The sequence below is a fragment of the Macaca mulatta genome, chromosome 1 (genome assembly GCF_049350105.2).
Source record: "Macaca mulatta isolate MMU2019108-1 chromosome 1, T2T-MMU8v2.0, whole genome shotgun sequence".
Classification (NCBI taxonomy): Eukaryota; Metazoa; Chordata; class Mammalia; order Primates; family Cercopithecidae; genus Macaca; species Macaca mulatta.
The window spans coordinates 28,843,418-28,915,506 of record NC_133406.1 but is presented as its reverse complement, the minus strand read 5'-3'; the positions used below and the strand labels follow the sequence as shown (position 1 = coordinate 28,915,506).

At 40.8% G+C, this 72,089-nt stretch overlaps 1 protein-coding gene and 1 pseudogene across 2 annotated transcripts; both read right to left on the bottom strand.

Moving 5' to 3' along the window:
• Positions 1-4,468: 4,468 nt before the first annotated feature.
• On the bottom strand, positions 4,469-5,206 carry LOC100425470 (ganglioside GM2 activator pseudogene; annotated as a pseudogene).
• Positions 5,207-43,927: 38,721 nt separating this feature from the next.
• Positions 43,928-70,260, bottom strand: FMO4 (flavin containing dimethylaniline monoxygenase 4). 2 transcript variants are annotated; one of them, XM_001098570.5, is made up of 10 exons: positions 69,967-70,260; positions 68,058-68,199; positions 64,284-64,423; positions 61,028-61,216; positions 59,907-60,069; positions 52,356-52,498; positions 51,233-51,432; positions 49,374-49,726; positions 46,688-46,757; positions 43,928-44,592 (listed from the first exon to the last, which is right to left on the bottom strand). In XM_001098570.5, the coding sequence occupies exons 3-10, from the start codon at positions 64,413-64,415 to the stop codon at positions 44,166-44,168; spliced, it is 1,677 nt and encodes a 558-aa protein (XP_001098570.2). In that variant the 5' UTR covers positions 64,416-64,423; positions 68,058-68,199; positions 69,967-70,260; the 3' UTR covers positions 43,928-44,165. The 2 variants fall into 2 exon arrangements, with proteins under 2 accessions (XP_001098570.2, XP_014979790.2); XM_015124304.3 differs by lacking the exon at positions 68,058-68,199 and having other exon boundaries at positions 69,967-70,210.
• Positions 70,261-72,089: the final 1,829 nt, after the last annotated feature.

Genomic DNA, 72,089 nt, shown 5'->3' with positions numbered 1-72,089 from the left:
TGTACAAAGTCTGGAATGTGACAAAAGCCCACCAAGAGTTTTGCCTAGGCTTTTCTTAGGCCTTAAAGCATGACAGGATAATGAAGGAATTCTTAACAGAACCTGTTCAGGATTAAACAAGTTTTATTGTGGGCCTGAAGAAACTCTCCAGGCCTCCACAAACAAGCTTTATTGGGGACTAAAGTAACTCCCCAAACCTCCATGACTTAGCAGGAGACAAGATAACAGTAATCCCCCCAGCACCTGGACCCATTTAGATGAAGTAAATTTACTGAGGCTCCAGAGGAAGATCTTCAGGACTCAGATCTTAGTCATAGGTTAAAAGAAGTTAATCGCTTATGTCTTTAGGTGAATGCACACTTACACGTACACATATAGCTTAGAAGGTATATAAGCTTTGGAAAACTTTGTAATTTTGAGTTGGTCTGGTGATCATTTCCAGCCCTTCTCCCTGTAATCAGTTACAGAAATAAAAACTCTCTTCTCTCCCAGTTCATCTGCATCTCGTTATTGGGCCATGAGAATAAGCAACCCGACCCTCGGTTTGGTCTGGGAACACCACCACTGGACCTCAGCCTGGGTGACAGAACGAGACTCCGTTTCAAACAAACAAACAAAACTAAATAAAGGGATTGTGCCTCACTTATTATAGGATCTTCAGGAACTACAGAAACAGCCTCATTGTCTGGGGTAAATACCAAGGTTCTTGATCTCATGGCCAAGGAAATCAAGGATGCAGACGCATACAGAATGAGATTGGAGCAGGAGTTTAAAAGGTGAGGAAAAAGAAGAGCTCTCTGTCACAGAGAGGGGTCCAAACCAATTGCAAATTGTAGTAAGAATGTCAGGGTTTTTGGCCCGGCGCGGTGGCTCAAGCCTGTAATCCCAGCACTTTGGGAGGCCGAGACGGGTGGATCACGAGGTCAGGAAATCGAGACCATCCTGGCTAACATGGTGAAACCCCGTCTCTACTAAAAAAAAAATACAAAAAACTAGCCGGGCGAGATGGCGGGCGCCTGTAGTCCCAGCTACTGGGGAGGCTGAGGCAGGAGAATGGCGTAAACCCGCGAGGCGGAGCTTGCAGTGAGCTGAGATCCGGCCACTGCACTCCAGTCTGGGCGACAGAGCGAGACTCCGTCTCAAAAAAAAAAAAAAAAAAAAAAAAAAAAAAAAGAATGTCAGGGTTTTTAAAAAATGGGCTAGTGATGGGGGGGAGGGAGTTGTCTTATCTCCATAGGGCCTGAAGAACCAGTTAGGACCAGGCATGCCACCTGCATAGAGCAGAGTTTCTAATAGCCCCACCCCATTCTTTGATTGTGCAGGCAGGCTCTTAGTTTGTGCTGCTCTGCTGCTGCTTATCTGCGTGTGCTAAAAGGGGAGGGAGAGTTTCTATGCCCATTCCCAGGCACCTTCTTGCAGCTGCAGACATCCCCCACCCAGTGCATGCTTCCAGCTTCTCTATCTTAGGCTAAAGAAAGGGAAAGGAATGTGCTTATTAAGGTGCACTGTTTTTACTGGGGCCCATTGTACGTTTGTGAAGTTTGGTGACCACCAGGAAGCTTCCCACTCTGTGTCCAGATTGCTTATCTGTGTTTTACAGCCTGATCTTCCAGGCTGCTCTTTGTTACAAGAGAAGTGATTTCTTTGAACTGCATGAGGTTAGAAAGGGAGCAATTTCTGAGCTGCTTTTTGTTAGAAAGTTTTCTGCTGGGAAGTCTCTTCATCCTATCGTCTGTCTGTCTATCTATCTATCTATCTATCTATCTATCTATCTATCTATCTGTCTATCTGATTTCTTTCTATCTCCTGTATCACTATTATAGTGATGACATACAACAAACGATGAATTGCTGGTTTTTTTTTTTTTTTTTTTTTTTTTGAGATGGAGTCTCCCTCTGTCGCCCAGGCTGGAGTGCAGTGGCGCGATCTCGGCTCACTGCAAGCTCCGCCTCCTGGGTTCACGCCATTCTCCTGCCTCAGCCTCCCGAGTAGCTGGGACTACAGGCGCCCACAACCGCGCCCGGCTAATTTTTTGTATTTTTAGTAGAGACGGGGTTTCACCGTGGTCTCGATCTCCTGACCTTGTGATCCGCCCGCCTCGGCCTCCCAAAGTGCTGGGATTACAGGCGTGAGCCACCGCGCCCTGCCGAATTGCTGTTTGTTAAATTAATCAATGTTATATAGGCTGGTTGTATTATCAATCCCCAGGCATTAGAAAAAAGCCTGAGTTCCCCAAAACTTCATTTACTACATATACCAGCAATTATCCTGCCAAACTTAAGAAAAAAACACTGTTTTTTACTCTAAGGGATACCATTATGTAAGATGACCAGCCCTGGGAAAATCACTATGATTGGTCATCCTACACTCATGGTAATAGCACACAAGCCTTTACAATTTTATCGTCACCCCATGGAGCTTTTATGTCTGCACTTGTATATTTTTAAAGGAGTTCAAAATCAGACTTTGTGCCTCTGCATATACTTAAAATTTTTTTCTTCTTAAAACTATATTTTTAAGTTCACATGATATATATGACAGATTAAATTACAGTCATCCTTGACTCCCCCAATTTTTTCTTCTACATAATTAATTACTATTTTTAGTTTGCATATATCCTTGGGGTCTTTATCCATTTATATACATGTTTATACAAATAAACTGATGAAAATACACAGTATTATTTTAGGAGTGCTTATTTTAAAAATATATTATGCAAATTGTTTTTTACTTAAAAATTCGCTATAGTTCATTTTAATGAGAACTCTATAGCATTTATCACATATAATTAAACATAACTAAATATAAAAGACAATCCAGCCTGGGCAACATGGCAAAACTCTGTCTCTACAAAAATTACAAAAGTTAGCTGGACTTGGTGGTGTGTGCCTGTTGTGCCAGCTACACAGGAGGCTGAGGTGGGAGGATAGCTTGAGGCTGGAAGGTTGAGGCTGCATTGAGCTGTAATCACACCATTGCACTCCAGCCTGGGTGACAGAGTGAGGCCCTGTCTGAAAAAAAAAAAAAAAAAAAAAAAAAAAACGAAGAGTAGTTTTTGTATCAATCTAGTTATTCCTAAGGAGTTAATAATAACTCTCTCTCTCTCTCTTTTTTTTCTCCCTGAGACAGAGTCCCACTCTGTTGTCCAGGATGGAGTACAGTGGCACGATCTTGGCTCACTGCAACCTCCTCCCCTGGGGTTCAAGTGATTCTGGTGCCTCCCCGAGTAGCTGGGACTTCAGGCACATGCCTGGCTAATTTTTGTATTTTTAGTAGAGAGGGGGTTTCACCATGTTGGTCAGGCTGGTCTCAAACTCCTGGGCTCAAGTGACCTGCTCACCTCAGCCTCCGAAAGTGCTGGGATTACAGGTGTGAGCCACCACACCTGCCTTTTTCTTTTCTTTTTTTTTCTTTTTGCAAGTTAAAAATATTTATTGCTATTCTAGGCTTCAAATGAGCCCCATAACTCTGGTCCGACATGTGGTTCAGAAGTTGTCATGGCATAACAGGGTGGTGGACGAATCCAGGCAGCCTGACCTTGAGTCCACCTTATCTTCCTTGGACTCCTGCTCCACAAAGCAGCTGTTGGTGGGGCCAACTCTTTCTCATCTGCCTCATTCACCCTGCAGAACTCCAAGACTGGGGCAGGCAGCCTCCTAATCCCCACAGCTCACATATGAGAGGCTGCCCATACCTCTCCTAGAACTGGAAGAGCCTTCTCCTTAAGATCAGACACGATGGATTTGGCCCTGTGGAGAGAGAAGTGGTGCCACAGGAGTTGTTTTAAGAGGAGAAGGCATGCACCGTCTTAGATCAGAGGTTGCAATATGGCCACCCACAAGCTGACTTTCCCCACTCACATGTCTGCTCGGCCCCTTTGGACTGCACAGTATTTAAGAAAAATAATTGCTGGGCACGATGGCTCATGCCAGTAATCTCAGCACTTTGGGAGGCTGAGGCGGGCGGATCATGATGTCAAGAGATTGCGACCATCCTCACCAACATGGTGAAACCCTGTCTCTACTAAAAATACAAAAATTAGCTGGGCGTGGTGGTGTGTACCTGTAGTCCCAGCTACTCAGGAGGCTGAGGTAGGAGAAGCGCTTAAATCTGGGAGGTGGAGGTTGCCGTGGGCTGGGATCGTGCCATTGCATTCCAGCCTGGGTGACAGGGCGAGACTCTGTCTCCAAAAAAAAAAAAAAAGAAAAACCAAACTGTCCAACTCATCCTCCCTTAGGTCAGGGCTGCTTGTCCCAGCCTAAAATGTAAGTGGCACAAAATGGTTTTCAGTGAGGGTAGCTGACTCATTGCAGAAAGGGGCTTGAAGAGGGGCAGAGAGTCAAAATTTGGCCTTGGCACACATGAGACAAAGGAAAAGGAACCTTCCTCACATCCCTTCATTCTGCTGTGGCTAATGCCATGTTATATTCCCTTTAGAGAGACAGCAATTCTTTTTTTTTTTTTTTTTTTTTTGAGAGGGAGTCTCGCTCTGTTGCCCAGGCTGGAGTGCAGTGGCGCAGTCTTGGCTCACTGCAAGCTCCGCCTCCTGGGTTCAGGCCATTCTCCTGCCTCAGCCTTCCAAGTAGCTGGGACTACAGGCGCCCGCCACCGGTTTCACCTTGTTAGCCAGGATGGGAGAGACAGCAATCTTGATGCAGCTCAGATGCTTTCCTCCACTGCTCAGGATGCTCTCAATGCGGTAGTTTCTGGTGCTGAGCCAGCTGGGCAGCTCCAGGTCAGGCACAGTGAACTCACTCATGGTGAGTAGGTGCCTTCTTTGAAGGGACAGTAGCAAAGAAGCCCATAGGTATGCAGGGGCTCTGGGCAGGGCTCCCCAGGAGGAATTAAAGTATCAAGCACATCACAGAAGTTTTCATAGGCACAGCTGCCAATCTGTTCCATGCATGAGATCTTGACCCAGAAGCCAGCCACTTCCTTCCCTACAGTTAATTCCACCTTCAGAGGATATTTGAGGGGGACACTGGTCTTGCCCTCAGCACTGACGATCACGTTCCCAGGAATGAAAAAAAAACTGGTCGGCTTCCAGAGACAGGCTTCTGATCATCACAGGATCCTTCCCTTTGTCTCAGCTATCCCAGGGAAAGCTACTGATCTGGTTCAGGTGGACGTGGGCAGGGGCTTCTAGGCCTGCCAGAAGCAAGCCCAGGACAATCAGGAGCGGAGCCTCCATCAGGGATTGCACTGTGAAGGGTGAGTCCGCATGGAGTTAACCACCCACATTTTCAATCCTTTAAGTTACAAATCTCAATAAACAAAGTACTGGGAAAAAATTATTCTGGCTTGTGTTGTGATTCTATCTCTTAGCCTGGTGAAAGAGAGACAAAGAGAGCGAGAAGAAGGGAGAAGGGAAACAGAGAAAGGGAATAGTGTGATGGGGTGGGATGACAAGAGAACCTCGATTTATGGTTTCGTCAAGACTGCACACAATGGAGAAGGTCTTTTCTGTAAAAGAAATTAGGAGTGTTGTCACAAACAGGGGAAATACACTAGGCAGTCAAAAATTCCAACTGTCACAGCAGATATTCTATGCTTTTAAGCAAAACTTTTTCAGATGTCAAAATAGTCAGCATATGCATAATTCATGTAATTATGATTGTTTTCCTAAAAGGGAGAAGTCACTTTTCTTGGTAGAAAGATGCTTATATATTCATTGCCCCAAGTGGGCCATTTATCTATTCAACATTTATTGAATATTGATCAATATTTATTGAACATTGATCATGTTTCAGTTACTGTTTTAGGTGTGGTGATAGTGGTGAACAGGATATAAACATTGCCGTCATAGAGATCACATTCTAGCAGGTCAAATAGGTGATTTAAAAAAAAGTAGACAGACTCACATGAAGATTTCAAGTAATAAATCAAGGTAAAAGGAATGGGGGTATTTTGCTTATGGTGAATGTTCTTTAAAGAGTAAAACTTTTGTATATGAGAATGAGGGGCAAGGATATTTATACCATCTCGGGGCATTGTGATATGTTGAATGTGGAAAAAAAAATTACACATGAAGAGGACCCAGGTGTAGCAGTGTACTCAGAGGGATTATTGAGGAGCACACAGAGTAGGAAACACTCAGAGAAGTGTTTGAGGATAGAGGGGTTTTTTTTTTTTTTTTTTTTTTTTTTGAGACGGAGTCTCACTCTGTCGCCCAGGCTGGAGTGCAGTGGCCGGATCTCAGCTCACTGCAAGCTCCGCCTCGCGGGTTTACGCCATTCTCCTGCCTCAGTCTCCCCAGTAGCTGGGACTACAGGCGCCCGCCACCTCTCCCGGCTAGTTTTTTGTATTTTTTAGTGGAGACTGGGTTTCACCATGTTAGCCAGGATGGTCTTGATCTCCTGACCTCGTGATCCGCCCGTCTCGGCCTCCCAAAGTGCTGGGATTACAGGCTTGAGCCACCGCGCCCGGCCCATATAGAGGGGGTTTTGTTGATGACATCTGTGAGTTCCATAGGGCATAGTAGAGATATTTGTGTGGCTCAGGAAGGACAGAAGATTGGACCAGTCAGGTATGTACAGTGTTCTGTGGGGAGAAAAATCTAGTGATGACCCTAAATTTTGGGACTTGGACTTTTGTGGATGACTGAGGTAAATAGGAAGACAAGGCATGATGGCATTAGCTCCTTAGAAGGTGGGAAGTCAGTTCATTTATAGCCTCTTTCTCTGGCTTGGACTCTTGGGTGGTTTCTAGTGGTAAAGACGTGGGAGGAACAATCTCTCCAGGGGCTCCAAGCAAACAATCCCTGTTCTTCAGACTCCTCCTGATGTTCTTTATAGCACACGGTATCTTGATGCCTTACCATGCTGGTCACCCTCTACTGATTGCATTCAGTCAATCAGTGTCATTGTTAGAAAGTGTCTTTTAGAACAGATTATGATATTCTGAATGTGGGCTGGAAAGTATAGAGTGCCCTGAACTTAGTACCTCTTTTGACTTAAATACTATTCTTACATTCATCCACCTGTTTGTGTTTCTCAGTTCATGGTGAGATAATTATTCTGGGACTTTTTTTCCCCCTCAGGAACTGCCATTGTGCTAATTCTTCCTATTATCCTGTAGCTGTAGAATTATACAGTTCTTGAACACAATCAGTCTGACATATTCAATCTAGCACATTTTATAGATGGGAAACAGAGTTCCAGTTAGAGTAAGTGATGAGTGTGATTTGATGTTTTGAATCAAATACTTGGCTGGTTTAGAAAAACACAAGATTAATGAAATCACTTGCAACTAGTTTCAGTTTAGGAAAGTGAATCCAAACCTCTTCCTCTTTGGTAACTGTGGGCTAGTCTAAAGAACAAAGGGACATTCTCCTGGTGGTGGTTGGATTTACCCTTGCATAGTGGGATTTGCCTACAGTCTTGATAGGTCAGATATCTGACCTGGAATTGGGGCAACTTGTCTAGTCACTTTATAGGAGCTGATTTACCTTTGGATTTTTGCTTTCTTTCTTTCTTTTTCTTTTTCTTTTTTTCTTTCTTTCTTTTTCTTTTTCTTTCTTTTTTTTTTTTTTTTTTGAGACAGAGTCTCACTCTTTCTCCCAGGCTGGAGTGCAATGGTGTGATCTTGGCTCACTGCAACTTTTGCCTCCCTGGTTCAAGCAATTCTCCTGCCTCAGCCTCCCAAGTAGCTGGGACTATAGGTGTGCACCACCACGCCTGGCTAACTTTTTTGTATTTTTAGTAGAGATGGAGTTTCACCATGCTGGCGAGGCTGGTCTTGAACTCCTGACCTCAAATGATCCACCTGCCTTGGACTCCCAAAGTACTGGGATTACAGGTGTGAGCAACTGTGCCCAGCTGGAGTCATTTAACTTCTTTAAGCCTCCGTTTTCTCACCTATAAAAGGGGAACAGTGGGCTGGGCAGGGTGGCTCATGCCTGTAATCCCAGTACTTTGGGAGGCCGAGGTGGGTTGATCACCTGAGTTCAGGAGTTCAAGACCAGCCTGGCCAACATGGTGAAACCTTGTCTCTACTAAAAATACAAAAAAAATTAGCTGGGTGTGGTGATGGACACCTGTAATCTCAGTTACTTGGGAGGCTGAGGCAGGAGAATTGCTGCAACCCAGGACACAGAGGTTGCAGTGAGCCGAGATCTCACCATTGCACTCCAGCCGGGGTGACAACAGCAACATTCTGTCTCCAAAAAAAAAAAAAAAAAAAAAAAAAAGGATGGGGGAGGTCGGTGGGCAGGTAGAGTGATACTTGTGTAATAGGGCTATTGTAAATATTAGTGAATGAATGTATAACATTTAGGATGCTGACTGGTAGACACAAAGTAATTGCTCAAGAAATGGTAACTATTTTTATTTTATAGATTTTAAAAAGACAAATTGCTTTGTTTTGAATTAGAACACTAGGAGATGGACTCAAAATCCTAGCTTTTATTTTCTTAGGAATATAACAATAGGAGGAAACAAATGAGGATCTCAACCCTAAGCATTTTTCTGGCTGAGTTTGAGAACACACTCTCACATAGCATGGTCCCAATAAACAAAGTGTCTGGTGGAAACTTCCTATTTCTAGGATATTCAAGGCATGTGAAATAATGGTTTCTAATTTGTAGCACTTGCTTGTATTTTAACTCCATTAGGATGGTCCCATCTGGTGGGACTTAAAGTGTGGTCTACTTTATTTTTTAAAGGTCAATTCTCCATTCCCTACAGATTATACACCTTTAATTCATTAGTTATTACATCTAAAATGCTAGCCAGTATGTTTCCTCCTGGGCAAATTCCAGCTGGGGTATCTCAGGTAAATAGTTTACAGGACAAGCATGAGAGATTTAGGCACTGCTCTCCCATTATTGACCATGGTCTTACTCGTTTATCACCTTGTGACAAAATCTCTTAGAAGCAACATAAAATTCTTTGCAGCTTTTATCGATCTTTCCTTGACATTTATTTTTGTGGTCAGGAATCTATTCTGAAAGTAGCTGTTTAGCTACATATAGCCCTCAGAGCTACTGAAGCTCATGTAAAGCCTGTATCTTAATAGCATCATGAAAATCTAGGTCAGCAGATATTTAACTTAGCTGAAAATAAAATGTTATGTAATGTAGTCTACACTCTCATATTAAAGCAGCTGCTCCATAATAACTTGGCATCATATCTCTCTGAACAAAGTGCATGGCCCCCTGCTAAAAAAGACCAGCACACATATGCTGATACCATGTTTTATTATCAGGAACTATTGTCTAATTACTGTACTCTCTTATTGTAAAAAAAGAATGTTGAGTTCAGGTGCAGTGGCTCACACCTGTAATCCCAACACTTTGGGAGGCTGAGGTGGGAGGACTGCTTGAGCCCAGGAGTTCGAGGCTAGCCTGGGCAACATGGCAAGACCCTTGTCTCTACAAAAAATACAAAAATTAGCCAAGTGAGCTGGTGCACACCTATAGTCCCAGCTACTCAGAAGGCTGAGGTGGAAGGATTGCTTGAGCCTAGGTTGAGGCTGCAGTGAGCCATGATCGTTACATTGCACTCCAGTCAGGGCAACATAATGAGACCCTGTCTCAACAACAACAACAACAACAACAAAAACAACAAAAACAACAAAAAAACAATGTCTTAGATGAGCTTTGAAGAATTAAGAGTGGTGGCTCAGGCCTGTAACCCTGGCACCCTGGGAGTACAGGAGGATTGCCTGAGCCCGGGAGTTCAAGATCAGCCTGGGCAACATAGTGACACCTTGTCTCTGCAAAAAACAAATTTAAAAATTAGCCTGGACATGTTGGCTTGCATCTGTAGTTCCAGCTACTCAGGAGGCCGAGGTGGGAGCATTGCTTGAGGCCGGGAGTTTGAGACCAGCCTGGGCAAGACAGCAAGACCCTGTCACAACAAAAAATTTAAAAATGAAAGAATTCAGTAATGTGTGTGTATTTATGGAAAGTTAATATATTAAAGTTGGCATTTCCAATCAATGGGGGAATAATGAATTGTTCAACAAATGCTATTGAGAAAGTAAATTACTATTTAAAGAAAAGAAATTTCATTCCTATCTTATAGCATACATAATATAAATTCCAAATTACTTAGAGGTTAATGCATAAGAGGTTAATGCATTTTGTTTCATACTAGATGAAACAAAACAAAGCTTATCTTGGTAATTTTCTTTTTTTTTTTTTTGAGACGGAGTCTTCCTCTGTCGCCCAGGCTGGAGTGCAGTGGCGCGATCTCGGCTCACTGCAAGCTCCGCCTCCCGGGTTCACGCCATTCTCCTGCCTCAGCCTCCTGAGTAGCTGGGACTACAGGCGCCCGCCACCGCTCCCGGCTAATTTTTTGTATTTTTAGTAGAGATGGGGTTTCACCATGGTCTCGATCTCCTGACCTTGTGATCCTCCCGCCTCAGCCTCCCAAAGTGCTGGGATTACAGGCATGAGCCACCGCGCCCAACCTTATCTTGGTAATTTTCAAAAGGTGAAGACACCTGCAAGGCACCAAACCCAGAAGCTGCAAAGAAATAGATGAACAGATGTGCTGTAATAAAACTCAAAGTGTTTTCATGATGAAAGTTACCATAAACAAAATAAGAGACAATCTGGGAGAAAATTCATGCAACATAGATAACAGACAAAAATTAATATTTACAAAGCATAAAGAGCTCCTGTAATCATCAATAATAACAATAAAAAAGCCAAAAAATAAGAATTGTGGAACTACAAAGGATGACATCAAAACGGTTCATCTACTTAAAAAGTTGCTCAACCCCCAAATCAGGGAAATGTGAATCAAAATAGGATTCTGTTTTTCACATTTATTTTTAAGTTATAGAATAAGAGATGAAAATTATATAAAAGAGCTAATAAAAAAGACGTGGATTTAGTGGGGATGTGAAAAAAGGGGCACTGAAAAGAGAAGGAGTATAAATTGTTGTAGCCATTTTGGAGTATAATTTTGTAGTATCTTTCAAAATTTTATCTATTGCCTCAGCAATCCTGCTTCTAGGAATCTAGCCTATAGAATTATTTGGAGACTGGGCACGGTGGCTCATGACTATAATCCCAGCACTTTGGGAAACCAAGGTGGGTGGATTACCTAAGTCAGGAGTTTGAGATCAGCCTGGCCAACATGACGAAACCCCATCTCTACTAAAAATACAAAATTAGCTGGATGTGGTGGCGATCTCCTGTATTTCCAGCTACTCAGGAGGCTGAGGCATAAGAATTGCTTGAACACGAGCGGCGGAGGCTACAGTGAGCTGCGATTGTGCCACTGCACTTTAGCCTGGGTGACATAGTGAGACTGTGTCTCAAAAAAAAAAAAAAAAAAAAAAAAGAATTATGTGTGCACGTTGGTTTTTGTTTGTTTGTCTCTGAGCGTTAGATCCTTATTTCCATTTCCAGCTCGTCACTGGATAGCTCCATTTGGATGTTGCACAAAGATCTTAAAACTACATGCCCTCATTTTTCTTGTTTTTAAACTGAACTCTGAACCTTCTGAGTCTCAAATCTGAGTTTCATGCCATCTCCCTTATATCAGAAAATGATGTCTCTTTAATCTATTTTCATGCCAGTAAACCAGGAGTATCTTTGAGACCTCTTTTGCATCACATGCCCAATTCATCATTAAGTCCTGTGGATTCCACCTTCAAAATATGTCTGTAATCTGTCAGTTGTTCTCCGCCTTCACTTGCCCACCTTTTAAATTTTAATTTTTAATTTTTTTTTGAGATGTGGTCTCACTCTCACCCAGGCTGGAATGCAGTGGTGCAATCACAGCTCACTATAATCTCCACCTCCTGGGCTCGAGCAATCCTCCCACCTCAGCCTCCTAGTAGCTGGGACCATAGGCACATGCCACCCGCCTGGCTAATTTTTGTATTATTTGTAGAGACGGGGTTTTGCCTTGTTGCCCATGCTGGTCTCAAACTCCTGGACTCAAGAGATCCACCTGCCTTGGCCTCCAAAAGTGTTGGGATTACAGGTGTGAGCCACTGCACCTGGCCTTTACTTCCCCCATTTTTAAACCAACATATTTTGCCTGTACTAAAGCAGTAGCTTTATAACTTGCATAACCTGCAAACTCATTTCTCCATCTATTCAAATTCCTAAACAGCAAGAAAATAAACAGGCGAGCCATAGACTAGGAGAATATATTTGTAATCAGGTATCTGATAAAAGAGTAATATCCAGAATAGATAAAGAACTCTTATAACTCAAAATAAGACAAAAATCCCAATCTATAAAATGGCCAAAATATTTGAATAGACACTTCACCAAAGACTATATACATCTGGCAAATGGACACATGAAATGAAAAGATGTTCAATGTTTTTGCTGATTAGGGAAATGTAAACTAAAACCACAGAGGGATACCACCACACACAAACTAGAATGAGTAAAATAAAAAAGACACAATAAAAAGTGCTGGTAAAGATGTAGAAAAATGGAAAGCCCTATACATTTCTAATGGAAATGCAAAATGGTGCAACCACTTGGGAAAACAGTTCAGCAAGTTCTTAAAAAGTTAAGCAGGAACTTATCATAGGACCTAGAAATTCCACTATTAGGAACCTAGCCAAGAGAAAGAAAGCATATATCCACACAAATACTTGTAGATGAAGTTCACAGTGGTCTTTTGTAATAGCCAGCAATCCAAATGTCCATCCACTGGTGAATGGATAAACAACATGTGTTATATGCATACCACCAGATGCTACTCAGCAATAAAAAGAAACAAACTGTTGATACACACAGTGTAATTGTAATAGGTTCACTGCCCCATGCACACAGCAAGTCAATGCACTGAGACACCAGGTTGCAGCAGAGAAAGAGTTTTAATCATAAGGCTGCTGAACAAGGAGATGGGAGGAAACCTCAAATCCATCTTTTTGAGGAGCTTGGGGGTAGGGTTTTTAAGGGTTTCACGGTGGGCTGAAGTGTGGAGACTGTTGATTGGTCAGAGTGCAGGGTGAAGTCATGGGGGCAGGAGATGAAGAAAGTATTCTCATGCTGACTTGGTTCCTCCTTGGGGTCTTTAATCTGGTTGCTGTCAGCTGTTCCACTGGAATTCAGGATCTGCTTAAGCATTTATTAAACAAAAGCCTAATGATCCTAATATCAGAAATCCTATCTATAGGAACAACTGGGATGCAAATGGTCAGTTTCTAGTGTCATGTGACTTTTGGTTACAAGAAAGTGGGTCAAAGTGCAACCTGAATAATGCTTAATTATAACTACATTTTTCTCCAGAATTCTTGTTAACCTTGTGAAGACAGCTTCAATAATACTGATGATCCTCAAAAACATTGTGCTAAAAGAACAAGTCAGATGCAAAACTCCACATAGTGTATTTAATTTATATGAAAATTCTGGCTGGGTGCAGTGGCTCCTACCTGTAATCCCAGCACTTTGGGAGGCCAAGGCAGATGGATCACTTGAGGCCAGGAGTTCAAGACCAGGCTGGCCAACATGGTGAAACCCCATCTCTACTGAAAATACAAAAATTAGCTGGGCATGGTGGCCCATGCCTGTAGTCCCAGCTACTGGGAAAGCTGAAGCACAAGAATTGCTTGAACTCAGGAGGCAGAGGTTGCAGCAAGCCGAGATTGTGCCATTGCACTCCAGCCTGAGTGACAGAGTTAGATTTTGTCTCAAAAAGGAAAAAGAAAAAAGAAAAAGAAATTTCTAGAAAAGGCAAACTTACTGAGACTGAAATCAGATTAGTGGTTTCCTTGGGCAGTGGGTGGGTACAAACAGGCACAAATGGGCACAAATGAACTTTGGGTGACTGCAGCGATGGTTGCACAAGTGTGTAAATTTACTGAAACTCCTTAAACTGGCTTAAAGTGGGTGATTATTATAAAATCCATCTGTAGTACTTTTTAAATTTTAGAAACATAAATCATGTCATCTTTTTGTTTACAATACTTATCTTAGGTACAATCAGAACTCTGTACCATGACCTAATAAGATCTTCATTTATTTGGTTTATTTGGCTTTGACTTCAGAATCCTTCCCTGACCATCTTCTTGCCAACTGATTTCCAGCCCTAAGGGCCTATTTTCAGCAATGTGAAGTACTCTCTTTTTTTTGTCTCAGGGAATGCTTACGTGCTGTACTTCTGCCTGGAATACGCCTAATCTTACACTCTTTATTGGAAGAGCTATTACTCATTCTTTATGTTTCAGTTTAAACCTCACTTTCTCAAAGAGCTCTTCCTTGATACACCCCATTCACAGTTTAAATTAGGTTACTTTCACACAAGTCCATGTGAAGGGAGTTCACCAACAGGCTTTGTGTGAGCAACAAGGCTGTATATTTCACTTGGGTGCAAGTGGGCTGAGTCCAAAAAGAGAGTCAGCAAAGGGAGATGAGGTGGGGCAGTTTTATAGGATTGGGGTAAGTAGTGGAAAATTATAGTTAAAGTGGGTTTTCTCTTGCAGGCAGGGGCAGGGGTCACAAAGTGCAGGGTGCAGAGCTCCTGAGACTCATTGTCCAGGAGAAGGAATGTCACACAGTCAATTGATCAGTTAGGGTGGGGCAGGAGCAAATCACAATGGTGGAATGTCATCAGTTAAGGCAGGAATCGGCTATTTTCATTTCTTTTGTGGTTCTTCAGTTGCTTCAGGCCATCTGAATGTATATGTGCAGGTCACAGGGGTTATGATGGCTTGGCTTGGGCTCAAGAGGCCTGTAGCTACTCTGTCATTCTCTCTACTGGACTGTTCCTTCAAAGCATTTTTCACAACCTGTAATAATAATAATAATTATTATTTTTTGAGACAGAGTGTCACTCTATTACCCAGTCTGGAGTGCAGTGGCACAATCTCAGCTCACTGAAACCTCTGCCTCTTGGGGTCAAGTGATCCGCCTGTTTCAGCCTCCTGGAGTAGATGGCACCACAAGTGTGTACCACCATGCCTGGCTAATTTTGTTGTTGTTGTTGTAGAGATGGGGTTCTGCCATGTCGCCTAGGCTGGTCTCGAACTTCTGAGCTCAAGCAATTCACCCGCCTTGGCCTCTCAAAGTGTGGGATTAGGTGTGAGTCACTGCATCCAGCCATACAATCTGTAATTAAATATTTTGTGATGGATTATTTAGTTTCCATCCATGAGACCAGAAAATATAACTATTTTATATATTCATTTTCAGTAGATATTTCCAACAGTTAGTTGGTCCATACAAAATAAGCAGGCAAATTCATTTAATTACCCAGGATTACATGCTGCAATTAGAATATCTGGAAGAGTCCACCACAAAGTAAGATGCTAAGATGAAAATAAAAACACTTCATTGACGTTTTTCTTTTTTCCTTTAACTAGTTGTACAATTGGTAACATGAGCTTAGAGAATCGTCTAGGCTAAAAATATTACAGGTAAGCTCTATGGTATAGCAATTTGGTCTCTCATTGTTGTACAATTGGTAACATGAGCTTAGAGAATCGTCTAGGCTAAAAGTATTACAGGCAAGCTCTATGGTATAGAAATTTGGGCTCTCATTGTTGTCTAAATGTTTCTGTATACATTGGCAGAATTGATCATCAGTGTGTGGAGAGATAATTCCTCAAGCGACTACGTATATGTAGGGAATCAAATTCTTGCCCAAAGCTCATTCGAGAGGGATAATATTAAGGGAAGATTTCTAAGTGATATGCAGTCCTTCTAGAACATCAAGTACCTGCTTACTTGTACTAGATTATTTTGGTCCCTCCTAGAATTGCTTCTGGTGATTTGAGTTAATCTGTTAATACATAGAACAATATTTTAAGACATACTGTTGTGTAACTTATTTACAGACTGCCGTGTTCTATATCACCCACTGTTCTCAAGAGCTCTAGACATGAATATCCAGCTACCTGCTAGGCATCTCCACTTGGATACAGATCCAGGGACAAGAGTAAGCAAGATGACTGAGTTTAAGATTTACACATAGTATCCTTTTCTATTAGAGTTGGTAGGAATGTGTGGCTTACAATTTTCATATATATTTTTCAAGATAGAGTCTCACTCTGTAGCCCAGCCTGGAGTGTGGTGGCTAGATCTTGGCTCACTGCAACCGCCACCTCCCGGGTTCAAGCAATTCTCCTGCCTCTGCTTCTTGAGTAGCTGGGATTACAGGTGTCTGCCACCACACCCAGCTAATTGTATTTTTAGTAGAGACAGGGTTTCACCATGTTGGCCAGGCTGGTCTTGAACTCCTGACCTCAGGTAATCCACCTGCCTGGCCTCCTAAAGTGCTGGGATTACAGGCATGAGCTCATAATTTCTGTCTCCAACCCTGACTTTTCCCTGAGCTCTGGACTCCTGTGTCTATTTATTATATGTGATATTCTCATTAATATTTGTAACAGGCCACTTAAACTTCTGTTTTAAACTATGTTTAAAATGGGCCATGCTTTGAGGCTTGTTTCACTCATGGTGTTGAGTGCTCAGTGAGCCTTTGTATTATTTCTTTGATAATTTTTTTTATTATTATATTTTAAGTTCTAGGGTACATGTGCACAACGTGCAGGTTTGTTACATACATACACATGTGCCATGTTGGTGTGCTGCACTTGTTAACTCATCATTTACATTAAGTATATCTCCTAATGCTATCCCTCCCCCCTCCCCCAACACCACGACAGGTCCTGGTGTGTGATGTTCCCCACCCTGTGTCCCTGTTTTCATTGTTCAGTTCCCACCTATGAGTGAGAACACGTGGTGTTTGGTTTTCCGTCCTTGCGATAATTTGCTGAGAATGATGGTTTCCAGCTTCATCCATGTCCCTACAAAGGACACGAACTCATCCTTTTTTATGGCTGCATATTATTCCATGGTGTACATGTGCCACATTTTCTTAATCCAGTCTATCATTGATGGACATTTGGGTTGGTTTCAAGTCTTTATCATTGTGAACAGTGTGGCAATAAACATACATGTGCATGTGTCTTTACAGTAGAATGATTTATAATCCTTTGGGTATGTACCCAGTAATGGGATTGCTGGGTCAAATGGTATTTCTAGTTCTAGATCCTTGAGGAATCACCACACTGTCTTCCACAATGGTTGAACTAATTTACACTCCCACCAACAGTGTAAAAGCATTCCTATTTCTCCACATTCTCTCCAGCACCTGTTGTTTCCTGACTTTTTAATGATCGCCATTCTAACTGGTGTGAGATGGTATCTCATTGTGGTTTTGATTTGCATTTCTCTGATGGCCAGTGATGATGAGACTTTTTTTATGTGTCTGTTGGCTGCATCAGTGTCTTCTTTTGAGAAGTGTCTGTTCATGTCCTTTGCCCGCTATTTCTTTGATAATTTTATCTTGCTTTCTGACTTCCTCTGAAAGTCCTGTTATTCAAATGTTCAATCTTCTAGACAGATATTATAATTTTCTTAATTTTTTAAAATTGATCACCATTTTACCTTTTGTTTCACTTCATCTTTATCTGAATTTTCATTCCTATTTTTAATTTTTGCAAGCTTTTTCTCGTTCTATTGTTCCTTTTACAATAGTATTCTGTTCTTGTTTTTTGGATGCAATACTACCTTTTGTCTCTCAGAGGACATGGATAACAGTTCTTCTGATGTTAACTTGTGCACTGTTGTTATTTTAATTTAATTTAATTTATTTTTTTTGAGACAGAGTCTTGCTCTGTCACCCAGGCTGGAGTGCAGTGGCACAATCTTGGCTCACTGCAACTTCCACCTCCCAGGTTCAAGCAATTCTCCTGCCTCAGCCTCCCAGTAGCTAGGATTACAGGCATACACCACCACACCTGGCTAATTTTTTTTTTTCGTACTTTTAGTAGAGATGAGGTTTCACCATGTTGGCCAAGCTGGTCTTGAACTCCTCACCTTGTGATCCACCTGCCTTGGCCTCCCAAAGTGTTGAGATTACAGGCGTGAGCCACTGCGCCCGGCAGCCTGTGCATTATTTTTATTTTCTCCAAGTTCTTTTTTCTGTGTTTTTTTCATCTCTACCTTCTTTATTAGATGGTTTCCTTAAATGTCTGTTGACCCTTTACCTTCTGTGCATGTTTTAGAGCACAGCACCAAACAATTGATTTGCAGCTCTATATGTTGGTGGAGGACTTTTTAAGTAGTAGGATTTATTGTGAGGTAATCAGGCTGAGAGCCTAACTTTTTTGCTGGGAGTTAGTACCAGGAATTTTTCTCTGGAGCCATTCAGATCTTCCAGGGAAAAAAGACCACACTTCTGCCCAGCTGTTGGTGGGTGCAGGCAGGGGAAAGCAATCTGGAGCTCATTCAGAGTAGAGACTTTAATCTCGATGTGGTGGTGCCCACCTGTAATACCAGCTACTTGGGAGGCTGAGGCAGGAGAATTCCATGAGGAGAGGATTTCAAGACCAGCCACTGCAAAAGAGCAAGATCATATCTCAAAGCAAAACAAAAATAAAACCAGAAGAGATACTCTAAATTTAGAGCCCATCTGGCTATGTCCACTTGTTCCATCCTTTCCCTTTGCTGTACTGGATGTTATTAAATCCTGAGCTTTTCTAAGGTTCTGTGGATTCTTATGGTATTTATCTCTATTATGATTTAAGTTGTAAACTTTCTCCACTTTGTTAGTTAGTATACTTCCATCTGCTTTCTGTCTACTGAAAATGTGATGACATTGCTCATCTCCTGTTGTCTCTCATTTTTTGTTTTCGTGGGGTTCCAAAGAGATGAAATAAAAATAATTACCTGTGTTCCACCTGCCATGTTCAACCAGAAGTTTTAATAAGACTGCTTTTCATTGAACACCCTAGAAAATAATTTAAAACGAATAGGTGGACAGTCTATTTATTTAACCAAGTGTCCTTTCTCCAGTCATTTTTAGAATTCCTTGTTTGGAATCACAAAAGTAAACCAGTTTCATTATGTCAGCTTTTATTTTTAGTTTTTTAATTTGTTTTTTGAGACAGAATCAGTCCAGGCTGAAGTGCAGTGGCTTGATCTTAGCTCACTGCAACCTCTGCCTCCTGGGCCCAAGCCATCCTCCTACCTCAGCTTCCTGAGTAGCTGGAACTACAGGCGTGAGCCACCACACCCAGCTAATTTTTATGTTTTTTATAGAGACAGGATTTTGCCATGTTGCCCAAGCTGGTCTTGAACTCCTGAGCTCAAGCAAAGCTTGCATTTATTTATTTATGTTTTGTTTGTTTTATGTCCCATAAAACATTCCCACAAAAGCTTTTATTATTAATTGAAGCAACATTTCTCAGTTTGTCTTCATATCTTACTCATGCAGATTGGGGTCTAAGTGATTTCAAATTTTTTTAATTTTTAATTTTTTGAGTTGCTTACTGCAGCTAAGTGAATTTTTTTTTTTTTTTTTTTTTTTTTGTGATAGTGTCTCAGTCTGTTTCCTAAGCTGGAGTGCAGTAGTGTGATCTTGACTCACTGGAGTTTCCAACTCCTGAGTTCAAGTGATCCTCTGCCTTAGCCTCCCAAGTAGCTAGAACTACAGGTACACACCACTGTGCCTGGCTAATTAAAAACAATTTTTTTTTTTTTGTAGGGACAGGGTCTTGCTATGTTGCTCAGGCTGGCCTCAAATTCCTGGCCTCAAGTGATCCTCCCATGTTGGCATCCCAAAGTGTTGGAATCACAGGTATGAGCCACCATGCCTGGCCGAGTAAGTGATTTTTAACTGCTTTCAGAAATCAAATTTATTCTCAAAAGATGATTATTTAGTTCAACTAAAATTCCTTGATGACAGATCTATGCTATAATGCGTTGTTTTACTCCCAGACCGCTGCTTGAGAGGCTCAGGTGTCCTGTGTTAAATGCCCCGGAATGCTGTGCTATTGCGGTTGTTTGGTTTTCTGTCTTTCAAGTTGATGGTGTTCTCAAGGACTATTGAAACTGTTTTAATTCTTCCACATGACCTAGGGGCCTCTACCGTCCTGTTTGGAGTTTCTGCCTCTCTCTCTCTTCTCTTTTGGTTGTTCCTCTTCTCTGCTTTTGTCTATTACTGCATTTGCCGTGGTCAGGTATCATTACATTTGACCTTTTCAACTGTTGCTCACAGGTACCTGAAAGTTAATTGAGAGTGGTCAAGGGAGGTTAGATTGCTTGGTACAAGTAAAATGAGTTCAAATAAACTCTATGCATATGTAGAGGGGGTATAGTTCTGGTTCTCTCCTGCAGGGTAAATGGTAAGCACTGTGATTACTATTCCCATAGAGATTCACAATTCAGCTTGAACACTTAGAGTAAGCCCAATTCATAGAGGTGAATGTGTTAGAACATGTATGCATATGGGTGGGCCAAGAAAATGAAAAGAAATGCTTTTGAGCTTCATTTATTCCCTCTTAAGTTATCATATGTATTATTGTTAAAGTAGAAAGTACAATATATGAAGCTCAGTCTTTTTTTAAAAAATTGATTTCCTAGGCTGGGCGTGGTGGCACATGCCTGTAAATCTCAGAACTTTGGGAGGCCGAGTGAGGTGGATCACTTGAGGCCAGGAGTTCAACCCCAGCCTGGCCATCATGGCAAAACTCCGTCCCTACTAAAAAATACAAAAATTAGCAAGGTGTGGTGGCACACACCTACAATCCCAGCTACTCGGGAGGCTGAGGCATGAGAATCACTCGATCCTGGGAGGTGGAGGCTGCAGTGAGCTGGGATCACACCACTGCACTCCAGCCTGGGTGATACCGAGAGACTCTGTCTCATAAAGGAAAAAAAGAAAAAAAAGATTTCCCCCTTCACTTGAAGGGCTTCTTTTTGAGGAGATAAATTTCCAGAAATTGCATAACAGAAGTATCTAACTATAATGCTGAGCTTTGAACACATTTTAATATTGTGCAAAAGACTATTATAACTGATTTATTTTAAATTTCCTTGAACAATCCTGTGAAACATGGTTTGCCTCAAAATGCTTCTTAATATTGCATTATTTCATTTGAATTATAATTTTATGTTTAAATATATGAATTCTATAATAATTTACAGAAGATAAAATGCCTTTAGTAATATATATTACTTATATATGTGTGTGTATATATATACACACCTGTGTATATATTTGTATACATATACACACATGTATGTATATATATGTTTTTTAACTTATTATACTTTAAGTTCTGGGATACATGTGCAGAACTTGCAGGTTTATTACACAGGTATACATGTGCTATGGTGGTTTGCTGCACCCATCAACCCATCATCTACATTAGGTATTTCTCCTGATGCAATCTCTCCCCAGCCCCCTGCCCCATGACAGGCCCCAGTGTGTGATGTTCCCCTCCTTGTGTCCATGTGTTCTCATTGTTCAACTCCTACTTATGAGTGAGAACATGTGGTGTTTGGTTTTCTGTTCCGGTGTTAGTCCCCTGAGAATGATGGTTTCCAGCTTCATCCATGTCCCTACAAATGACATGAACTCATCCTTTTTTATGGCTGCATGTTATTCCATGGTGTATATGTGCCATATTTTCTTAATCCAGTCTATCATTGATGGACATTTGGATTGGTTCCAAGTCTTTGTTATTTTGAACAGTGAGTCAGTAAACATATATGTGCATGTGTCTTTATAGCAGAATGATTTATAATCCTTTGGGTATATACCCAGTAATGGGATTGCTGGGTCAAATGGTATTTCTAGTTCTAGATCCTTGAGGAATCACCACACTGTCTTCCACAATGGTTGAACTAATTTACACTCCCACCAACAATGTAAAAGTGTTCCTATTTCTCCACATCCTCTCCAGCATCTGTTGTTTCCTGACTTTTAAATGATCGCCATTCTAACTGGGGTGAGATGGTATCTCACTGTGGTTTTGATTTGCATTTCTCTAATGACCAGTGATGATGGGCTTTTAAAAAATATGTTTGTTGGCTGCATAAATGTCTTCTTTTGAGAAGTGTCTATTCTTATCCTTTGCCCACTTTTTGATGGGGTTGTTTTTTTCTTATAAATTTGTTTAAGTTCTTTGTAGATTCTGGATATTAGCCCTTTGTCAGATGGATAGATTGGAAAAATTTTCTCCCATTCTGTAGGTTGCCTGTTCACTTTCATGATATTTCTTTTGCTGTGCAGAAGCTCTTTAGTTTAATTAGGTCCCATTTGTCAATTTTGGCTTCTGTTGCCATCGCTTTTGGTGTTTTAGTCATGAAGTCTTTGCCTGTGCCTATGTCCTGAATGGTATTGCCTAGGTTTTCTTCTAGGGTTTTTTTTTGTTTGTTTTTGAGATGGAGTCTCACTCCGTCGCCCAGGCTGGAGTGCAGTGGCACCATCTCGGCTCACTGCAAGCTCCGCCTCCCGGGTTCACGCCATTCTCCTGCCTCAGCCTCCTGAGAAGCTGGGACTACAGGTGCCTGCCACCACACCCAGCTAATTTTTTGTATTTTTAGTAGAGACGGGGTTTTGCATTGTTAGCCAGGGTGGTCTCGATCTCCTGACCTCGTGATCTGCCCGCCTCAGCCTCCCAAAGTGCTGGGATTACAGGTATGAGCCACCACCCCTGGCTTCTTCTAGGGTTTTAATGGTTTTAGGTCTTACATTTAAGTCTTTAATCCATCTTCAGTTAATTTTTGTATAAGGTGTAAGGAAGGGGTCCTGTTTCAGTTTTCTGCATATGGCTAGCCAGTTTTCTCAACACCATTTGTTAAATAAGGAATCCTTTCCCCATTGCTTGTTTTTGTCAGGTTTGTTAAAGATCAGATGGTTGTAGATGTGTGGTGTTATTTCTGAGGCCTCTGTTCTGTTTCATTGGTCTATATGTCTGTTTTGGTACCATTACCATGCTGTTTTGGTTACTGTAGCCTTGTAATAGATTTGAACACAGGTAGAAAAATGCCTTCAGAGTTGTTCTTTTTTGTTTAGGATTGTCTTGACTATATGGGCTCTTTTTTGGTTCCATATGAACTTTAAAGTAGTTTTTTCTAATTCTGTGAAGAAAGTCAATGGTAGCTTGATGGGGATAAAATTGAATCTATAAATTACTTTGGGCAGTATGGCCATTTTCAAAATATTGATTCTTCATGTCCATGAGCATGGAATGTTTTTCCATTTGTTCATGTCCTCTCTTATTTCCTTGAGCAGTGGTTTATAGTTCTCCTTGAAAAGGTCCTTCACATCCCTTGTAAGTTATATTCCTAGGTATTTTATTCTCTTTGTAGCAATTTTGAATGGGAGTTCACTCATGATTTGACTCTCTGTTTGTTTATTATCGGTGTATAGGAATGCTTATGATTTTTGCACATTGATTTTGTATCCTGCAGACTTTGCTGAAGTTTCTTATCGGCTTAAGGAGATTTCAGGCTGAGACGATGGGGTTTTCTAAATATATAATCATGTCACCTGCAAACAGAGACAGTTTGACTTCCTTTCTTCCTATTTAAATACCCTTTATTTCTTTCTTTTGCCTGATTGCCCTGGCCAGAACTTCCAATACTATGTTGAATAGGAGTGGTGAGAGAGTGCATCCTTGTCTTGTGCCGGTTTTCACGGGGAAGACTTCCAGCTTTTGCCCATTCAGTGTGATACGGCCATGGGTTTGTCATAAACAGATCTTACTATAATAAGATATGTTGTATCAATGTCTAGTTTGTTAAGAGTTTTTAGCATGGAGGAGTGTTGAATTTTATCGAAGGCATTTTCTGCATCTATTGAGATGATCATGTGGTTTTTGTCATTGGTTCTGTTTATGTGATGGATTACATTTATTGATTTGCGAATGTTGAACCAGCCTTGCATGCCAGGGATGAAGCTGACTTGATTGTGGTGGATAAGCTTTTTGATGTGCTGCTGGATTCGTTTTCCCAGTATTTTATTGAGGATTTTCACATAGATGTTTATCAGGTATATTGGCCTGAAATTTTCTTTTTTGTTGTGTCTCTGCCAGGTTTTGGTATCAGGATGATGGTGGCCCCATAAAATGAGTTAGGGAGGAGTCCCTCTTTTTCTATTGTTTGGAATATTTTCAGAAGGCCTGGTGCCAGCTTCTCTTTGTACCTCTGGTGGAATTCAGCTGTGAATTCATCTAGTCCTGGGCTTTTTTTAGTTGGTAGGCTATTAATTACTGCCTCAATTCCAGAACTTGTTACTGGTCTTTTCAGGGATTCGTCTTCTTCCTGGTTTAGTCTTGGGAGGGTGTATGTGCCCAGGAATTTATCCATTTCTTCCAGATTTTCTAGTTTATTTGCATAGAAGTTTGTATAGTATTCTCTGATGGTAGTTTGCATTTCTGTGAAATCAGTAATGATATCCCCTTTATGATTTTTTATTGTGTCTGTTTGATTCTTCTCTCTTTTCTTTTTTATTAGTCTGGCTAGAGGTCTATCTATTTTGTTAATCTTTTCAAAAAACCAGCTCCCAAATTCACTGGTTTTTTTGAAGAGCTTGTCGTGTCTTTATCTCTTTCAGTTCTGCTCTGATCTTAGTTATTTATTGTCTTTTGCTAGCTTTTGAATTTGTTTGCTCTTGCTTCTCTAGTTCTTCTAAGTGTGATGTTAGGGTGTTGAGTTTAGATCTTTCCTGCTTTCTTCTGTGGGCATTTAGTGCTATACATTTTCCTATAAACACTGCTTTAGCTGTGTCCCAGAAATTCTGGTATGTTGTGTCTTTGTTCTCATTGGTTTCAAATAGTTTATTTATCTCTGCCTTAATTTTGTTATTTACCCAGTAGTCATTCAGGAGCAGGTGGTTCAGTTTTCATGTAGTTGTGTGGTTTTGAATGAGTTTCTTAATCCTGAGCTCTAATTTGATTGCACTGTGATCTGAGATACTGTTATGATTTCCATTCTTTTGCAGTTGCTGAGGAGTGTTTTACTTCAATTATATGGTCAATTTTAGAATAAGTGTGATGTGGTGCTGAGAAGAATGTATATCTTGTTGGTTTGGGGTGGAGAGTTCTATAGATGTCTATTAGGTCTGCTTGGTCCAGAGCTGAGTTCAAGTCCTGAATATCCTTGTTAATTTTCTGTCTGATTTGTCTAATGTTGACAGTGGGGTGTTAAGATCTCCTACTACTATTGTGTGAAAGTCTACGTGTTTTTGTAGGTCTCTAAGAACTTGCTTTATGCATCTAGGTGCTCCTGTATTGGATGAATACATATTTAGGATAGTTAGCTCTTCTTGTGGCATTGATCTCTTTACCATTATCTAATGCCCTTCTTTGTCTTTTTTGAGCTTTGTTGATTTAAAGTCTGTTTTATCAGAGACTAGGATTGCAACCCCTACTTTTTTTGCTTTCCATTTGCTTGATAAATATTCATCCATCCCTTTATTTTGAGCCTATGTGTGTCTTTGAATGTGAGATGGGTCTCCTGAATACAGCACACTGATGGGTCTTGACTCTTTATCCAATTTGCCAGTCTGTTTCTTTTAACTGGGGGCATTTAACCCAGTTACATTTAAGGTTAATATTGTTATGTGTGAATTTGATCTTGTTATTATGATGCTAGCTGGTTATTTTTCCTGTTAGTTGATGTGGTTTCTTCATAGTGTCAATGGTCTTTACAATTTGGTATGTTTTTGCAGTGGCTGGTACTGGTTGTTCCTTTCCATGTTTAGTGCTTCCTTCAGGAGATCATGTAAGGCAGACCTGGTAGTGACAATATCTCTCAGCATTTGCTTGTCTGTAAAGGATTTTATTTCTCCTCTGCTTATGAAGTTTAGTTTGCCTGGATATGAAATTCTGGGTTTAAAATTCTTTTCTTTAAGAATGTTGAATATTGGTCCCCACTCTCTTCTAGTTTGTGGGGTTTCTACAGAGAGATCCACTTTTAGTCTGATGGGGTTCCCTTTGTAGGTAACCCAATCTTTTTCTCTGGCTGCCCTTAATATTTTTTCCTTCATTTCAACCTTGGTGAATCTAAGGATTGTGTGTTTTGGGGTTGCTCTTCTTGAAGAGTATCTTTGTGGTGTTCTCTGTATTTTCTGAATTTGAACATTGGCCTGTCTTGCTAGGTTGGAGAAGTTCTCCTGGATAATAACCTGAAGAGTGTTTTCCAACTTGATTCTATTCTCCCTGTTACTTTCAGGTACACCAATCAAATGTAGGTTTGTTCTTTTCACGTAGTCCCATGTTTCTTGGAGGCATTGTTCATTCCTTTTCATTCTCTTTTCTCTAATTTCGTCTTCATGCTTTATTTCATTAAGTTGATCTTCAGTCTTTGATATTCTTTCTTCTGCTTGATTGATTCAGCTGTTGATACTTGTGTATGCTTCACGAAGTTCTCGTGCTGTGTTTTCAGCTCCTTCAGGTCATCTATGTTCTTTTCTCAACTGGTTACTCTAGTTAGCAATACCTCTAACATTTTTTCAAGGTTCTTAGCTTCCTTGCCTTGGGTTAAAACATGCTCCTTTAGCTTGAAGGAGTTTGTTGCTATCCACCTTCTGAAGCCTACTTCTGTCAATTCGTCAAACTCATTCTCTGTCCAGTTTTGTTTCCTTGCTGGTGAGGAGTTTTAATCCTTTGGCAGAGAAGAAGCATTCTGGTTTTTTGGAATTTTCAGCCGTTTTGTGCTGGTTTTTCCTCACTTTGTGGATTTATCTCCCCTGGGTCTTTGATGTTGGTGACCTTCGGATGGGGTTTCTGTGTTTCATTCTCAACCAGGGAGGTGCAAGACTCATAGCTGCTGATCTGAGATAAACTGTCAGCTTCAGCTTGAACCATGACCCCTTATAAAGGCCCAAGTCCAGGCTCAGACTGGATTTTCCAATTACTCCTTGCCATAAACTGTACACATGGCAGGTTAGCCTTCTGCACTTGATTGGTCCTTCCCTGTCTGCGAGACCTGATCAGAAATCGTTGATTGTCAAGGGTCAAACTAGGTCTAGGCTGAGTTTATCTAAGTGAATCTCAGTTTCTCCATTATTAGGATTAAAGGATTCCTGAAATTAAATTCTAAGCTGCATTGCAAGCTTTGGTTGGCAGCATATGGCCTGCTGGTCGAACTTCGCTCATACTTTTTTGAAATTGCAAAAATGCCAGAAAGAATTCAGCAGTGTCAGATGAGACATTTGAAAAGTCTCAAGAATATGAAGACTTATCTTTGCCTGCTTACTTAGGTGACTTGAATGCATACCTAACTGACCTCTCATATAAATTAGTTTTTTGAGATGGAGTCTCGCTCTGTCACCCAGGCTGGAGTATAGTGGCTTGATCTCAGCTCACTGCAACCTCCACCCCCTGGCTTCAAGCAATTCTTTGCCTCAGCCTCCTGAGTAGCTGGAATTACAGGTGCCTGCCACCAGGCCCAGCTAATTTTTGTATTTTTAGTAGAGAGAGGATTTCACCATCTTGACTAGACTTGTCTTGAACTCCTGACCTTGTGATCCTCCTGCCTCAGGCTCCCGGAGTGCTGGGATTACAGGTGTGAGTCACCTCGCCTGACCCAGGTTCTTAATTACTAGTGATAATACCTTCTTACATTTGAATCAGTTTCATATTTTAAAATCTTCTGTCAGAAAAAAATATACCTTTAGATGGGGAGATTCTAATTCTGACCATGGGTAAATATTTGTAGTTGCAAATGAAAATTATTTCTCTGGAAGAGTCAAACTGAGTAAATGTTGATCTTAACCTGTAACTTAAAGAGAAGGAATCAAGTATGAGTAGTGGTAGGAAACGTATGCAGAAGAGAACAAAATTGGTGTGTGGACTGAAGTTCAAAGCAGACTCTGCCAGGTGTGGTGGCTCACGCCTGTAATCCCAGCACTCAGAAAGGCAGAGGAGAGAGGATTGCTTGGGCCCAGGAGTCTGAGACCAACCTGGGCAACATATGGAGATCCTGTATCCACAAAAAGAAAAAAGATCAAAAAGCAATAAACAAGGGAGACCCTGGAGAACTCTTAATTACAGAGGCTGACATTTGAGTCATAGTACATGGGTGGCAAGCTTACCTTCAACTGAGGCAGTGACTGTCACTGGAATGTTCAATTCACTGATGGAAATCAGCCTTGAAGAAATTGAGTGACATTTTAGTCCTTGGGACTCAATTAGGCTGGTGACTTCTATCAGGAAATTTGCCCCTGTGCTGTGGTCCTCCAGCCCATCACAAAATGTTCTACTTTCACTTGGGACTGATTTGAGCAACTTTCTGCATCAGTGTTCAGGGGAGGGCTGAGTGCCATTTAAATATTTAAGGAAGTACCACATAGACTTTGGAGGACAGCTGGGCATGATGGCTTGCACCTAGAATCCCAGCTACTCAGACGCTGAGGTGGGAGGATCCCTGGAGCCCAGGAGTCAGAGGCTGCCGTGTGTGCATTGTGCTATGATCGCACCACTGCACTCCATTCAGGGAGACAGAGTATGACCCTCTCTAAAAAGAAAAAAAGAAAAGAGACCCATTTAGCTTCACTTCATGCCCTTTCGTTGGCATCATGCTGCCAGTTACTTTGGAGCAGCAGTTGGCACCAAGCAAGCAGTTCTCCCCAGACTTAATTGACTGTGAAAAATACTATGTCAGAAGAATTCTTGTAAATGATTTACCCGTGTCTGGAGTGTAAAAGTGTAATTTTCAGAAGCTAAAATCAACTTTTTTTGCAAACATAGAGTGAACACATGTCAAAGATTTAATAATTTTATTAGTCAGAGGAAAAGTACTATGGTAAAGCTAATTTTAAGGGTATTTATAGAGAATTAAATAAACAAATGTTAGAATAAATTTTCTACGTTAGAAACAAAGCTGATTAATGTCTTACCCGGCAATAAACTGTAACTTTTGGAATGATGTCTTTTACTGGAGAAATTTCATTTGCATCTTTTTCATTGTTGTTGTTGAGGCAGGGTATAGCTCTGTTGCCTAGACCAGAGTGCAGTGTCATGATTACAGCTCACTGCAGCCTCAACTTCCAGGGCTCAAGTGATCCTCCATTTTAGCCCCCCAGTAGCTGGGACAGCAGACATGCACCACCACACTCTATCAATTTTTAAATTTTCTGTAGAGATGGAGTCTCACTATAATGCCCAGGCTGGTCTCAAACTCCTGGGCTCCAGCAATCCTCCTGCCTTGGCCTCCTAAAGTGTTAGGATTACAGACATGAGCTACAGCACCTGGCCCATTTGCGTCTTTATTGGACATGAATCTACAAGTCGATATAACTTCACAAAAGTTAAAGTCCCTAGTTAATAGTAAATAGAAAAGTTAGAAAATGGTAACTTCTCCTAAAAAATAAAACAATCCTTGGAAGGACTGTGTGACCTTTTCTTTTAAAAAAAAATTCTTCAGAATTACATTCATGACCTTATTTTCAGGTTCTTTGTTGTTTTTCTTGAGAAGTGTGTGCAGCTAACCTCCATTCTAATCTGTAATGTCTGTGATTCTCTGACTTTAGGTGGGTGAAGCAGTGTAATATATGGTTAAGTGTGGGGACTCCAGAACGAAGACCTGTCTCAGTTTTAATTCTGGTGGCATCCTATAGTAGCTATGACCTTGGGAAAATTATATAACTTATTTTCCTCATCTGTAAAATGAGGATAATAATCATCCTTACCTCATAGGTTGTTGTATTAAATTAGTTGTATATAAAGTGCTTAGAACAATGTCTGGCACATGATAAGAACTCTATGTATCATTTGGAAAATCTGTTAAAATATACAGTTTTCAGGATGGAGAGGCCAGAAGTTCAGGACTCTGCATTTGAAACTACCCACCCAGGTGGTTGTGATGAAGGTAGTTCATGGGCCATGTTTGAAGTTACACTGCCGTGTGCTTTCCATCTCAGTTAGCATTGACTCAGAAAGTGGAGGGGGAGAGGAAGCCTGCAGGAGGAGGAATGGTAGAGTAGTGAATCTACTTACAAGCTGGGAAAAGCAAGGATGGGGAGATGGGGAGAGGCCTGTCTGACCCAGGCATACATGATTCATCAAGGAAGGATTTTAGAGGGAAGCAGGGATTCAAAATGCTCAGTGAGCATGTCAGTGAGCATGAACTCAGGTTTTTCTTTCTCCTCAGTGATCCCCGGTCAGTGGCGAGAGGCAGCATAGGGTGCTAAAGCAAGCACAGGAATTTTCTTTCTTTCTTTCTTTTTTCTTTTTTTTTTTTTTTTTTTGAGATGGGAAGTTTTGCTTAGGCTGGAGTGCAATGGTACGTTCTGGGCTCACTGCAACCTCTGTCTCCCAGGTTCAAGTGATCCTCCTGCCTCAGCCTCCTGAGTAGCTGGGATTACAGACGTGCGCCACAACACCTGGATAATTTTTGTATTTTTATTAGAGATGGGATTTCATCATGTTGGCCAGGCTGATCTCGAACTCCTGATCTCAAGTGATCTGCCCACGTTGGCCTCCCAAAGTGATGGGATTATAGTTGTGAGTCACCATGACCAGCCAGCCATAGGAATTTTCTTAGAACAAATAACTTGGGACCACACTCTCTAAAGAGATTGATAAGCATATGGAAATTCATGAAGCACATTTATCAGATGGTCACAGAACTTGCTATAGGTAAGTGAGGGTTGTATGCATTGAAAATGAGGCCCTAAAACTGAAAGAGAGAAAATTGCAACTATTTAGTATCAGCCATTACTGATTTAGTTAAGACAGAAAATGTGGAAGGATGTCACACACACACACACACACACACACACACACACACACACACGAAGAGCAATTGGAGAGAAAACTAGCTCAGTTAAGAGAACAAAGCAAGGAAGCCTGTCTCATCCCTGGTTATGCAGGGACAGACAGTAACAGCATAAGTGCTAATAGTAAAGTGTGACATATTTCTGTGGACAGTTTGGCCGTAAGAAGAGTTTAAGAAGTTTTCTTCACTAACTTCATAGTTTTGATCAACTACACTCAATCAATGGGGAAAGATATTCTAATCCTGAGGAAGGCTACCCAGTTGCAGCTGGAAATAAATAGATCAGAAAACCTGGATGGGCCAGGATGGAATAAAAGAGTGAAAATGATAGTTACAGACTCCTAAGATCGGCCAAACAAGATATATTTAGAAGTATAAATTATTTGAATATAATAATTCAAATAATTTCAACATATAATTATTTGACTATAATAATGTACAGTTGCAAAACACTTTATGGGCCGGGCGTGGTGGCTCATGCCTGTCATCCCAACACTTTGGGAGGGTTAGGTGGGCGGATTGCTTGATCCGGGGAGGTGGAGGTCGGGGTGAGATGAGATCGCATCACTACACTCCAGTCTGGGTGACACAGTGAGACTGTGACTCAAAAAAAAAAAAAAAAAAGGAAACACTTTATGGTGAGAGGCAGATTACTTTAGAGGAATACAAAGACTTCAGGCAGAGTGATACAGAAACAAAGATATAGAAACTTGTCTTAGATTTAAATATTGGTGATATTAGAAAAAAGTGATACGTATCTTGAGTAATTCACATAAGAGATTTATCATTCACTAGTATTTTTGTACATAGTTTCTCTATTTGCAAAGAAAACAGTTTTCTCTACCCCGGCCTTACACATTAAACATGGTTTGGTGGAATTCATGCCTTTGGCCAGTCGATTACTGATATCTCTGTTATCTATGCAGAGCAGTGTTTCACAAAGGATTCCACTAAGCTAAGGCAGTGACCAGCACACATTGGGACCATTTTATAACCATTATGGACTCCACAAAAGGATCTATACTCATTAGAGAGTCAGTTATATACTAGTAACTTGTCAGAGCACCAGGAGGCCAAATAAAGAGGAAAATGTAGAATGACACCATGCTACTCCAGGAAAAACATTTTAGAGTGCTTCTTTAGAACACATACTTATTTTAAGAATTCTGAATCACAGTAAAAATCTTAATTGCAGTAGTTATGTAGAACCTCTAAGTCATGTCTTTGCTTTAAAAAGCATATATTATTCAGGCCAGGCATGGTGACCTCATGCTTGTAGTACCAGCACTTTGGGAGGCTGAGGCAGGCGGATCACCTGAGGTCAGGAGTTCGAGACCAACCTGGCCAACATAGTGAAACCCCATCTCTACTAAAAATACAAAAAATTAGCCAGGGCTGGGGGTGCACACCTGTGATCTCAGCTACTCGGGAGGCTGAGGCACAAGAATCACTTGAAACCGGGAGGTGAAGGTTGCAGTGAGTCGAGATCACACCACTGCACTCCAGCCTGGACAACAGAGTGAAACTGTGTCCAAAAAAAAAAAAAAAAAAAAAAAAAGCATGCATTATTCATTCATTTGTTTATCTGCTTCTTCCTTTAGTAAAGAAATAAGACAAGTTCTTATACTCATAGTGCTGACTGTTAAATTGGAGGATGGAGTAAATAATAAAGAAACACACAGATAACTCGAAATAATGCCACGTATTATGAAGGAAACCAATACATGCAATGATTGTTCACAAACAAAGGTAGGGTAAAGGGACGGGGAAAGTTCCTGTTTAAAATAGATTATCAAAGAAGACCCCTCTAAGGAGGGGACTTTTAAACTGAGCCTTGAAGGATGAAAAGGAACCTATGACATGTAAAATGTATTAAAGGATAGCTAATACAGGTGAAGAAGAGTAGAAATTGAAGAGGAGACTGGAATGAGATAGGGCCAAATGAAGCAGAACTTTATAGGACATGATAACGAACTTGGATTTTATTGGAAGTGCAATGGGAAGGTTTTAAGTATGGGTGTAATTTGATATGATGGTAAGACTAGAAGTGGGAAGACCTGTTTACAGTCATCTGCATGAGAGGAGCTTGGATTAGGGTAGAACCATACAGTCTTCTGTCAACCTTTACTGCCAACTGATCTCTGTTTCCAACATAGAGTCAGTATAGGGAGAATGAGTGAAGTTGTTTACTAATGGACGTTGATAGCACTTTGAGGCAGGAAGCTGATAAAGTAGCAAGCCAACAAATAAAAGGGAAGGAATGCAATAGTAAGGAAGTTTTTATGGGGCATGTTGATGATGTACTTGTAAAGAATTATGATTTCAATGGAAAAGCTAGGCAGTGGGAATTAGAGGTACAATTAAGTGTCATATTATTAGTATACGGTGGGGTCTCTGAGAGTCCTTGCTCCCTGAATAACACCTATCTTCCTTGCATGAATTCTAGATAATTTATAAGGTAAAACAAACAGTAAAGACTGAGTCAAAAATATTCATTTCGTTACTGATAAAGATGAAGCTGGAATGTATGACTTACTAAGCCTCAGAATTAGGAAATTCGTCATCCTGTGCCTGGAGCAGAACTGAGAGTGTGCTCTGTGTGGGCGGGCTCACTCCACCAGAAAGAGTGTAGAGTTGGTGGGGAGCGTTATTCTCCCCAAATTTACCAGTCAGACAAATCACTGCACATGTCTAGACACAGAAGCAGTGTAAGTAAAGGGATGGAGAGAGGCTCAGGACTACATTAATTGGGTTCCTTTCTTGGGAAGGACGCATGAGGAGTGCAGAAGTGTATCTGGGAGCATACAGGATGCAGAGAGAGAAAGGTACGTTTCACAGAGAGTTGCAGAGACCCTGTGGACCACGCCAACTCTCTACAGACGGTATCGAGTGTGTAGGGGAGTGGAAAGTGGGAGGATCAACTACTTTGGACCCTGTTTGGAAAAGTAACAGCTTCATCTTATTCTCTACCCAATGGGTTAGAAGTTTTGGAATGTAAGGATGTTACCTTCAATAAACATTGATTGTTGATTTCTGTTCTTTCCTGCTGATTTAGGAGAATTGATGACTCATTATTTGTTTCCGGAGGTACAGGCATTGGAAATACTGAAGGCCCCAAAGACCTCTTCCATAGCAGCAGGTGTTAGACTGTTCCCACAATCTACTGACAGTTGATCTGGAGGATTTTTTTTTGAAACGAGCCCTGCCCCACCTCTGCCAGGTTGGGGTGCGGTGATGCCATCATTGTACATTGCAGCCAAGGAACTCCTGGACTCAAGTGATCCTCCCACCTCAGTCTCCCCGGTAGCTAGGATGACAGGCATGAGCCACTGCACCCAGCTGGAAGAGTTTTAGAAGCCTTGTTGACTTGGGAGGAACTTAATTCAATGAACTGCTCTATTGAGCTGGCTTTAGTCAGGCTGCTTTCTACTCCTGCCTTTGAAGAGTGCATAACCTAAAAGAGATGTAGAAAATAATCACAAAGAGACTCCTTTATCTGGGGATTTATTATCTGAGTCTCTAAAGTTATAATACTGCGTAGGAAAGGGAACTCGTCATAATACAAAAATATTCACTAAAGAGTGCTTTTCTATTTTTATTTATTTCCTTTTTTAAAATTTATTTATTTTTATTATACTTTAAGTTCTAGGGTACATGTGCACAACATGCAGGTTTGTTACATATGTATACATGTGCCATGTTGGTGTGCTGCACCCATTAACTCGTCATTTACATTAGGTATATCTCCTAATGCTATCCCTTCCCCCTCCCCGCTCCCCACAATAGGACCCGGTGTGTGATGCTCCCCTTCCTGTGTCAAAGTGATCTCATTGTTCAATTCCCACCTATGAGTGAGAACATGCGGTGTTTGGTTTTCTGTTCTTGTAATAGTTTGCTGAGAATGATGGTTTCCAGCTGCATCCATGTCCCTACAAAGGACAGGAACTCATCCTTTTTTATGGCTGCATAGTATTCCATGGTGTTTATGTAACACATTTTCTTAATCCAGTCTGTCACTGATGGACATTTGGGTTGGCCCTATGCTTGAGAAATTGATCCCCTCAGCCCTCAGATTGGTAAGGCAAGACCATGGGCAGAGTGCCTGGGCAGGAATCTGGGACCTAGAGCAGCATTTTGGACAGTAGGCTCTACATTGTCCCCTTTTGGCAACAGCGTGATATGTGTGTGAGTCCTGCATTTGATATTTCCCTGGATTGCTTTGAGCTTTGTCAAAAAGGAACTGAACCATCTAGGCATCTACTTTAGCAGGACTTACAGAGCATGCCATTCCCCACTGTGGACAGGGGTTGTGGACTTGGTGAAGTTGCTATGATAGGTGCCTTGTGGAGATGGTGGTTAGGGTGTTGGAGGTGGCAGGGAGTAGGTAGGGCTTACTGGTAGGTGCAACTTCAGTCTGTAAAACTGTCCCTATAAATTTTGTAAAATTAATCAGGAAGAAGCAAAAATAAACCAAGCTTGCAGCACATTTAGCATTAATCATTAGGTCAGCTTGATCTCTTACCTACTTCCTCATAATTGTCTATTGCCTCAGAATCACGTAGACCTGTCACAAGATGATAGTTCCCCTTAACAGCTCTATAGTTAACAACTTGAGCACTCTGCAATGTTAAGTTTTCCATTTGAGATGTTCTTTTGTGTCCTGCATGCTGATAAAACTACTGACATTAGGCTGGGCATGGTGGCTCATACCTGTAATCCCACCATGGCCAGCCTAATGTTGGCAGTTGTCAGTAGTAGTCCATGGTGTGTGAGAGAGTATATATATACACACACACAAAAAAAACATTTTTTTTGGGGGGGTGAGGGACAGGGTCTTGCTTTGTCACCCAGGCTAGAGTGCAGTGGTACAATCATGACTCACTGCAGCCTCAACCCTCTGGGCTCAAACAGTCCTCCCACCTCAACCCCCCAAGTAGCTGGTACCACAGGCATCCACCAACATGCCTGGCCAATTTTTGTATTTTTTGTAGAGATGGGGTCTTGCCATGTTACCCAGGCTGGTCTTGAACTCTTGAGCTCAAACAATCCTCCTGCCTCAGTCTCCCAAAGTGCTGGGATGACTGGCATGAGCCATGGTGCCTGGCCTCTACATTTTCTTTATCCAGCACTTTGGGAGGCAGAAGTGGGAGGATCACTTGAGCCCAGGAGTTCGAGGCCAGCCTGGGCAACATAGTGAGACTCTGTTTCTACAAAAAGCTTAATATAAAATAAGCAAAACAAGACAAACAAAAATTATTGATGTTAGCTTGTCTAAAGGACTCTGAGAAGAGCTGACTCACCAAAGAATGCAGTTTCTACATCCTGATGATTTCACCTTCCTTTCCTAACCAATCAATGACCCTAAGGGCACTTTGCCCTCCACAATTCCCTTAAAATCTCTATCCCAGAACTCCTTGGGGAGATGGATTTGAGGCTCCCTCCTCTCTCCTCAGTGAGTCACCTGCGATCATTAAACACTTTATTGCAAACCTTGCTGTCTTGGTGTACTAGTCTGTTACTGCACAGCAGGTATATGAACCTGTTGGTACTGTAAAAGCAGTGGCTTGGAATTTCTATCTTCACATATAGTAGTTAATTCTGTGTATCTGTGGCTAAAATGCACTTTTAGTGTATCCAAGCTACCTGCAGGGTGAATGCTGTAAGTTAGCTTCTTTTACTAATTAGAACTTTGTCTTATTTATTTTCATTTTTAGTTTTTGAGACAGAATCTCACTCTGTTTCCCAAGCTGGAGTGCAATGGATATAAAATGTGGAATCATGCAATGATAGCTCACTGTCCCTGACCTTGAACTCCTGAACTCAAGGGATCCTCCTGCCTCAGCCTCTTGAGTACCTGGGACTACAGGCAGATGCCACCACACCTGGCTAATTTTCAAATTTTTTTGTAGAGTTAGTCTTGCTATGTTGACCAAACTGGTCTTGAACTCCTGGCCTCAAGCAATCCTCCCACTTTAACCTCCCAAAGCATTGGGATTACAGGTGTGAGCCAATGTTCATGGCTAAACTTTGTCTTATCCTAAATTACTTGTTTTAAAAACATTTGATTGGATTTGAATCAATTCTTATAACACAAAAAAACTTTAAATGTTACATTTTTCAATAGGAGAAAAGGAAAAAAAACACACTTGGGATTTACATATTTCACGTGCTCTGATTTTTTTTGAATGACTATGAAATGGTTTTATATTATTTTCATGCCAACTTGCCGAATGTGAAGTGCTCATCATTAAAAAAATCTTAAGCATTAAGTATATAATTTCAAGTGTAAAATATGATAGCAAAATTTTTGTTTCCAGAAATTAGCTCAGGTTTTAATTAAAAACTGTGAATATTTATTTGGAAGTATATTATAAATTCTGTATTTAATATTCTTCCTAAAATTTTATATTTATATTTTGCTTAAATAATTTTATTTTAATATATAAAAAGATCAGTTTTTCCCGTGCTCACACAGATAACCACATCCCTTCTAGCTTATCCCAGTGTGAAATACAAACATTATTGTCATTTTTCTTTTTTTATTTGTATAAATTTAAAGCATACAAGTGCAATTTTGTTGCATGCATATATTGTTAGTGGTAAAGTCTTGGACTTTCAGTGTAGACATCACTCAAATGAGGTACATTGTACATATTAAGTAATTTCTCATCACCCTCCCTCCCTTCTACGATCCTCACCCTTCTAAGTCTCCAGTGTCTTTCATTCCACATTTTATATCCATGTTGATATGGTTTGGTTGTGTACCCACCCAAATCTCATCTTGAATTGTAGTTCCCCAAATCCCCACATGTAGTGGAAGGGACTCAGTGGGAGATAATTGAATCGTGGGAGCGGTTGCGCCCATGCTATTTTCGTAGCTGTGAGTAAGTTCTCACAAGATCTGATGGTTTTATAAAGAGCTTTCCCCTTTGCTCAGCTCTCATTCTTCTCTCTCCTGCCCCCATGTGAAGAAGGATGTGTTTGTTGCCATGATTTTAAGTTTCCTGAGGCCTCCCCAGCCATGTGGAACTGTGAGTCAATTAAACCTCTTTCCTTTACAAATTACCCAGTCTCAGGCAGTTCTTTATGGCAGGGTGAGAATGTACTAATACACATATGCACACATTATTTTGTTTCCACTTATAAGCGAGAACATGCAGTATTTGACTTTCTGTTTCTGAGTTGTTTCACTTAAGACAATGGCCTTCATTAGAACATGTGGAAAAAAAAGATAATGGCCTCCAGTTCTATTCATGTTGCTTCAAAAGACATGATTTTATTTTTTTTATGACTGAGTAGTATTCCCTGATATGTGTATCTACACACACACACATATATAGACATACACGCACATATAGACATATACATACATACATACACACCCACATATACATATGTACCACATTTTCTTTATCCAGTTATCCATTTATGGACACTTAGGTTGGTGAATAGTGCTGCAACAAACATACAAGTGCAGAAATCATTGATATAATAATTTCTTTTCCTATAGGTATACACCCGGTAGTGGGATTACTGGATCAAATGGTAGTTCTCTTTTTAGTTCTTCGTGAAATCTCCATACTGTTTTTGTTTTTTTTTTTGAGATGGAGTTTTGCTCTTGTTGCCCAGGCTAGAGTGCAATGGCACGATCTCAGTTCATTGCAACCTCTGCCTCCCGGGTTCACGTGATTCTCCTGCCTCAGCCTCCCAAGTAGCTGGGATTACAAACATGTGCCACCACACCTGGCTAATTTTGTGTTTTTAGTAGAGACAGGGTTTCTCCATGTTGGTCAGTTTGGTCTTGAACTCCCGACCTCAGGTGATCTGCCCGCCTCGGCCTCCCAAAGTGCTGGGATTACAGGCCTGAGCCACCACACCCGGCCCCTACTGTTTTACATAGAGGTTGTACTACTAATTTACCCTTTTCTCCATGTTCTCACCATCTGTTATTTTTTGACTTTTTAATAATAGCTATTCTGGCTGGTATAAGATGATATCTCACTGTGGTTTTAATTTGCCTTTCTCCAAGGATCAGTGATGTTGAGCATTTTTTCATATGCTCATTGGCTATTCATATGTCTTCTTTCATTATCATAATCTTCTTTTTTTTGTGAGATGGAATTTTGCAATGTTGCCTACTGGTCTTGAATGCCTGAGTTCAAGTGATCCCCCGACTTTGGCCTCCCAAAGTGTTGGGATTACAGACATGAGTCACTGTGCCTGGCCCATTACCATAATCTTCTATGTGTCATAATGTGAACAAGATTGGAAAGCACTGTTCTAACATCCCTGACTCAGGCCTACTTACTGATTCGTCTTTCAGAAACAATACCCTTCTGTGAAATATTCATGTGGGTCACATCCTCACTTTATGATGCAAGTTCCAGTAAGAACATTTCAAGAGTCATTTCTTCAGAGAAATCTTATCTGAGCATCCTATCTAACTCCCACTACCCTTTGTCTCTTAAACTTACTTTTTCTTCTTAAGACTGATCACTATAAAACATTTTATTGTTCATTTTCTGCCTCTCACACTGGATTATAAATTCTATGAAGTCAATAATTTTATCTCTTTCTATTTGCTTCTATTTCCTCATGGTCTAGAATAGTGCTTGGAACATATTAGGTGCTCAATAAGTTTTGGCGAGTGAACAAATTAACTGACCACTTAACAGTTTATTTTCGGCCAGGTACAGTTGCTCATGCCTGTAATCCTAGCACTTTGGGAGACTGAGGCAGGTAGATGACTTGACCTCAGGAGTTTGAGACCAGCCTGGGAAATATGGTGAAATCTTGTTTCTACAAAAAATGAAAAAATTAGCTGGGCATGGTGGTGCATGCCTATAGTCCCAGCTTGAGCCTGAGAGGTCAAGGCTGCAGTGAGTGGTGATCATGCCAGTGCACTCTAGCCTGGGCGACAGAGTGAGACCCTGTCTTCAAAAAAGAAAAAAAAAAGTTTACTTTTCCTCAAACACATATCCAACAGTACTGTTTGACAGTACAGTCTACTCTAGATATCATTCCCATAAATGTATTTCATAAATGTGTTTGTGGTCAGTCTCTTATAATTGTCTGACAATGCAGGCCATATGATTCAAATCAACGGCAAAGAGAAGTTACATATTCTGCTGTATTAGTCCACTTTCATGCTGCTGGTAAAGACATACCTGAGACTGTGCAATTTATAAAAGAAAGAGGTTTAATGGACTTATAGTCTCACATGGCAGGGGAGGCCTCACAATCATGGCTGAATGGAAGGAGAAGCAAGTCACATCTTACATGGATGGCAGGGGGCAAAGAGAAAGCTTGTGCAGGGAAACCCTTGTTTTTAAAACCATCAGATCTCGTGAAACTCATTCACCATCACGAGAACAGCACAGGAAAGCTCCACCTCCATAATTCAATCACCTCCCACCAGGTTCCTCCCACAAATGTGGGAATTGTGGGAGTTACAATTCAAGATGAGACTTGGGTGGGGACACAGCCAAACAATATCACCTGCAACTAAGAAGCATGTTGAAGTTGATGAAGTAATACTGGAGAACTGTTAAGCCATTGGCAAGTCTAGACCTTGCCGAGTTAAATCATGTAAGAAATATAAGAATAACATGGAGAGAATTGGCAAGCATAATGACAAGACAGGAAATTCAAAAGAGAATGATATAAATATAAAAGAATGAAAATTTGAGTTACTTGGCAAAATCAGTGAAAACTGTGAACTTTTTTTAAAAAGGGCAATCTTATAATCTTGCTTTGAAAGTCAAATGGGAAGTAAAGAATGTTGTATAAAGTGGAGAATGTTTTATCTTGCTGTAATACAAATTGTCAGACAATTAGGCAGTTCCCACTGGTACATAGTTCCAATTATAATGTAACTCAGTTAAATAAACAGTAAAGCAAACTTATTTTTATAATTTCTGGTTTTATTTCTCAAGTTGAAGTTTTGACCAAACCTAATTTTTTTTCCACACTATTTGCTATGATGTTTTGATTCTCATTTAAAATGGGTTCACTTACAGTGGACTTTTCCTGGTACCATTTGTTCCTTGAGAACTGAGGTTAAAACAAACCCATTCTAAAGAAAGTTTCTGTTGTGGGCTTTCAGTATTCAGACAGGTGTCTGTTAAGAACTACTGATGGGAAAAAGAAGATTAGCATTATGGTGAGCTCCAAAGAAGTGAATAAGTTCTGGATGGCTTATTCAAACCTACTGAGAACTAAAATGGATGGGCTGAAGAAGAGGGACAAAAAGAACACAAGTAACATCAAAGCAGCACAGTGAAGGGCCCTGAATTTCCTCTGCTTTCACCAGCTTTCACTAGTGAATTGCAATTTTTCCTTTAATTTTTAGTTTTGGTCACATAGCTAGGTTTCTGGTTCCCCCGCAGCAGGTGTTTTCAAGTAAGATTAGGGTCATTTTGGAGAGAATAGTTGCAATGTTTATAGGGTAGTTGTGGTAAGAAGCTAGTTTATTTTACATCTGGCTAATTAGTCTGTGATGCATGGTTGTGTCCTACTGGATTATAGATTAAAAGTCTCTGTAGTCATCTCTGTGAAGACCAATATATCATTAAACATGTCCATTTATCATCATCAGCAGCAACAACAACAAAAACGATCGTTAACTGGAAAATGCTGCCAGAGAATCTAGGGAGAGCAAAGGCCATGCCTCCAGATTACACAACAGGGAATGGGATTTGGCAGTAGTTTCAAGTCCTTTCTTTAATTCAGAGAAGAGAAAATGTCCTCTGATTCTGCGGCTATTAATAGTTAACTTACCTTGGACCAAACACCTTGCATTTTCTCATTAATGTTCACAGTAAGGTAGGCACTATTATGACCACTGTTTTCTGGATGAGGACACTAAGGCTTAGAGAGGCTAAGTCACATGGCCAAGACTTCATAGCTAACAAGTTGAGTTCTCATTCTCAAGTTAGTGCTCTTAACCAGTGTACTTGGCTCCTGTGCAAGTACTAGACTGTATAGTTCTATTTCTTCTAATTGCCACATGGATTGTCTTTTACTTATAACATTAGCTGTTGGTGGACTGTTCTTGTTTGTTTGCAAGGCTGAGGAAATTTATCATGTTGGCATAAGACAAGAATGTAGGTAGAAGAGGGCAAACAAAGAGTGCCAGCCGGCAAGGCCACTGTCGATTCATCAAATTGTTCTTCAGCAATGCTTCGTATCAGGCAGTGTTTCGGATGAACACGATATGATTCCTTTCAGGAACTCACCGTTTGTTAGGTGACAGACAAAAAGACAATGATACTGTAGTGAGAAAAGAGCAGCACCAGAGCATACACAAGGTGCAGCTGCTGCACAGCGGTGACTATTTCTACGTTGGGGATTTAGGGAAGGCTGCATAGAATGAGAGCACTGAGCTCTCTTGAAAGGTAAATAGGATCTCACCAGTCAGGCACGGTATAGATTTGTGTGCCTGACAGGCAAGAGCTGATGTCAAAGGGAGGAGTTACGAGAGTCCATAGTTTTGTAGTGCTGGATGGGAGGGTTTGAAATAAAGGCATTCAGCTGACCCGGGAAAAGGGACTCAGATCATGAAGGGCCTTCTATGTTAGGCTAAGGAATTTGGACTATTATGTCTTCTGTTTTTTTTTTTTTTTTTTTTGAGACAGAGTCTTGTTCTGTCATCCAGGCTGGAGTGCAGTGGCGTGATCTCAGCTCACTGCAACCTCTGTCTCCTGGATTCAAGTGATTCTCCTGCCTCAGCCTCCTGAGTAGCTGAGATTACAGTTGCACACCACCACGCCCAGTTGATTTTTGTATTTTCAGTAGAGACGAGGTTTCACCAGTTGGCCAGGCTGGTCTTGAACTCCTGACTTCAAGTGATCTGCCTGCCTTAGCTTCCCAAAGTGTTGGGATTATAGGTGTGAGCCACCGTGCTCAGCCAAGGACTATTATCTCTAATCAAGATAGAAAATGAAGGATTTTATATGGGAGAGTGACAAGATTAAACTGGATCCCTTTTGTGTGCCTCACCATATATACTCTCCATCATCTTTGCTCTGCTCTGTGCCCTAGGAGCCTGATGTCTGTGGATAAAATCTGTTGGCAGTCTTGCCTTCTGACTTTCATTTGGGTTTGGCCATTGGGGAGCACTAGCAAGGGATTAGAGAGTGGAAAGAGAGTAAGATTAGATACTTTATTTCCCCGGATCTCTACTTTTGTAGTCCTTGTGCACCTGCCTTTGTCATTCAGCTGAAGGTCATTGCTCTTGTTAGGTGGCCCTCCACATAGTTCTTGCTTTTTCTCTTTAGTAATTGCTTTCTTCTCTTGCCTCATTAGGTCTATGGATAGTAAAGGTACCCGATTGTTATAAGTCTGGGAGTGTTTCATTATCTCTATGATCTTCCTATACTCTGCCCATATCTTTTAAAATAATCTCTGTATTAAAATTTCCAGGTAGGCACGGTGGCATATGTCTGTAATCCCAGCAACTTGGGAGGTGGAGGAGGGAGGGTTGTTTGAACCCAAGAGTTCAAGATCTCAGATCTGAAAAAATAGTGAGGCTGGACATGATAACTCATGCCTGTAATCCCAGCACTTTGGAAGGCTGAGGCAGAATGATTGTTTGAGCTTAGGAGCTTGAAACCAGCCTGGGCAACATAGCAAAATCCTGGCCCTATTTTTTTGAAAGAAAGAAAGAAGGAAGGAAGGAAGGGAGGGAGGAAGGAAGGAAGGAAGGAAGGAAGGAAGGAAGGAAGGAAGGAAGGAAGGAAGGAAGGAAAGAAAGAGAAAGAAAGAAAGAAAGAAAGAAAGAAAGAAAGAAATAGTAACACACTGTCTCTACAAAAACCTTTAAAAAAATTAGCCAGGCATTGTCCCAGCTACTCAGAAGGCTGAGGTGGGAGGACAGCTTGAGCCCAGGAGTTCGAGGCTGCAGTGATCTATGATTGTATCACTGTGTTCCAGTTTGGGTGACGGAGCGAGACTGTCTCTAAGAGAAAAAAATGTTCTCAACTTAATTTCAGTGCCATTTTGTTTCTACTGAGACCTTCATGGGAATCAGAGGTTCCTGCATATTTATAAACCATATATTTACTTTAGAGTAATAAACCATATTGTATTAGTCTGTTCTATTGCTGCTAATAAAAACATACGCAAGACTGGGAATTTATAAAGGGAGTTTTAACAGACTCACAGTTCCACATGGCTGGGGAGGCCTCACAATCATGGTGGAAGGTGAAGAAGGAGCAAAGACACATCTTACATGGTGGCAGACACGAGAGCACTTGTGCAGGGGAACTCTCATTTCTCAAACCATCAGATATCATGAGACTTATTCACTACCATGAGAAGAGTATGGGGGAAGACCTGCCCCCATGATTCAATTACCTCCCTCCTACGGCATGTGGGAATTATGGGAGCTACAATTCAAGATGAGATTTGGGTGGGGACACAGCTAAATCATATCATAGATATTTATTTTAGAATAATCACTGAGGTAGCAGGGTAGAAAATGCATTGGAAAGGGTGGCAAGAAAGAGGGTACTGAAAACAAAGAAGACAATACAATAATTCAAGTAAGAGATGACTGGGCCTAAATTTGGCTTATAGCAGTTATGATGGAGAGCAGAGGAGGAATGCACAAGATACTTGGAGATAGAATTAGCATGACTTGGTGCAACCCTGGTAACAATCAGGTTCATCCTCGCCAAAGACTTACTAGGTAAGGGGACATTCTGTTCTGTAGTTTATCTCTCACCAACTTCAAGAAAAGTGAAGATTTACAGATAAGTAGAAGAGAGGCAAGTAGGACAGGTGCCCCCCAGGCTTTTAAATAATGTGACATGGAGGCAGGCTTGGAGGAATCAGGGACAATTCGAGTTTTTAAAGGTTTCAATGTTCTGTCCCACTGGGTCAGGATGGCATTTCTGGCTCCATCCCATTTTCCAGGGCCCACAAGGCGGTACTGGTAAGGAGTACATGGTCCAAAGAAAACCTCCCAAGCTAGTCTGGGATCCTTGAGGAACAGAAGTGGGATGTTGGGCTTTGTGCCTATGCAGGCAGCGATATCATCCATGTAGGCAATGTAGTCCAATTTGTCTTTGTTGGTGTCTTTAATCACACCCCTGAGAGGAAAAAAGATGGAGGACCTTTCATTAATCACTCCTGCCCTGCATTTCTCAAGTTATCAGACCCACCCCTCCTCCCATCATTTTGTTACATTTTTTGGGGGAAATCAAACCATGTTTGGGAATGTTTTTGTAGGTTAGGAAGAAAGAAATTAAAGGAGTTTATCTACAGAGGGTATCTGTGAAGCTAATTAATTTTACTAGAGATGATAAAAGGAGGCAATTGGAAGAGACGTTTTAAATAATTTTTCAGTTCTTGGATTTGATGTGAGGACAATGTCTGATCAGTCCAAACAGAATAGCTGTTGAATGAATGAATATGACCAGAAAGCATCATATGTGCCTACATTTTTTATTGGTGTGAATTGTGAGTTGAGAGGGCCATACTTGGTATACAAGGACTGAACTTTCCACAGACATGAGCATATTATATATTAACATGAAGGCATTATTCATACCTATTTCTGTCAGTAAACTTACTTATTTACTTATTCCTGTCATTAAACTTCCATGATGTTTTACTTTTCAGGAAGTTTACTTATTTCTGTCAGTAAACTTTCACGATGTCCCAGTGTCAATCATTCACTCATTCAGTGAATAAATAAATAAATGAACGTTAAGTGTCTATCGCCTTCCAGGCACCATTGTAGGTGCTGGAGATCCAACAGTGAACAAAACAAAGTCTTTGCTGTCAAAAAGCCTGCATTCTAATGGAGGAAATGAGCAAATTATTAAAAAACCCCAACTAAGTAGATATGTAATATATCAGGTGGTAATAACGGGCATTCTGAGAAATAGAAAGGAGGGTAAGGGGAAAGGCAATGGTGAGACAGGGTGGGTTGCTGTCACATATAGTGTTGTCAGAGAAGGCCTCTTATGAGGTGACATTTAAACAGAGTGAGCCTTTTGGGTGTCTGGTGGAACATTCCAGGCCGACAGAAGAGTGAGCGTAAAGGTTCTGAGGGGGTTATGCTTGGTATGTTTGAGGAACAGGTAGGAGGTTGGGACACCTGAAGCAGCACGGATGAAATGGAGAGCAGTAGGCAGTGAGGGCATATCAATATTTGGGTGTGCTGTGGGCCTCAGAGGCTGCAGGGAGGCTCTTGGGAGTGAAAAGGAAGCAACCGGAGGCTTTTGAGTAGAAGGGCAATGTGACGCAGCTCACTCTTGATGCTGTGACAAGCCTAGATTGTAGAACAGAGTGGAAGGAGGGAGACCAGGTAAGAGGTGGCAGCAAGTGTCCTGATGAGAGATGTTGGTGGTCTGGTCTGGGGTGGTAGCAGTAGGGGTAGTGAGAAGTGTCCGAATTCTGGATTTATTTGGCAGGTAGGAGCTGACAATATTTGCTGATATGGGGTGTGAGAAAAAAAGAAGAGAAAAGGATTATTCCAAGGTTTTTGACTGAACTTGGTTTTGACCAACTGGAATGAGTAGCTATGAACTGGGATGGGGAAAAGTTTCCGATCAGCCCATTTACAGATGGGGGTGGAGGGGTCAAGAGTTCATTGTTAGACATATTAAATTTGAGACACGTGTTAAATATCTAAGTGGAGCTATGTAGAGGGAGTGGGATTAGGAGTCTGGAGTTCTGGAGAAAGATTTGAATTAGAGACACAGTTTGGGAGCCCTGAGTATATGACGGTATTTAAAGCCTCGGGCCTGGATGAGGCCACCTGGGAGTGGGTGTAAATAGGAATGAGAAGACGCCTGAGGACTAAGTTTGGAGCTCACTAAATTTTAGGAGTGAGGAAGAGGCGATACCAGCAAATACAGAGAAAGAGCAGCCTGAGAGGTAGGAAGACAGTGAAGGCAGAATAGATTTCCTGGGCTAAGTGAAGACAGGATTGCCACCGGTAGGGGGCCAGGCTGTGTGTTCCGCTGAAAAGACCTGGTGTCCCCAGCTGACTTGTCTAAGGCCACATGTCTGATTGGTGGCAGAGTTAGGACTAAAAACGTATCCTTCTGATTCCTAAGGCGGAGTTATTTCCAACCTGCCATACTGCTTCTCTAGGAATGGCTTTTATACTCTGAATACTTTTTTTAATAACAGAATACACTATAAGTTTTCCCTAGAGCAAGCTACATTTCATACCTTTTAATGAGCTGTTCCTTTTCAGTAGCCTCCATCATCAATTTTTGGGATGGGGGTATCTTACAGAGTCCTGTGGGAGCAATCACAAACAACACTGAAGTCACATGTGGCTTTTCCTTTATTGAGCTTCTCCTCCCACTCATTTCTAGCCTCCCACTGCTCTAACTTCAGAACACATGATAGTCAAAGCTCAGAATGGAATTGCAGCACAGAAAATAATTTTTTGGAGGTAAAAATTCCCCTCCCAGCTCAGTTAACCAGGGTACTCCACTGCCAGAATAGTGAGGAGAGATGCTTCTGTGACCCAACTGTCAGCCTGCGCCACACTCACCGGACACCTGCACCTGTGCCATTTGCCCTGTCTCTCTTCATCTGCTTTCACTGTATAAATAATATAATTTATATTATATTGTATGTATACCCTCCACATTGTACGTGTGTGTGTGTGTGTGTGTGTGGCGTGTTTGTGTTAAAGCTATTAGTTGGTTAGATGTAAACGCTTAAAATGACCCCATTTTAGGCTGGTCACAGTGGCTCATGCTTGTAATCCCAGCATTTTGGGAGACCAAGGTAGGAGGACTGCTTGAGTCCAAGAGTTCAAGACCAGCCTGGAAACATAGCAAGACACTCTTTCTACAAAAAATAAAAATTTAGCCAGGTGTGGTGGCATGGGCTTATAGTTCCAGCTACTCAGGAGGCTGAGGTGGGAGAATCCCTTGAGCCCAGGAGATGGAGGCTGCAGTGAGCCATGATCACGCCACTGCACTCCAGCCTGGGCAATACAGTGAGGACTGGTCTCTAAAAAACAACTCACTTTGTAACCCTGTCTTAGAACATTTTTATTTTTGTTACACAAGGAGCCTCAAGTGTGGAAGGGGCCTGGCAGTTTCTCAGTCAGTCTCACCCAGGCTCTGTCTGCTTTTGTTGTGAGGACCTGCTCATTCCCAATCTCCCGTCTAGGCAATCTTAGCACTTGGACTGTGCTCTTCTTGTTTTTCTGAATTCTAAACCTTATTCTTCCTTAACAGCCTCCACCCTGATAATTCTCCACAGTTGTCCAGCTTCCCTAGAGACTAAAATCTCAGTTTGTCTTCTGGGTTCCTAGAACATCCATACTCCCTCTTATTATGTAAACTCTGTCCCCACCCCCTGCCCCTTCACTGTCCCCATCCACCTCACGCCACTTGTGACCCTTGTTAGTCTATCCTGTTTGCCATCCCATTCTGGCCAGTCCTGCCCTTGTCAGGTGCCAAGTGCTGGCCCAGGGTGTAGGTTTACTTTCCAATGAGATAGGTCCAACTAAGCTCTGTGGACTGCTTTCCACTAGGATCACCTTATGCTCTAAAAAACTAGCAAGATTTAATTGGTTGTTCCTAGATTACTTTTTGGAAGTTCTCGGGGGAAGTATGCCATTACTCCTATGGTGTGAGCTAAACGAGTTTTCTTTTGTCAGCTTTATCATTCTAATAACCATTTTGGAGCTCACCATAAAATACTTTTAAAAACCAGGTAGTTAATGAAGTCTTCTGTGGTTTTAATGTAATTAGATAATGCTGTGAAAACACTTTAATTGGCCTTAAAAAACAGAAATTTGTGGTAATTTACTGGAGGGTTGTAGAATTTTTTTCTGTAATGTAAATAAAATGAGATTTTCTAACTGCCTTCTTTCCCCTCCCCCCATTCAAATAACATTTCCTTTTTTTGCCAACTTAAGAGAATGTACGGTTTTAAGTGTGACTGATATCTATTATATTTCTAGAATATAATATTTGATATAAGTCAACACTACTTAATACCATGTTATATTAGCATACCATGTTGTATGCTATTTATAAATTATTGGTGATTGTTTTTATTCATTAAGAACAGAATTCTTCTACAGCATAGCTGATTGGCCCAATTGCTATGGCTGTTTATATTTGAAAATAAGAAAACTGCAGTTCTTTAAAACTAAAATGCTTGCTAATCTAAAATTTGCCCACTTCAGAGAGGTATGATAGCAATAGCAATGGTCAGAGAAACCCTGTTACTTAATAAGCATTAGTTATATGTCAAGTACAGTGCTAATTGCTTTGCAGACATTATCCATTTTACAAAATTCTTGTGATAGAGGATTTACTATCCCCATTTTACAGATGAAGGAGCTGAGATTTAGAAGGATTCTTGCAAAGCTAAAGAATTTCAAAGTTGGGATTCAACCTTGGTAGCTCTGACTCCAGCATCTATGCGATAGCTCTGACTTATTGCATAATTGACAGAAAGTAATTTCCAGTGTCTAAAATATTTTTTTATGGGCCTCTAATCTCAACTTCATTCATAGTGTATACTATTCCAATGTCTTTCTTTGGAAGCAATATAAAATTATACTTTTAGTACTAAATGAAAAGATTTAGGAGTAAATAGATTAGACTAGGCTAGAATAGGATCATGAAGCCTTCAATAATTTCGGCTAATCTGAGAAATTTGATTATATTCTGTTGTCCAAATTTATCTCACCCACAGAGCCAAAATCTCTTTTCCCATTAAGTGACACAGCACACCCATCATATTACAAACATATACAATTAATTGTACATTAATTTAAAAAATATTTTGTTACTTTAGTTCACATCTGTTTGATTTTAGCTAAATGGCAGGGCACCAATTTTAAGATCCGAAGAGAGGGCTTTCAGTAGAGTCACGGTACCTTTGAATACTCTTGTGGCCCATCGTGCTTGGAGCTCTGTGGCTGATAAGATGGACCCTTTAAGGCTGAGAAGGCCGATGATGGCTAATGTTGCTCTTTCCAGGTTTAAGGGAAAGACGTGCTTGTATAGAAATATCTTCTTTGTACAGAGGCTTTTAAGAGGTTCTTCAAAAAAAGGAAAAGAAAACGTATATCCTGTAGTGAAGATCACAACATCAATGTTTTCTTCCACTGTCCCATCTTCAAAGACAGCAGAGGTTTCTGTAAATTCCATCACGCTGGTTTTCATAGTGATTGTCCCACAGAGGATACAGTTTGGCAGCTCATCATTCACGATGAATTTTGCTGTTTTCCTTTGACACACAGGAGAAAATTATTCACTGTAGTTATTTTTATGAGAAACTTTAGCAAATGACTTATTTAGTCAATTCAGGGAAATTACCTGCCAAGCTAAGGAAGATAATTAACCAATGTCTAATTCAAAGTCATCTACTTGACTTAGTATGTTTATAACATGGTTTGTGTTTCTGCTCTCAGTAGAAGGCATGTGGAAAATAACTAAACCTACTCTTTCTTGCTTGGGGTTTAAAACTCTCTATCTCTTAGAATTAATTTCTGGAGCAATGCTTTTCTGAGTGTCAGCATACAGTGTACAACAATCCATTTGATGATCAATTTTGGGTCTCACATTACTTAGGTCTCTAAGGAATGACATTAGTCAGAGAGGAAATTAGCAAGGAACTCTTTAAATAAAAATTTAATACAAAATTTAGCTGGGCATGGTGTCCTGCACCTGTAGTCCCAGGTATTTGGGAGGCTGAGGGAGGAGAATCACTTGAACCTAGGGAGGGCAGAGGTTGCAGTGAGCCAAGATCACACCACTGCACTCCAGCTTGGGCAATAGAGTGAGACTCCACTAAAAAAAAATTATACTGATAAATATTTTCAGTGTGACCATCATTCTACCTAATCACATCAAACATAATGTCTTTATAAAATGTACATATCAAATCATCCTTTGCCAGTAGTTTTCCTCATAAGTTGAAAGACATTTCAAGGGTAAAAACACAGACAAAAAAGAAACAAAACAAAAAACAAAAAAAAGGTGTCTTACCAAAGAAAAATATTTCGGTCAAGTGTATAATAAAAATCATATTTAATGACTTTACATGCTTTTCAAAGGCTTTCTTTTACTTGCCAATGTGCAACTCTATCCAGATGTATATTAAAATATATCATTTTGGCTGAGTGGGGTGGCTAGAATCCCAGCACTTTGGGAGACCGAAGCAGGTAGATCACTTGAGACCAGGAGTTCAAAACCAACCTGGCCAACAAAGCAAAACCCCGTTTCTACTAAAAATACAAAAATTAGCTGGGCGAGGTGGCCTGTGCCTGTAGTCCTAGCTATTTGGGAGGCTAAGGCAGAAGAATAGCTTGAGCCTAGGAGGCAGAGATTGCAGTGAATAGAAATCGGACCATTGAACTCCAGGCTGGGTGATGGGAGTAAAACCCTGTCTCAACAACAACAACAACAACAACAACAACAACAACAACAACACAAGAAACCCCCAACAACAATAACAACGACAAAAATATGTGATACTTGTAACAGCGGGAAATGAAAGTTTTCATCTTTTATTTCCTTCCAGCCTCATGAATCACTACTTCTGCTACCAGAGAGAGAATACACATATTTTAAGAACTGCTATGGTACCTGTTGGATAATGTCTTAGGGAAATAGATTTAGAATAGAATAAACAAAGGCAATATTACAATTATTGAACATTTTGCATTCTGAATAAAATATAATGAGAAATATTGATTTAATAATTTTTCTACTAAATAAAAAATGTAAGTACCCTTTGGTAATACTTAATCCATAATCCTCATGATTAAATCTCTTATTCAACTTCCTCTCTTGAATCCAATTTAGAAAACGTGAAGGCAGAACTTGTGCAATAAAACTATAGTATCTTCTTATAACCATCATATTAAAAGGATAGCCCCAATCTTCAGAGCGCCCGAGAACCCAGGTACCAGTTCTAGTACTGAGAAGTACCTAAAAAGTAAGGCAAGAAGGAAAAATAAGTGTTCATCATTTTGTAGTCTTTTTCATCAGTGTGTTTCAGATGATCTTATTCCAGTTTGGTCTTATAACAATAGAGGATTGGTGAATTTGTACATAGGTCTACATATGATTATCTGTTCCTATTGCTGTCATTGTTCTCAAAATCACTTTACTAGATCTGTATATCTCTTAAATATTTTGCTATGTTTATAGAATTATAAATGTAGAAGTATAATATTTGTAGATACATGGAATTGTTCTGGCAATTTTTTTACATGTAAGCAAAATAGAATTTAAAGTGAAGGTATAGAAAAGCAATTTTAACTTATTTTTAAATCAAAATCTAGTCTTTCCAGATCTAATCATTGTCCTTTAATTTATGCTAAAGTGCAATATATTTCTAATTTGTGAATCTGGTCTTAGACTTTCTAAAATCATTATGTATATTTGTTTTGCAAGAGTTGCTTTTATCTCGAAACAAGGTACAAATACGACTTTTAGTAGAGAACTTAGAAACATTCAAGAAAATGACCTTTCTATTCTTACATAGGTATTTTGCCAGAATGACAAAGGGACAGTGTAAAAAAGAAAATAATTGACCTGGGTGAAGTAATTTGCCTATATGGTCTTGTTTCTGAAGAAGCACTTCTGAAAAATGCTTAGAGGTCTGCCATCCACACAATTCTCCTAGACCCTTCTCGGAGATGGTTCAGCTCTGTAAAGCATGGCTTTTTAAATAGTTCAGAAAGGACTGTGGGTGGCTTTAAAGATTTTCAGTGTTTTTTTTTTTTTTCCACTTACTCTATGTCTGCATAATTTAGCAATTGGCCAATGTACTTCATAGTTTTGAATACCTCTTTCTAGCCACCATCACTGATGATGGGATTAGGGGCATTAATTCAGAGATGATATACCTGAGCTGCTGTTCGACTGAGTTCCACAGCAATGTCTCCTCCAGTGTTCCCAAGACCGATCACCAAGATGCGCTTGCCCTGAAAGCCTTCTGGGATCTTGTACTCTTGACTATGCAGGATCTGACCTTTAAACTTGTGAATTCCTGAGACGAGTGAAAGATCAGAAAGTCTGAAATATCTAAAGCTATAATTTCTCACTATGCAGGGATAGGGTCTGTGGAAAAAGCTAAGTCCCACAACTATGGCAGCCCTTTGCTTATGCTGCTAGTGGCAGGGAGTAGAAAAAGCATATAAGTCCCTCTCCCCTGGGACACTGTGAGTACAGATGTGGATTTAGTACAAACTGCCTTGTTATAAACATAGGAGATCTTGAATTCCATATGAGTGTGCCCTTTTAAAGCAGTTGTTTCAGGAAATCAAACTCACAGATAATAAGAAACATCTTATATACTATGCTGAACATCCTGGGCAAAAAGCAGATTGTTTCTAGTTCATCTACAATAAGTATTATATCCAACTGTGGTTTCTCCCAGGACCACTACACTTGTATCTAAATACCTACTTGACATCTTCTTTTGGATACTGAATAAAGATCTTGAACAAACAAACAAAAACAGTAGGTTGTTGATGAATGTTACTTTGCCCAATAAATACGTTCTATCAGAATGTGACTTATGTATATAATATGTTTACATATTGAATTTTGATTCAATTAAAATTCTCCACAGGGTAGATTCTGTGGTAAGCTCTTTTGTAAATGAAGTAATTACTCTTGTGATTTAAGTTCATGTTACTTATACTTTATGCTTATTTTACTTTATGCTTTATCATTGATGTGTTATCATGCAGTATGCTTATTTGTGTTTTATTCTTATGTTATTTATACTTGTTTCTGACTGATCTTTCATGAAGCACCTAATACTCTGTCCATAGAAGCACAAACAGCTATAATAATATTTACATATATAAGGAAGACTATAAATATTTCTTCTTTTGATTCATTTTTGGTGATTATCTCTTTGGCAGACATAAAAAACTGATGTAGTTCAGTTGTGTCCCCACCCAAATCTTGAATTGTAGCTCCCATAATCCCCACATGTCCTGGGAGGGACCCAGTGGGAGGTAATTGAATCATGGGGGCAGGTCTTTCCCATGCTGTTCTCCTGATAGTGAATAAGTCTCATGAGATATGATGGTTTTAGGAAGGGGAGTTCCCCTGGACATGCTCTTTCTCTTGCCTGCCACCATGTAAGATGTGACTTTGCTCTTCCTTCACTTCTGCCAGGATTGTGAGGCCTCCTGAGCCATGTGGAACTGTGAGTCAATTAAACTTCTTTCCTTTATAAATTACCCAGTCTTGGGTAATTTAGATATGAACCATAGATTCACATAAACTAAGAATGGTAGGAATAGCGGAAGCAAGGGTGTTTACAGCAGCAGCAGCAACAGTGGAAATTGTGGGAGGTGACAGAGGAAACAATTGTGATGAGGCCAGTGATGGTCAGAATCACAGATGAGATGAAGCATTGACAAAGGATACGAAAGCAAAGTCCAGCAGTTTTGAGGACTAGACTGCCTCTCTAAGGCTTCAAGTGCCTTTGAAGTATCAATGTACAAATATTAAACTATCTTCTGGAATATATCATTCTCCTCCTATTCAGTCGTTGATTCATTCATTTACTTGGTAACATTGATCGAGTAACTACAACCTGCCTTGTTAAAAACATAGGAAATCTTATATTCCATGTGAGTGTTCTTTTTTTTTTTTTTCTTTTTTCTTTTTTTTTTTTTTGAGACGGAGTCTCGCTCTGTCGCCCAGGCTGGAGTGGCCAGATCTCAGCTCACTGCAAGCTCCGCCTCCCAGGTTTACGCCATTCTCCTGCCTCAGCCTCCCGAGTAGCTGGGACTACAGGCTCCCGCCACCTCTCCCGGCTAGTTTTTTGTATTTTTTAGTAGAGACGGGGTTTCACCGGGTTAGCCAGGATGGTCTCGATCTCCTGACTTCGTGATCCGCCCGTCTCGGCCTCCCAAAGTGCTGGGATTACAGGCTTGAGTGTTCTTTTTTAAAGCACTTGCTTCAGTAACTCAAACTCACAAATAATAAGAAACATCTTATATACCACGCTGAACATCCTGGGCAAGAAGTAGATTGTATAACAAAATGTTGCAATAGGATTCTTTGTCTACTGAGGCCCCCAAAGCTGGGTACTAAACAATAGTTCCCGCATTCCAAGCGAGGTGCTAAACCAACTATGCTGAATTTGCAGAAACTGTGTGTGTGAGGCTAGTTTTGTGATCCCTACTTAGCCTCATGCTCACTTTGAGGGTCTAAAATGGTTGAGGTTGAAGTGGCTAGGAGTTGGAAATTTACAGGAATTGTGGCATTTTCTGTCACCATTCCTGTAAATTCTGTCAGGGAAGAGGATGGCAGAGGAAGAAAGAAGTCAAGCACACCGTCTCTTCTTGACATTGCTGTCAGCTCATAGCAGGTGCCAGATGGTGGAGGGGAGAAGCTTTTACATTACATGCAGTTGCAAATTTTGACTATTGCATGAACAGGACATTTTAGTTATGAAAATGATATATATATATACACACACACACACACATATACACACACACACACACACACACATATATATATATATGTATGTTTTGGTGACTTATAATGAATGATCAGAGGACATTTCATTATCTGAGAATAAGCAGAAAACTGCCTAAGATTTCATCCAGGGGCAAGGGAAGGACAAGCCCCACAGATCAGGTCTGCAGGGATATTAAAGGAAAAAGTTGGCTAATAGTCATACCTTATATAGCCTGTTCTTTCAACACTTTCAACACCTAAGGTGCTATGCTAGGTCTAAGGGATGTGAGGGCAAAAGGCAGTTCCTACCCTCAAAGAACTTTTTTTTTTTTTTTTTTTTGAGACAGGGTTTTGCTCTATCACCCAGGCTGGAGTGCAATGGTGTGATCTTGGCTCACTGCAAACTCTGCCTCCCAGGTTCAAGTGATTCTCCTGCCTCAGCCTCCTGAGTAACTGGGATTATAGGTGCTTGCCACCATGCCCAGATAATTTTTATATTTTTAGTAGAGACAGTATTTCACCATGTTGTCCAGGCTGGTCTCAAACTCCTGGCCTCAATTGATCTGCCCACTTCAGCCTCCCAAAGTGCTGAGATTATAGGTGTGAGCCACCGCGCCCCATCATACCCTCAAAGAATTTGTCCTCTGGGCTGGGTGAGGTGGCTCATGCCTGTAATCTCAGCACTTTGGGAGGTCGAGGTGGGTGGATTGCCTTCCGTCAGGAGTTCGAGACGAGCTTGGCCAACATGGTGAAACCTCATCTCTACTAAAAATACAAAAAAAAAATTATCTGGGTGTGGTGGCAGGCACCTGTAATCCCAGCTACTTGGGAGGCTGAGGCAGGAGAATCACTTGAATTTGGGAGGCAGAGGTTGCAGTGAGCTGAGATCACGCCTTCGAACTCCAGTCTGGGCAACAAGAGCAAAACTCTGTCTCAAAATAAATAAATACATAAATAAAAATAAATAAATAAAGACTTTGTCTTCCAATGGGGATATAGGTAAGTAAACAGAAAATAGCAAACAATTATTTAGCTGTTGCTATGCTAGTCCCAGGCCTCTGAGAACTTTATACGTATTAACAAATTTACTTATTTATTTACTGAGAAGGAATTTAGCTCTGTTACACAGGCCGGAGTGCAGTGGCACCATCAGAGCTCACTGTAATTGCCTCCCAGGCTCAAGTGATCCTCTCGCCTCAGCCCTGAGAGTAGCTGGGACTACATGTGCACGCCACCATGCCTGGCTAATTTTTTGTATTTTTAGTAGAGACAGGCTTTCACCATATTGCCCAGGCTGGTCTCGAACTCTTGAATTTAAAAGATCTGCCTGCCTCGGCCTCCCAAAGTGCTGGGATTACAGGCATGAGCCACCACACCTGGTCTATACTAACAAATTTAAACCTCACAGCAACCCCATAGAGTGGACCATAGTATTATTCCATTTTGTCAAAGCTGAGATTGAGACAAAAAAAAAATCCCTGGGCAAATGGCTTAACCTCCCTGTTTGTTTTTGTTTTGCACTGCTGAGATTGCAGTGCAAAAAAACAAAAACCAAAAACCAACCAACCAACCGAACAAAACAGGGAGGTTGAGCAACTTGCCCGAGACCATATGGTAAATAGCAAAGCCCGTATGGGAACTCAAGATGTCTGACTCTGGATCTCAGCTGTCAGGCATGATGCTATACTCCCCTCCAGAAAAGAAGGCATTATGATGGCTCCAGTGGGACGTCCAGCCTGGACTGAGCCAGTGAAGGCATTTGAAGGAGATTTTCTTAAAGTGAGAATTTGTTAAAGAATGATTAGAAATTGGAAAAGAGGAGCATAAAGAATTTTCCAAGAAGTGGGAACAGAATATGCATCAAATGCATTGGAGAGTGGGACATTCAGCCACTTATGAGGTTTTGCTGGAGGGAATTTACTGGAGGGCTCAACTTTGCTCATGGATTTTATATCTTTCATATTGCCTAACACAACGACTTGCAAATGACAGATTCTCTGTAATTACATACTGAAGAAGAAAAAATAGAGAATGTGTAGGTAGTTCTGAGTCAATGATTATGTCAATGCAGTGCCAAAAAATGAAAAAGAAATATATTTGATAAATTAAAACTACTAATTCAGGAAAACAGCAAAAGTCAGTTTATATTGGAAATAAAAGAAACTTTATCTGAGGAATGCAAGTCCCCTTTAAGTTATCAGGCCAGAGAGCCATTGAAATTTGACAGCAATCACATGTCACTCCCCGTCTTGAGTTAAGTAATCACCTCTAGAAGACACTTGCTCTTTGGGCTCTGGACTTACTGACATTAAGTAGCCATAAATTAACCTGACAATGCTATACGCTGGATGTCATAACTCGTAGCCTATAGTTCAAAAATGTACAGCCAATGACTAATCAATGCTATTTCTGTAAATTGATGAGAATTCCTGTCAAACAACTTTGTATCTGCGCACTACTTGTTCCCTGTTCCCTTTAGAAACCTGCTTGTAACAAAGGCTGAACAGAGCACTTCCCAAGGCAACTTGGAAATGTTTCCCAAGCAGCTATCCTCAAGGAAACTCTTTAAAATTTTATTTTGACTCAAGTAAACTGTTCGAAATCACATGTGCCTCAGCTTCTTCCATTAGGTTGACAATATAGATTTTTAAAAAGGGTATGCATGTGTTGCAATGTCAACTTTCAAACAGTTGTGGTAACATGTTATAGACAAAGCTTGCGATTTCTATGGATTTTTTTCAATAGTGTAGAAATAGTCCTGATACTTTCTATGCAGAGAAGAGTTAATGTCCCCAAGGAAAACATTCATTTCAACGGAGGTCCTAAAGCTATTTGTGAAAGAGACTGTGGTGGTTAGTTAAAAGCAGAAACGGAATCTTAAAAAGTTATAGTCCTGTAATCTCAGTATTTGGAAGGCCAAAGCAGGTGGATCCCTTGAGTCTAGGAGTTTGAAACCAGCCCTGGCAACATGGAAAGACCCCGTCTCTGCAAAAACTACAAAAATGAGCCAGGTGTGGTGGCATACGCCTGTAGTCCCAACTATTCTGGAAGCTGAGGCAGGAAGATTGCTTCAGCCCAGGAGGTTGAGGCTGCGTGAACCGAGATGAGACCCTATCTCAAAAAAAAAAAAAAAAAAGAAAAAAAAATATATAGAGAGTCTATGTGGAACTGAATTTAGTGTGGAATAAAGAGTAAACAATCCCAAACTTGAAAAGAATAAATTCTGAAAGTGTCCATGTCAATAGTTTGGCACTTACAGCACATTTTCCCATAGAGAATGTGCTAAGAGGTGTTTTTATATTCCTTTAATACTGTACAGTTGTGTGGTTAGTCCCCAGATCAGCAGCAAGCCTGAAGCCAACCACCATTTATAATAGTGTTTCCTTGCAAAATAGTGTATTGAATTTTCACTTGATTCCTTTTTGAATAGGATACTCTGTCAATTTGTGATTACACTTATAAGATGTATTTTCATTCATTTTGCCAATGTTTGTATATTTTATTCTTCACAGTTTTCCTTCCTTAAGAGTTCTTTTAATTCCTTGAAGAAATTTCAAAAACTCACCTATTCGGGAGGCCGAGACGGGTGGATCACAAGGTCAGGAGATCCAGACCATCCTGGCTAACACAGTGAAACCCCGTCTCTACTAAAAAATACAAAAAACTAGCCGGGCGAAGTGGCGGGCGCCTGTAGTCCCAGCTACCCCAGAGGCTGAGGCAGGAGAATGGCGTGAACCCGGGAGGCGAAGCTTGCAGTGAGCTGAGATCCGGCCGCTGCACTGCAGCCTGGGTGACAGAGCGAGACTCTGTCTCAAAAAAAAAAAAAAAAAACAAAAAAAAAACAACAAAAAAACTCACCTATTCAATTGCTGTTAGGGCCACTAATATGTAACAAAGAGTAGCTTTATTACATTTTAGTAATCCTCAATTGATTAATTTTATTTCCCTCAACTGAATTTGAATAGCTTTTGACTTTTCAAATAATTGGTTTTGACCTCAAATGATGGCAATTTGACAGTCATGAGTTTATTAAAAAGAATATGCTGTCACAGTGAAAAGCATTTCCAAATGGAAGGTTCTAAAACTCCTTTTTGTGGATAGCCCTGGTTTAAGAGTTGTATGATTATTTATTTATTTGTTCATTTACTTTTGAGACAGTCTCACTCTGTGGCCCAGGCTGAAGTGCAGTGGCATGATCTTTGCTCACTGCAACCGCCACCCCTCCAGGTTCAAGCAATTTTCGTGCCTCAGCCTCCTGAGTAGCTGGGATTACTGGTGTGAGTCACCATACCCAAATAATTTTTGTATTTTTAGTAAAGACAGGGTGTCAGCATGATGCCTAGGCTGGTCTCCAACTCCTGGCCTCAAGTGATCTCCCTGCCTTGGCCTCCCAAAGTGCTGGGATTACAGGCATGAACCACTATGCCCGGCCGAAGAATTGTATGATTATGGTGTTGACTGTTTTGAAGGGTGAATATATTGCTTTTTTTTCCTTTTTAAATTTTTATTTGTCCAAGAACCTCCAACTCTAGAGAAGGTTGAATATATTGCTTTACATGTTTAATTTCTGGTTTGTTTCTTCAAAAAAAAATATACTCTCATTTCCTGTATGTTCTATTACAGGCCAGTCCTGATTCAAATTACCTGTAATTTAATCCCTAAAATCAAAGCCTCTTCTTTTTCATGACAGACCTGGTTGTTTTGAGCTTTACTTGATCACTGAATTTCAATTAGACACACATTAGAAAGCTCAAACAATAATAACAACATTTATATTAATAAATAAGACCCGACACCACCTACATAGTGCCTTATACACCTTTTAAAGTAATTTTGCACATATCATTTTTGAGAGTGAATATAAAGCTATCTATAATCATGGGAAGGTATTTTCAACTGCAAATCAGTAAGTTTACTTCTAGAAGAACCCAGAAGCATAGGCATGGTCTCAGGTAGAAATGACTCACCAGGAAAGGCTTCCAAAGGTAAATGGGGATTCAGGAAATGTCCAGTGCACACCATAACAGCATCAAAGACAGCTCTATTTTGCTTGCCCTCTGTCTCTGTGACAACATCCCACTGACCAGTTTCGGAGAAGTCTGGACGCTTCGTTATGCTACACACAGTGGTCTAAAAGTGAAAGACAAACACTCACTTGTCACCAACACCCCTGGACCTCATGCAATGACTGGTGTGGTAACCATGTCTGTTACTTTCAGTAGGCCAAGTCCCATGACAGGAGGTCTATTAATATTGATTTATCATCTTCTTAGAGAAGTTAAGTAACTTATGCAGACTCACAAAGGTGGCAATATAGACTTTGACTTGAGACATTTGAATCTTTCAGTAGAAGGAAGAAACAGTTGTGTTTTATTCCTGGTGAGAAAGAGACGAGTTACAATGCCCGGTGCTTTGGGAAATTTAGGAAAATTAGTTTTGCCTTATTATAATTTCTATGGTTCAGATGTCTAGATTTTTTTTTCCCCCAATGGGCTTCGTGAACAAAATTCTTTTTTTCTCTCTTAAAAAAAGTCAAAATTTCATCCTGAATGAGAGTTTGGCATTTAGAGGATGAATCAGCAAATTCAGTATTTTATTTTATTTTATTTCATTTTTGAGACGGAGTCTCACTCTGTGGCTCCGGCTAGAGTGCAGTGGCGTGATCTTGGCTCACTGCAACCTCTGCCTCCCAGGTTCAAGCAATTCTCATGCTTCAGCCTCCTGAGAAGCTGGGATCACAGGTGCACACCACCACACCCAGCTAATTTTTGTACTTTTAGCAGAGATGGAGTTTCACCATGTTGGCCAGACTGGTCTTGAACTCCTGACAACAAGCGATCTGCCCGCCTTGGCCTCCCAAAGTGTTACGATTACAGTTGTGAGCCACTGCACCCGTCCCCAATTCAGTATTTTAATGATTTATCTGAGTAAAACTTGAGCAGCAGCAGAAGAGAGGAGTCCTTATTTTCTTCCTATTTATTTAGAGATAAAATCAATAAAAAGTTTACTTTAAACATCCAATTTTCATTAGATTGCTGAATAGGCCAGCCCCCATCAAATTCATCTTCCATAACTCAAAGAATCTTACCTTAAACTGAATGTATTTCAGGAGGTCAAAGTGCTCAGCAAATTCTTGGAGATAGTCCCAAAATTTTTCCTGGTTCATGAAATTAGGATAATCTTCATGGAAAGGGAAGTCACTGTAACATGACATTTCCTTACAGACATTTGTCACTAATGACTTGTAGACCCTGGTCATCCCATCTTTGGAAGATTCCTGTGGTGAAGGCATAGTTAGCTTGTTGGGATAATGGAGATAGGAGCAAGAGAACAGAGATCATGGTGGATCATGCTAGCCTCACTGAGAGGGGGGTCATAGCAATTAATGTCCCATTTGTAATTTTATTTATTTTTATTGATCGATCGATTGAGATGGAGTCTCACTCTATCACGCAGGCTGGAGTGCAGTGGCGCGATTTTGACTCACTGCAACCTCCGCCTCCTGGGTTCAAGCAATTTTCATGCCTCAGCCTCCCAGATAGTTGGGATTACATGTGTGCACCACCATGCCTGTCTAATTTTTGTATTTTTAGTAGAGACAAGATTTCACCATGTTGGCCAGGCTGGTGTCTAACTCCTGGCCTCAAGTGATCCACCCAACTTGGCCTCCTAAAATGCCTGGATTACAGGCATGAGCCACTGTACTGAGCCACTATTTGTAACTTTAAAGAGTTCCAGGAAACCCAGCATTAGGTGTCTATGCTATAATTATCAGAAATCATTGGTGGGATTGTATAATTAAATTCAATATATTTTTCAAACCACAAAGAAGCTAACCAAATTAAATAGGGCTCTCCAAGACTAACATTGTCCTTAAACAATTCCATGAATGCAGGGCTCATTATCTGTCTTGTTTATCTTTTCCTTCTTCCACTGGCATGGCTACTCCCTCCACTCATGCCCTGGGCATCTTCCTTTTTGGCTTTCCTCAGGGAATACCTTACTAATTTTTCTCATTATTGTCTCCGTATATTCCCAATCTACCTCCCTCTATTGGCTCCTTCTCATCAGCACAAAATACTCTAATTTTAAAAACAAACAAAACATCCTCTCAACCTATGCCCCCTTCAGCCCTGTCTCTCTCCATCCTATCTCAATCTTCATAGAAGAACCATTTACTGTAGCCTCTGTTTTCTCATGAAGTCCTCAACTTGTCTTGATTCAATCTCCATCACTCAAAAACAAAACAACAAAACAAATAGGTCTATATTAAAGACACCAATGAACTTCTTGTGGCTGAAGCTAATCTCTGTTTCTCCCTTAAGCCTCTTTCTTAGCTGTCACTTTCTCTAAGAAGTCATCCATGACCCAACAGAGCTGCATAAGGTAGCTGATGTGGCCCTGCTGCATCCTGTACTTCTACCACGAACCTGAAGACACTGTGTTGTAATTCCCTATTTACTGTTTCTGTTTCTCACCAGACTGCAAGGAGGACAGAGTCCCTGTCTATCTTATTCATCATTGTGTCCTCACAGAAGGACATGATAAGTACTTATTGAATGAGTGAAAATTAATATTATGATAACATTTTTGAAAAAAAAAATAGTACAGCTGGCCCTCTGTATCTGTAGGTTCTAGATTCATGGATTCAATCAATGAAGGATAGAAAATATTTGGAAAAAATAAAGGATTCTTCCATATGTATTGAACATGCACATATTTCTTTCCTTGTGAGTATTCCCTGAACATTACAGTGTCACAGCTATTTATATAACATTTATATTGTATTAGGCATTATAAGGAACCTAGAGATTCGGGTTTTTAAAATTTAAAATATTCAGGAGGATGTGTGTAGGCTACACGCAAATATTATGCCATTTTCTATCAGGAACTTGAGCATTTGTGAATTTTGGTATCCACAGCAAAACCAAAGGGATACCTAAACCCCCACGGACACCAAGAGACAACTGTATATTTATGACTGAGAGAAATTACATTGAAATTTTAATAGTACTAATTTGCGAGTATTGTTACTTACTTAATTTGTATTTTTCCTTTTTTCCCTATTTGTTTAACTCAAGATTGTTTTCTAAAATTAATCCATATACTTTAGAATAGCAGAAGTAAACCAAACCAACTGTGGGGCCAAATAGCAGAAGCTACATAAACCAGACCCAATATTTTCCTTCCACATTAACATTTGGTGGCTTGATGAGGTTAACAATATACCAAAGTTTTTTTCCTCCTAGTATACTATAATCCTAGGGTTATGACTACTCCTGCTTATATGTAGTTGCTTATTCTGTTTTACTCATCATCCATCAGAGACCTATTAATAGCAAACAATATGTCTTCTATGAAGGCTTCTCTCATTCATGCCTGTTGAATGTCACTATTCTTTTCCCCTATAGCATTTAGTACTTGGGCCTACCTAGCTTCCATCTTATTTTTTGTTTGTTTGTTTTTAATTCTATTTTTTGTAGAGATAGGGTCTCGCTATGCTGCCCATGCTGGTCTCGAGCTCCTGGCCTCAAGTGATCCTCCCACCTCAGCCTCCCAAAGTGCTGGGATTACAGGCATAAACCTTCTGATACCTTCTTATACTTCACCACTGGGGCAGATCCCTCAGTCCCTACTGGATACTCTGCTACTTCCAGTAACCAGCACCAATCCTGACCAGAGGCAGGTGGTATTTAACCACTTCCATCCCCACTGTCTGATGCTCAAGTCACCTAATAGGTGGCCTGGACCTAAGTGTAGCCTCCGAGCCTAAATATTCCACTTCTAAGAAGGATTGGTTAGTGCCTGAGTTCTTTCTATTCTGAAAATGTGACAGCGAACCCTCCCCCTCCCGCAAGGCCTTCCAAGGTCTGGGGCCCTGCCTCACTCTTGCCAGTTCGGTTCCTAAAGACCTGAACAATGTCTGGGGGTTGTGGTTCCACTCCCTGTTGCCAACTTCCATTCTCCCTAGAGTGTAATCTTTTTTATGTTCACCAATGCTATTCAGTTTGCCTGATGTTACACTCTGCAGCTTTGTCTTAGAAAGTCTACGGTCCAGAAATCATCATAAATGTCCAATACTATGCTTATCTATCAGACTTAACTCTTTTTTTCTCTCTCTTCCAACTGTCCCTGACCCAAGTCTGCACACTCTCAAGATTCCTCACCAATCAGACTGCATCCTGCCTAGTGTTTAACACTGCATTACGCACATGTTTGTGCTGTTGTAGGAAGCCACTCCCTTACTTGATCACCAAGACAGGCTAAAGCCACCATGTCTGAGCAGAGACAAAGCAAATGGCCAGATCATGATTGATAGAGATAAGAGGATGTGAACCACGTACAGTAAACTTCCATAATCCCCCAATGTCATCACTTCTCTCAAAGCAGGTGGGCTCCAGGTCCTCATCCACACAGCATTTGATGGAGGAGATGCCACTCACACCAGCTCCAATCACTGCAACTTTCTTGGCCATGGTATACTCTGTTAGAGGAAAGTCAAGCAGAACTTCTTTATTTAACAAGTTTGGAAGGGAGCCCTTGTCACAAGACTCAACTTTTATAGTGATATATATGCATTTTTTTCATCTTTGAGTGGGAGCAGAATCACATGTTGCTTAAAAATGCAGGTTCTGAAATCAGATTGTTTTGGTTTAAGTCTTGGCTTCACTACTTATTAACTGTGTGATCTTAGGCTAACTATCCTGTCTATGCCTCAGTTTTCTCAACTGTAAAATGTGAATGGTAATAATAGTGATACCAACAGGAGGCAAGGAAACACTGAGTAGAAGAGAACAGTTCCCTGGCAAAGGCCCCACTCTCAAGCCTGGAAACCTACAGCCCTAAATGGAAACAGGCATTCCTGTTTTTGCACCCCAGTGTTGCCTTTTCCAAGAACACTCTGGCCCACCGTGCCCCTATTCCATGCCCATATAAACCCCAAGCTCCACTGGCAGAGCAGAGCGGCGTGGCAGAGAAGGAGAGAAGAGAAGGAGTGTTTGAATGTCAAGAGGAGTTCAACTGGGGATGGTTGGAGAGGAGATTGGCCCAGGATGGCCAAACTCCAGGGGAAGATCATCTTCTCACTCCATCCCCTTTCCAGTTCCCCAACAAGTCCCCTGAGAGCCACTGCCACCACTCAGTAAAATACCTGCATTCACCATGCTTCAAGTCCATGTGACCTGATTCTTCCTGGACTTTGGACAAGGACCTGGGTACCAAGAGGGCAGGGTGTAAAAGAGTGTCACCTGAATCTCCACTGAACTGCTCATACTTAGCTGTCCATAAATGGCAACTGCTAAAAGAGCATTAATTTTAACACACCTGTAGATCCTACTGGGGGCCGGAGCCCAAAAGCACTAGCCCTGGCTCCTGCACCTGCCCATCTGCATGTTCCCCTTCCTATAAGGGGTTTGAACATGCAAACAAGCCACACTGCTGTAGCAAGTTCTGCAAGGGGCCAGAGAACTTTTCCGTTTTAATAGTAATAATAATAATGACTTTAAAGGGTTGTTAGGAAGATTAGATGACTGATAAATGTCGGAATGGTTTTAGAAATGTGCCTGCTACATAGTAAATGCTCCACTAAATTTAGCTATTGAGGGTTGAAAAACCCAAACCCCCAAATCCAAAATTTGAAATACTCCAAAATCCAAAACTTTTTGAATACTGACATGAAACTCAAAATAAATGCTCACTAGAGTATTTCAGATTTTAGATTTGGGATGTTCAACCAGTAAGTACAATAAAAATATTCCAAAATCTGAAAAGACTTGAAATCTCAAACATTTATTTTTTATTTATTTTAATTAATTTTTTTTTATAGAAATGGGGTCTCACCATATTGCCCAGGCTGGTCTTGAACTCCTGGGCTCAGGTGATCCTCCTGCCTTGGCCTCCCAAAGTGCTAGTATTACAGGAGTGAGCCACCATGTTCATCCTACTGAAACATTTCTCATCCCAAGTATTATTATTATTATTTTTATTATTTTTGAGACAGAGTCTTGCTCTGTCACCCAGGCTGGAGTTTAGTGGTGCAATCTCAGCTCACTGCAACCTCCATCTCTGAGGTTCAAGTGATTCTTGTGCCTCAGCCTCCCAAGTAGCTGGGATTACAGGTGCCTGTCACCATGCCCAGTTAATTTTTGTATTTTTAGTAGACATGAGGTTTCACCATGTTGGCCGGGCTGGCCTCGAACTCCTGACCTCAAGTGATCTGCTGGCCTCAACCTTCCAAAGTGCTGGGATTACAGAGGTAAGCCACCATGCCCGGCCTGGTCCCAAGTATTTTGGATAAGGAGTGCTCAATCTGTAGTATTTCAGAGTGTAGACAGTACCTCGACCCCATTGGGATGCTAGAATTTCTCAGTATTAGAGGGGCTCTTTGCTATCACTTTGTGCCTCTGAATCCCAGGAATTTCAGTCAGTAGAAATGTTGGTTTTGATTCAAAGCATGTAGAGTCTTGAAGAATAGCTGGTCACGGCCATGCCTTGCCATAAAACGAGGATATTACATGGGTTGAGGGGAGGTTCTTAACCTTGCGGAGAGGTAAGACTGACCATAATAGAAAACAAAGTCCCCAAGGAACGTCATAAGGGATATTCCGGAGCCCAAGACGATGTCAGCTAGAAATGGGGATGCTCATGCTTGCCAGTGGGAACTGGAGGAAGTGTACTCATACATATACATGGGGATATAGGACCAGTTTTTACCAATTTTTCTGGATTTTATCATTTAGCCTTCTGCACATCTCACATTGCTTTTGCCTCAATCAAATGGGCTGAGTTAATTCTAGTAAACCAAGTTTATGTCACACTGCGGCCCTTAATATGTCATGTGGACTTAGTTGCAAGTGCTGCTTTTCCCTGCAACCCCCTTGGCCAATTCAGAAGACACACAAACAATAGCTGAGACCTCAAAGTATTCTGTTGTTTTATGAAACATATATAACTCATTTCACTTTGCCTTTGAAGATACAGTATTTTTTGAGGATAGATCTAGCTGTATAACCCCTGTGTGATTTTTGTAGTCTCATGTCACTTATCGCAGTGGTATTTGCCTTGGGGAAACAAGAGAGCATATATTTTTTTAGCTATTAGGACCAGTAAATGGGAAATTAGCATAATCGTTTGAAACAACTTAAGGCTACACTGCTAATAAGAGGCAGAGTTTGCACTGAGTATGGATTTCAGGATCTGAAACCAAGACATGAACATGCTGTTGGTCTGAGAGCCTGAGGTATCCTGTGGTTTCCCTCACCTTCATACGGTACTTGGTTCTCAAATTGCTTATATTTATTAATTATTCAAGATGGAGTCTCACTCTGTCTTCCAGGCTAGAGTGCAGTGGCGCAATTTCGGCTCACTGCAACTTCCACCTCCCGGGTTCAAGCGATGCTCCTGCCTCTTCCTTCATCTTTGCTCAGGTTTGCTGCTGCACCTTTGGGACGGGCTTGGAGGAGTTTTTCTCTATGGCTTTGTAGCTTGCCTCTTCATCAGATCAGAAGCCCCAGATCAGAAGGCACAGAGTCAAAGTGAATTTACTGACTGCAGGGAGTAAAGAAAGACTCCTGAGTCCTCCAGGAACCCTCAGACTTACCTGACTCTAAGGCAGACTCATGAACTTGCAATGAGGATCAGACGAATTTCCTAGGGCCTTCAATTTCAGAATGTATTTGCTGCCTTGCCCTTTGCGAGGCTGAGGCTGCCATACCTGGCTTCATTATCTATTACAAAAGGTATCATTTTTCCTCTTAGACTTTTTATTTGGGAATCCCGTTTAGTTGAGAGAGCTATATGGGAATGCAATGAAAATGGATTTTGGAGGCAGCAGAGTTGGATTCGAACTTTCTCTGCTACCAACTGGCCAGAGCAAACTACTGGAGCAACCTTAGATATATTCTTTGTAAAATAAGAAAAATACCTATGTTGAAGGATTATTTGCGTTTTAAAAAACATGATATTACTTACACAAAAAAAGTGCCTTACACAAAATATTTACTCAGTGTTCATTCTCTACCTCCCTACTTGTCTCCTTTCTTCCTTTTCTTCTCCTTGGCAAAGACAGTTCTCACAGATAAAATGTATCAACAAGTTTGGAAAGGAGTAGGCAGACATACCTGTGTTTTCCTTTGAGTTGAGGAGTAGGAGGTTTAGACAGCTTCTAACCAGAAATAAATAGCCTCCACCAATAAGAATACTTGAATTTCCAGGCCACTAGGTAGAGGCCTGGGGCGGGCAGATCTTTGCTGTGCTCTCTCTCTGCAATAATAACATAAAAAGAAATGGCTGCTAACTAAATTGCCAAAGTGAAAAATATACTGGCATGAATAGACTGGCAGCAAATTAATTCATTCAACAAATATCCCTGGGTACCTCTAAGTGCAAGTACTAAGCCAAGCGTGGGCCCTGAAGATAATCAAGACGCTGCAACTAAGAAATAGTAGTAAAGTCTCAGAATTAAAAAAAGACAATGACTGCTCTTAAGATGTTGTATATGGAGAGACTGATGCTACCTTGTGCTAAGTCCTATGGTAGCAGCATGCTCTAGGCACGAATGCTTGCACTCTCCTGGCCTGTTTATCCCTGCCTAGAGACCTAGTTAGTGACAGAGTGGGCTGTGGGTTAAAAAGGTGCTGGGCAAAAGCACTTTAAGGACTGACTTAGAGACTCTACAGGCAGTAGAAACAAATTGGGAATTTGTACTTTTTAAAATTAATCCATATTTACAGACTATACATTTCTGAATGGGAGCAACCATTTTAAATTTTACCTCGAGTCAGTAGATGAAGGTAGTAAGTGAACTGGAAATTGAGAGATCTGAGTTCTAGTTCTGCTTCTGCCTCTAATTAGCTTGTAACCCTGGACAAAATTCTCGATTTCTCTGAGTCAGTGCTTCCACATTTGTAAAACAGAGGGTTCAAGTGGCTTTCTCTTTGTTTCCTTCTAGTTTAAAAGGACTGTTCTTATGTCTGAAAACCAAGTAATTGGTGCAAAAAAAAAAAAAAAAAAGATATGAATTCAAAGGTAGGAGAGAATACTGCAGGCTTGAAGGATTGGGAGAACATGTGTGTGCAAACTCTGTAAACTATAAAGTGGACTTCATAAGGTACTTGGTTGCTCAAAAGTTGCTTATATTTATTTATTTGAGATGGAGTCTCACTCTGTCTTCCAGGCTGGAGTGCAGTGGCACAATTTTGGCTCACTGCAACCTCCGCCTCCTAGGTTCAAGTGATTCTTCTGCCTCAGCCTCCTGAGTAGCTGAGACTACAGGCATGCAGCACCATGCCTGGCTAATTTTCGTATTTTTAGTAGAGACGGGGTTTCACCGTGTTGGTCAGGCTGGTCTCAAACTCCTGATCTCAAGTGATCTGCCCGCCCTGGCTTCCCAAAGTGCTGGAATTACAGGCATGAGCCACCATGTCGGCCATAGGCTGCTTATATTTAGTCCCTTGGCAGAAAGAGCCCTGACCTATTGAACTAGACCTTTGAACAACCGGAAAACCCCAGCCCACACCTAACTGAGCAAATGTAGGAATCCTTTATGAGACACGGAAAGACTTGGGTGATTTGCAAATCATGTAATCAATTATGATTTCTTTGAATTTGGAATTTGATCATTTTATGTTTCTTATCATCATCCTACCATGCTCTTACTGTGTTACAGTATTTTTTTTCACACCATCTGTGGGGTATTTTGTTTCCCAATGGCTGGCATTTCCATCTCATTCATAAGATGAAATCAGAGGTGAGCCTGGAGTTACTGAAAGACTCATGATTCTGTTTATCTCATTGACAACTTCCTTTTGGATGGTTCCATCCACAACATAACTTTGTTTCCTTACAACTTCCCTTTGCTTCCTGACTTTCTCCTTAATTCTCTTGCTTTAGCCCTAGTCAAGAGACCCCAAAAGAAGATAATCACATTCATTCTTAAGGAACACACTCAAAGAAGAACACTCATCTTTTGTGAAAGCAGTTTCTGGATCATTTCCCCATTAAAAAAAAAAAAAAATCCAGGACACTTACCTTGGTTAGCATAGAGCAGATTCTTTGACTTAAATTATTTCTCAAAGTCAAATAGGCAAGGAAAGTGTTTGTCTTTTTTTTTTTTTTTTAAAGCTCAAAACCCAAATTCTTTTTTCTAAAAGAAAAATAAACGGAAAGATGACTTTTGTAAAAGTGCCCTCAGTTTAAAACAAAAGCCATTCGTCTTTTCTGCTTTGCTAGTGACAGCAGAAAGTATACCGACCAAGAAAAAAGTTGTGTAGGAGACAAGTGTGCTACTTCCGTGATCTTAAGGGAGGGCCGAATGGTGAGTTAGAATACAGCTGTTGGATTGGCAGATCATAAACCCTTCCTGCCCCTTTACCCCACCCTCCTCAACGTCACAGTTCTGGCAAAGCCCTAAAACTTATGAGAAGCACATGATAGCGTCGCTCTTGCCATTACAGTCTGTAGAGGGCGCCAAATCACCCCAAATCAGCTTTCTCAGTGAAACAGGAGTTCTACTTTTGGAAACAAACTTCTACACCCTGACTCTTGCTTGAATTACCATAGGAGCTGTCCAAAGGAGAAAGTTATTTAGATGACCATTACCTCAACAAGTTCTTTCATGCTTGGAGTTCTCCGACCCCAGAAATGTGATTTTAAAGTTCAGGACTTAACAAGGAATTTAAGCTGTTTTATCCTTCAGATTGGATCAGCAGAGGGAGCTGGTGAAATGTGTTTGCGAAAGCATAAAGCTAATTTTAGATATTAACCTAGGGCACAAGAAAGGTAGTAATTATAGAAGCTGTGGCAGTAATAGAAAACTTAATTTTTTTCCTTCCACTGTGTGCTTGGAAGATAACATAACAGACCATCTTTAGTACTTGTGCTTAGGGATATTTTCCAACATGGTTCACTGAACAATTTCTAAACCACATTTGCTTGTGACTACACATGCAAATGCCTACAGGAGTGAGGAGGGTAACATACTTGAGGAAAGTGGGTCAGATATGATCTGACTGGAAAGTACTTTCTCTATCTATTCAATTCAGCTAAATGTTGCTATTTAATAAAATGAGCCCAGTATGGCAAAGCCTTAGGCTCTTTTCAGTAAAAGCTGCAAATGCAGATTTTCATATAAAATCTTCTGTTGGAAGCAAATATTTTCTTTTGAAAAAATATCATGGACTATTATGCAGCCATAAAAAGAAATGAGATCATGTCCTTTGCAGGGACATGGATGAAGCTGGAAGTCATCATCCTCAGCAAACTAACACATGAACAGAAAACCAAACACTACATGTTCTCACTCATAAGTGGGAGCTGAACAATGAGAACACATGGACACAGAGAGGGGAATGACACACATTAGGGCCTGTTGTAGGGTGGGAGGTGAGGAGAGGGAACTCAGAGAACAGGTCAATAAGTGCAGCAAATCACCATGGCACACGTGTACCTATGCAACAAACCTGCATGTTCTGCACATGTATCCCATTTTTTTTTTTAGAAGAAATAAAGAAAAAAATTTTAAAATGAAAAATATTGTGTCTGGAGTTAGTTCCTTCTGACAGGTTCGTGGTCTCACTGACTTCAAGAATGGAGCTGTGGACCTTCGCTTTGAGTGTTACAGCTCTTAAAGATGGCACGGACCCAGAGAGTGAGCAGCAGCAAGATTTATTGTGAAGAGTGAAAGAACAAAGCTTCCACAGCATGGAAGGGGACCTGAGCTGGTTGCAGCTGCTGGCTGGGGTGGCCAGCTTTTATTCCCTTATTTGTCCCCTCCCATGTCCTGTTTCTGTCTTATCAGAATGCCCTTTTCTCAATTCTTGCAGTTGGTTACTTTTAGAATCCTGCTGGTTGGTCCATTTTAGGGAGCACTGATTGGTCCATTTTACAGAGTGCTGATTGGTTCATTTTACAGAGCTCTGATTGATCCATTTTACAGAGCTCTGATTGGGCCATTTTACAAACCTCTTGCTAGCTACAGAGCACTGATTGGTGCATTTTACAACCCTCTTGTAAGACAGAAAAGTTCTCCAAGTCCCTGCTGGACCCAGGAAGTACAGCTGGCTTCACCTCTCAATATAACCTTTAAGCAGGGCACCCCAGCTGCTGTTGGGAATTGGGCATTGACTACTCTAGCTACTTCCTGCTGGATAGGG

Bases quoted from the DNA above. Each gene is read 5' to 3' on its own strand.
- FMO4 (XM_001098570.5), bottom strand. From the start codon at position 64,415: ATGGCCAAGAAAGTTGCAGTGATTGGAGCTGGTGTGAGTGGCATCTCC. The intron at 52,499-59,906 runs GTGAGTCATTTC...CACTCGTCTCAG, and splicing joins ACCTTTGGAAGCCTTTCCTG to GAATTCACAAGTTTAAAGGT. The intron at 44,593-46,687 runs GTATGAAATGTA...TTTTCCTCTCAG, and splicing joins AAGGAACAGCTCATTAAAAG to GGGTGTGATTAAAGACACCA.